The 72,089-nt window shown below is 43.8% G+C and overlaps 1 protein-coding gene across 1 annotated transcript; it reads right to left on the bottom strand.

Annotated features, from left to right (window-relative positions):
* Nucleotides 1–17,036: 17,036 nt before the first annotated feature.
* On the bottom strand, nucleotides 17,037–66,345 carry NUAK1 (NUAK family kinase 1). The gene is made up of 7 exons (XM_075050828.1): nucleotides 65,995–66,345; nucleotides 41,254–41,374; nucleotides 30,124–30,275; nucleotides 28,751–28,816; nucleotides 22,654–22,773; nucleotides 22,217–22,349; nucleotides 17,037–21,128 (listed from the first exon to the last, which is right to left on the bottom strand). The coding sequence occupies exons 1-7, from the start codon at nucleotides 66,292–66,294 to the stop codon at nucleotides 19,975–19,977; spliced, it is 2,046 nt and encodes a 681-aa protein (XP_074906929.1). The 5' UTR covers nucleotides 66,295–66,345; the 3' UTR covers nucleotides 17,037–19,974.
* Between the last annotated feature and the right edge of the window lie 5,744 nt (nucleotides 66,346–72,089).

Genomic DNA, 72,089 nt, shown 5'->3' with positions numbered 1-72,089 from the left:
TGACTCAGGGCTTTGTTCTCAGTGCCAACCCTATCCCGGTTCTTTCTTCTGGAAAAAAAGAAGTCATAAAATTTCAATTGGCCTGAGTAAAACAGATAATAAAAGAAATGGAATCAGAGAAAGGCTGTTATTGCCAAGTTTTGAAGGAATTAATACAATGGCACCTGAAAAATACAAGGAAGAAGTTTGGCTCCATCAGAAAACAAGTTTTGTACTGAAGAACTGTTGTGTTATGTCTGTGAGAAGAGCCCAGGCTGCACAGCCTGTGTGTGAAAGTATCTCCCACTAGTCCTTCCCTTTAGCAGAGGAGTCTATCCTAATTTTTCCCCAACAAAAATACACAGCTTGATTCTTAAAGCTGCAGGACGACATGGCAGCTGCTGGGAAATCTGGCGGCTGCAATGAAGCGGAAGGGATTTTGGCACTTGATCATGCCCCACAGGAGAGCAATTCCACCCCACAGCTTGGCTAGAGAGAGTTTTAAAGAGGGATCCTTTCTTGGGACATACTTAAGAGAAAAGCCATCCTAGAGGAGGTAAAGGCAAGTGATAAAACTGTACAGGGTCCAATAAACTATGTCAAGAGAGACATTGATCTTAGCACTAAAATGAAAAGAAGATTAATCTAGCTTTGGTGATGTTAATGCACTGGGGAATTAATTAGTATAAAGGGACTGCAGAAAGCCCTAAAACCTCTCACTATACAGAATTCTTGTCAGAAAGTTCTTTCAGAAAAAAACAAAACACCCAGGAAACTGGCAGCTTTTAAACAGAGAGAGGTACACAGACAGAGGTCAGCTAGAGGAAGAGAAATAGTACTTTTTCTCTTAGCTTTAAAGGGTTTTACCCTTGAACAGAGCTGGTCAGCAATACCAAACAACATCTGTAAGAGGAGGGGTAGTAAAGCACAGGACAGGCATCAAGGACATCCCAATTGTATACCCATCATCTTAGCTAGAATATCTTAAACCTGACCTAATCTCAGACATCTTGAGTAATTTATCTGTAACAGCCATATGATGTAGTTTGTGGCCCTATGCTTCTTCCAGAGTCAAAGGAGAGAGGATGATTCAGCTCATCTGTTCTTCATGTGCAGCCGTGGGTGATGGCTGAGGGAATCCTGTCAGGGAAGAGACTTAGGCCGTGCAAGTTGGGTCAGGGCTGCTATGATAATACCTCTTGGTCCTACTCTTTCTTCGGTTTTTCTGCTTGATTGTGGAGTCTCTGAAACAGGTAAACATCTCCGGCTATTACACTAATATATAGTGTAAGTTAGCCACGTTACTATGTTCACTAGCAAATGTCCCTGCAATATTGTGGCCACAGTTCCGGGAGTCTTAACTAAGTCATATTTGTTCAGAGGCAACTTGACAATATGGAACTGAAATATGTTTAGCTTCACTCCCTTGTTCATATTCCTTGTTAGGTATGGGGGTTTTATATTTTTATTTACACTGGAGTCTGACTTCACTTGTGTCAATATCCTCTGTATATTTGCTACATAGTGGTAAAAAGAGGGCCTAAAACTTTAAATGATGAAAGGAAACAAATACAGCGTTTTCTGCATGCAGAAGGTATGGAAAACACCAGCTACTATTTTCAGGAAAATGGTGGGAGGAGGTGGGGAGAATTTCTAGAAAACCACATTTTGCATAAATTTGGTTTATATTTCCATTTTCTTTCTCCTCAGAAAATGTTACTTCTCTAGCAGTCAGCTTTTTTTTAAAAAAAAAAACCCAAACAAATTCAAAAGCTTTCCTTACGCTCAAAGCAGACCATCCACACCTGGCGTTGAAACTCACAGGATCTAAATTTTCCCACTTCCACCCACAGCCTCACCTGCCACGGGTGGTTTTAGTTCCTCCTGGTAACCTGAGCAGCAGCTCCAGCCCGGCACGTTTTGCCCTATAAAGCCAGAGCAAAAATGCAGCCTAAAATCAACCGCTTGAGCATGAGAGCAGCCTGGGCTGTGATTTCTGTATTTCTGGGCAGTAAATTCAGATCTGTTAGCGGGTTTTTTTCCTCTCTGAGACTAGAGAATCAGCATTTTTTAACGCTCATGCTTTGGCCGGTGGTGGGGCAGGAGGTGGAAGTTCTGGGGCAGCGTTTCCACAGAGGAGACAGGCTGTCCTTTCCCTGCGCCCTTCAGGGACAGCGGGAGAGCTGCAGGGGCCGAAGCCCGGCTTCTCCTCCATCGCGTCCGTCCCGGCTCTGCCGCTGACCCCTCGGGGCCGTGAGTCACTTAAAGGACCTAATTTTTAGAAATGCCGGACACCTGGAAGTCTCCGGTGGGAGCTGCCGGCGCTCCTCACGGCAGCGGATCAGAGGTGTGAGGTCTGTGGCAGCCGTACGCGGCCAAGGCCTCGTCGTGGGGTGCTGCGTCAAGCCCTGAGTACTCTTTCGGCCATCGCTAAAGGGAGGGCTTTTGTGAGGTGGGGGTCCCAAAGCAAACCCCGAAAACGCCCCGCGGAGCAGCGCCTCAGCCTTGCGTGGCAGCGGGACACGCCGCCGACGGCTCAGGCCGACCCGAGGCAGCGCCGGCAGGGAAGGCCCTCAGTGCTGCCAAACTCCCCGGCCTCGCCTCGGCCTTCCCCCGGCCCGCTGCCGGGAAAGGCCCGTGGGGCTGCGCCCCAGGCGCTTCCACCACCGGCTCCCCGGGGGCTAACCGAGACCCTGCCCGTGGCCGCGGGTGCCCCTCGGCACGCCGGCCGTGGCATTTCATACGGCGCAAGGTGTGGCTCCGAGCAGCCGGCGGCCATCGGCGCTGCCGCGGAGTACCTCATTTAACCTTGGTGAGGGAAACACCAGCGCTTTCCCCTCTCGGCATTTGTTTTCAGTTGCTAATCCAGGAAACACACGTCCTTTCTGTTTACTTAGAAAAGAATGAATAATAACCACGTTTCTCCTCGGCTCCTTCCCCCTCCCCGCTCCTCTTCTCACTCCCCCCCGCACCTCGCTATTAAAATGGAAACCCCTGTGTTACAGACATCGCCGGGCTGCTAGAGCACTTAAGCAGCGCCCTGTGAGCTGCAGCCATTTACTATGTGCGATTGTTTCTGCGAGACTTAATAATTCTACCATTGTTATTATAACACTGTGCACTAATACAAATGAGCTTGTAAATAGGGGTCCAACTAAAATAAAACCATTATAATCACAGCCCAGGCTGTAAATCACAGACTAGTGTGTTCTGCTGTGGTTTGACCGAGAGCCAGGCAATAGTCAAATAATCAAACTGCAGATGTTGGGATAGCAAATCTGCTTAAATTTAAACAGTGGCAAAGGTCCAAACAACAAGGGGGGCAGAAGAGAGTCCTTTGCACAATGTAGGAATTCCCCCCCCTCCCTTTCTTGTTAACTGGGTCTATAAAGTAACCAGACATGTTACCCGATAATAGCACTGTTCCTCAGCAGCTTGCACACACCAGCGCCAGCTCACAGGCGCGGGAGCCGTGCAAAACGTCTGCAGTGACTGATAATTAGCACTAGCTGCCAGGCTTGCAGGGCCATCCACCCCACCATCCCCACAGCCACTGCCGATGGCGAGATCAAGCCCTCCAAGCCTTCCTGGGAGACGTGAGGGGTACCCAGTAATGTCCTGTACCATGAACTTCATCAGTTACCCCAAAACTCAAGGATACAGGGTCACAACTTGACCCTCTCTAATTTCTTGAAATTCTTGTTGCGACTAACCTCACTCCCTCCTCTGTCTCAGTCTTGGACGATCCTATTTCCCCACGTTGCAGCCCAGGACACAACTGCAACTTGGATTCTTGCTCAGGGGAATTCGTGGCAGACACTTACCACCCCATGCCAGGCCAAGGGCTCATGTCCCTCCCTTGAAGCATCCTTGGTGGGGGCACACAGAGAGACCTGCCTACAAGTGGCACGCTAAGGGTCGTTTCACTGAGTAAAGCAGCGTGCGAGGGGCAGCGGGGAGACCATGCTGCAAACATGGGGCAGCTGAGAAGAGGAGCTGCATGAGGCTGTCACACTCCGCCAGCTGTTTCCACAGCTGTGGAAGATGCAGTGTGGTTGCTTCTCCTCCTAGGCAGAAACCAGGATCTGTGTCGGTAGTGTTCAGACACAGGCAGTGTGTTTTCGTTTGGAGAATACATGAGCCTTGGCTGTTGCCCCGTGACATTTGAAATGATGTTATAAGCTTCTTTAGGAAAAGTATATGGTCATTTGTTTCTCTGACAGCCCAAGGCAAACAAGTTGGATGGGTCCTGTTGCTCACCACGTTGTCACATGTGGCCACAGGAGGACTGTTAAATGTGAGAACCTCCTTGATGTAACTTAAACTTACCATGAAGGAATTTTTTATGCTATTTTTTTTAAATGTAATATTTAAGTGGCTGCTGGGCAACAAGTCATAAGAACAATCAATCACACAAACAGATGCCATGTAAATACTTCTTTTAAGCAAGTAGCTCAAGAAATCATTGAGGGGATAAAGCAATGATCTCTCCAGGGGAAAATCAGTAAAATGAGCTCTCCAGCCTTGGATGAAGGCTGGACAGAATACAAACCAGTCATCCTCCTGAAGCTGCTGCTTCTCTGTGGCACTGACACAGCAGCTGTGAATATTAATGTTATTTCCCTAAAACCTTGTGACTAAATTCCACTAGCAGGACAATTTGCCCTTCCTGCTCAGGAAATATTTGCTGTTAAAATGACTCGAAGGCAACATGAACCAAGCATGTTCCAGCTCCAGACTGCAGGGACCCCAGAAGGGGATTTTGGTTATGAAAAGCTCATTCACTGATTTGAAATCTTTTCCTTAGAATTTGAGTAACCAACTTGGAAGAACATCCTCTTTCCTCCTTTTTTTCCATTCTTGGTTCTTTTTAAAGGACAGTGTAACTACTGGAGGCAGAGAACTATTTTGGCTGAGTCTCCCTTCTGGAGGGAATACAAAGTTAGAAGCAGAAAAATGTGCCACTCTGAGTACATATTGCAAAATGAACACCTTGGCGTGCACTCCTTGCATATCCATTCTGCCGGACCCAGATTTCCACAAGTTTTCCTGCTCTTTTTGTCAAGGGCACCATTTTTTAAAAAGTTCTATTCTTTTAGTCTCAGACTTACAGTAAGCCCATTGCTCAGAGGAAGCCTGCAGAGAAAGCCTGGTTTCCTTTGATGCATTCCTAAGTGTCTTGGTGAGAGGAATCGTTCTGGTGCGTGAATCAACTCTGCTTCCTCTGCTTGTCAGAAAAACAGTGCAACCTTGTGTTGCTGATATATGCCACGCTGCACGGGATGTGGTTGATCTTTGCTGCTGCCGCTCCACAGAGATCTGTTTCACAATGCGTGCAGTAACCAGATTAAAATCAATGCTGGAGGTTGTTGTGAACATTAAGCATTAAATAAACTCCAACACTGTACCATAATTCCTCATGAATGATTAGATCATCCTGCTGGGAGTGCTACCATTATACATAAGGCAAATGTCACTGGGTGCCTCATAAATTTAGCATAGAAGTACTAAACTTATTAGGTCTGATTCACTGCCGCCTAGCTTCAGTTTATCCTAGTATGAGGCAGAGGAGTTACATCGGCATAAATGTGCAGTGAAACACTGGTTCCCTTCTCATTTTAAGGGATCAGCTGTTTCCACTGACTTTCATAAGACTGACGCTAAGTAGATTCACAGTTGCTCTACTCCAGCTATGTTCAGTGTCTGTTGTGGTAGACCATGCAAGGGAGCCAGTCCCAGGAAAAAATATAGGCTGGTATTTCTGGCATAGAAGTTGCACTCCCTAATAGTGAAGGTAGGTCTAGACTGCAGAAAAATAATGTTCTTTGGAGCTGGGTTGACAAAATCAAATTAGCTGATTTAGGTTAAATAACCCACACACACAGGGCAGGTTGGCTTTCGACACGGGATAGCTGCTCAAGTGCAAGTCTACCATGGAGCTCAGGTTGAACAGGAGTGGCATACGTGATCCAAAACGCAGATTGTCTCTAATTCCCTGGCCCTTCAACCAGAGCACTCCTGTCACCCTCACTGAAACTTTCCTGGGGAAAGGGAAGGTCCGTGTGACACCATTTTGGGGTGTTGCTCAGCTCCAGTTCCAAATATGGTGACTTTCCCTTGATGTTTCAGATTTTCCATGAAAAGAGTAATTTCCCTCAAAAAGAGCTTCCCTCCACCTACTGTTTGTCAGGGTGGAAATAAACACCTCCTGCCTCAAAAACATTGTTGGGAAAACCTTTAAAATAATTTCCTATTGACAACAGCACTGATACTAGAGCAGAATGTGGCATCTGAAGCTCCCTGGTCCTTGACTTTCTCACTGAAGGATTATTCCCCACAATGCCCCTCAGTGCATGTTGTCCAAGGTATTTTTAATGAGGTGTCGACTAATTCCCTCGGGAAACTTTTCTGCAGTCTGACAGGTCTCATTGTTAGCATTCTACCCAGCCTAAATTTCGTTTTACCAGACTTCATCTCAAACTATTTCCCTCTTTCCTTGGTGTATTTTGCATCTTTCAAATATTTGTAGGCAGTTATCATATCCCCTTTTTAGCTGTCTGTCAGCCAAGTTAAACATAATTAGCTTTTTTAATCTTCCTCCATAAATCCAGCTTGCTTTCTTGAAATCCAGTCCCCTTCTCCTACTTACGTGTCTTTTTGGTATGATGAAGCTACATATTTTGTGGTTGTTTTTCACACGCCATCACTGATACCAGTAGGAAGAAGCATCAGAAAATCAGACAGTAGGTCAGGGATGGTTTCCATTCTAGGTTAATTTTTTGCTTTTTGTTATACAAACTTAGCTTCACTGTCAAATAATTTAGGGTTTTCTTTGAATATATATGTCAATTAATATTTGCAGAATTCAAACCCTGTGCAGTATTTTCAAAACTAATTGCTGTAAGAGATTAATTAGGAATTTTGTGCACATTTTATGGGTAGACTGGCAACAGTAGAACACTACTGGAAGATTAATTTACCTGTCATGAAAATTTGTTAACTGATGGGGAAAAATGATGGTTTTTTCAAAAATAATTCAGAAAATATTATCCAGGACTGTTTTTTTTGTTTGGCATGAGTGAAGCAAGTGCTCCAGTGTCCCAGCACTCACTCTCTGAGCATTAGCTACAGGATGCCAAAACTCCATTTTTCAGATCTATGTAAATGAGAGGGAAGCATTTCCCAGCATATGCATCCCGCAGGAGTAGATGGAAGCTTAACCAGAGAAATGTTTTGCACACCTACTGATTCTGGCCACAGGCAATATCTATTTACTCATTCAGTCATTCTTTAGTATATAGCCAGATCTTTGGGGAGAAAAGGGCAGGGAGTTAAGTGCACACCGTGGACATGCATTGAGTATTCACATTCTCCAACCATTTTTAAATTTCTCCTTGAGATCAAAAGACTTCAGGGACTTAATAACACTTTCCATTTCAGACATGTTCCAGAGGGAGACTATCGAAATGCTAAAGAAATTGGTCCATATGGAGATTTTAAAGATGAACTGCCTTCAGGACTTGGGCTGCTCTGTTCTCAAGGTGACTCTGAAAATCTCAGTTTCATGTATTAGTAATAAATGACTGAAACAATTTCCTAAGGAATGCAATAGATTCTTCATCCACTGGAATGCTTGTACCAAGGTTGGTTATTTTCTAAATGATAAGCTGTAATTTAAACAGATGCAAGTCATGTCTGGTAAATCTCTGTAACTTCTGTTTAGCAAAAGGAGCAGATTAGAAGCTAATCCTTTGTTTGCCCTTAAGCATATACTAACAGCTCCTTCCTTCGTTGTATGCATACAGATTCATAGATTTTTCACTTTGTGTCCCTCAAATACCATAGCTATGACAAAAAGTGTAAAGAGGAATCCAACTAGTCAAAAAGCCTTCAGGGAAAGTAGCAAATGAAGGAGGAAAATCCCCGCTGCAAGAAAATCCCCCGAAGCAGGGGTAGAAGCATGCTCAAGTATAGGCCTCCTTCAATATTAATATCCTTCCTGAGGGCAGAAGTCTTTGTTCTTCAGGCCTCTTATTTACAAATTCCCAAGTCTCCTCTAAATACAGCTGCAAAATGAGTGATCAGTGCGGTTGCTTGAAGTTTTTGAAATTTTGGAATTTAGACAAAATGCTTTAATTACAATTTGAAGGGAAGCTGAAAAAAATGTGTCGTTTTTTCCAGTGGCTTATATTGTTTTCACAACTTTTCCTATGAGAATGTGTCTGTACCCAAAAATCACTTAGACAGTAGTCGTGCTATGCATGTCTCCAGTTTCTTTGGTTTAGTTCACAATAAGTTCATAAGGAATACAAGTGTGGAAAAGCTGAAAGAAAGGTCCAAGTCCAAGCAAATGAAAATTAAAAGAGAGGGAGATGCTTTTGTTATTACAATAGCTCAAAATGTCCTGAACAGCAGATTTCACTCACTGACAGAAGCAAAATCCTAGCTGATTTTCATTTCTTTTCCTGATGATGGCACTTCTTCTGCAAGATCTGCCCAATACCACTCCCCATAGTCATCATGAAAGTGGAACAAAAGCCTGAACGGCACCATGAGACATCTGGCATGAGTAATCATGACATCAGTCAGAGTTGTGCTCAGCTAAGGACTGTGGTATAAATGTGTATAAAAATTTCATAGCTGTGTACATGTAATTGTACCCCCACAAGGAGTTCACAACCTGCAATGTGCTCCACAGACAGCAATGATCCAAAATATGGGAGGGTGCACAGAAGATGCAGCCTACAGTTTTATTTCTTAGTTCATCTTTTTTTAATAAAAATAATATCATAACATTACTCATTTTTACGAATAGGAAGAAAGCTGAATGAGCAGCCAGGAGCAGATGCTTGACCGAAAGAAATGCATCTGGATGCAGGCAAGCTGGCGTCCCCATCTGCTTTAGGCAGCGGAGCAGAGGCCGCTAGCTCGGCAGGTTATTGCAGGTCTGAGGTGTCCCGGTGTGACTCTCCGTTCTTGCTCTGCAGCTCAGCGAACAAGATAGCCTTCGTTCAGCCTAATGGGGATTCCCAGCACAGAAACCAACTGCTTGACCCCCCCCCCCAGCCCCTCCTTCCTTCCTGTACTTGGCTATCTATTTTTAAAGTAAATTGCCTGCCTCAGCCGAAGGTGTAAATTAGCCCTGTCTTAGGGGAGCCAGTGCGAATGAACCATGGGGTGTGATGTCCGGCTAAGAATCGGTCTCTGCTGCTGCCTGTGCAAACCCACAAATCAAATTAGCTTGGAAAAAATGGAGGAAACACGTGGTCCTGGCACTCTGGCCCTCAATTAGCAATGAGCAGCAGCGGGCCAAGCTCCAAGAAAAAAACCCAAAACAATGGTGAAATTGGGGTACAAAAAACCCCCAAGGAGATCCCCAAAGTCATTCAGCTCAAGGTGTGTGTGGAGCAGAGGATATTCAGGAGGGACGATGCAGCAGGGGAAAAAAAAAAAATCACTGGGGGTTTTGCCAGTAACTTGAACAAGAGCAGTGCTAGGCTTACGCTGAATGTTTTTGAAAGTCTCAGCTTTGATTTGTTAATGACCATTTATATGATGGACTACTGCAAGCCATTTATCTGCAGAAATAAATACTCAAAATAGAAGAAAACAGGACATAGCCAGGCAAGCTGTGGTTTGTACCAAAGCTTCAGATTTGCTGAAAGACAGATATATAATATTCCTTAGTTTTTTTCTAGAAAACCACTACTGAAGAGATTTTGCCAGCCTCTTTGAGTTCATGTCAAAAAATAATACTGAAAACTGACCTTTGGGGATTTTCCTGGATAGCGTTTCACTGTCAGATAGAAAGCCATACCCCTGAGTCAGCAAGGAATGGGCAGGCCTACCTTTAAACATGTGAAAGTTATTTATAGGAGTAATCTACTGAATCAGGCCTCATACGAGAGAGATAAAGGGGAAGATTTCACAAAAAGACTAAACTACAGGAAATCCTGGCAGTTATATCTGAAATGTCACGTGTCCCCTCCCCACCCTCCCTTTAAAATGAATTTATTAGTTGTAGCAAAACTCTTCCTTATAAATGTGGCAGTGGTTTGCTGGAAGATGGGCTTCACGCGGTTGCTGCCAACCTGGTGGTAGACTTATGTTAAGGTGGAGTATGAAATCCAAGCAAAGCCTCCAAATATCAATACAGAACAGAGCACTGGAATTCTTTCCTATTCTAATAGCAAGTTGGACTCCTAATTTCCTGAATGCTGACAAGCACCAGTCAAAGAAGCAACCACCAAGATCTGCAAGGCAGATTAAGTGCCTACATTTGCTGTTTCCTCATAGGAACCACTCATTCTCTAAAAATCAGACCTTGCTAGGATGTCTCAAGTGGGACACTCAGCAACCAGGGTACCTAAAACCTCTAGACATTTTATAAAACCCTAGCCTGAACCTACAGTGAATTAGTCCAACACAAGAATAGATCGCTCTAACAAAAACTTGCCTGTTCTGCTGAAAGACAATATCTGTAATCACTGGTAAGAAGACCACATTTGGTTAGTTTTTGTAATTCTTCCCTACCCCTCGAAGCAAGCTGAAATGACCCTCCAACAGTAGTTTATTTCTTCTTGGCTTGATCCGAACAAAGGCTTTCTATTCACATGCATGTGAAAGAGAGTGCGGATATTTTTGTGGTGAAAGATCAAATCTCTCTTTTGAACTTTGTAGTGGATAGGCTAATTGTAGCATCTCTGAGGCTTTCACTGTCCTGTCAGAAAGCAGCCAACTAAATGTTTGTTTCGAGTGTTTACCAGGAGCGAGGAATATATATATACCGGGGCAGAGTTTAAATTAATCTAGAGTCTTCTTATGCTTCCAACACATTTCCTACCAGTGAGCAGTTAGTTGGTATGGCCTCATGGTATTTCTGGGAATTTGCCACTAGATATGCAATGTTCAATGCAGGCTGTGTGGACAAGCTGTGACTGGTCCTAAGTCATGTAATTTTTGTTTCATTTCTCAGACTGACTTAAGCATTGTTTCTATAACTGGAGGACCTTGCTTCAGCTTTTAACCAGGGCTCCTTCAGAAGAAATGGTTTAAGGGGGGAAGACATATAAACTAGATGCAGGAATTCCTGTCTCGGCAGAAACAGCTTTGCCAAAAGAAAAGCCAGATAACTTTATGGTGGAACAGGTACAATTTTAATTAAGGTTTAGTGAGTGTGGTGACAAAAACGGCTTTTCTGCTGTTTGAAGCAATCAGTTTATCTCACAACACGTGCATTTTTTGAAGTATTTTTAGAGGTGGCCTCTGTGGCAAGGGTGATTTTGCAGGTGTTGGAAGCGTGCTTATGTCAGAGGGGAAAATATGCAAATCTTCCTTTCTTTGCATGGCAGAACTTTAACAAAAGCTGTCCTTGCCAGCCCCATTCAAGCACATTATGGGCTCTGATCCCTCTCGCACGCTACAGTTGTCTTTGTACCACGGGTGCCTGGAGGAGCTCAAAGAGTTCTCCCTCTGCCGGTTATCAAGCACGATCCTATCCTCCATGCAGTATTGCAGTTCTGCTGCAAATGGTGACAAGGTGCAAACTTGCAACTCTTGTGAGCGAGCCTAACCGCTTGTACCCGTCATGGGAAAAGTCATGAGGGAGGCTCCAGCAAATCTGCTCTAATTTTGGGATGAACACCAGGAGGAAGTTGATTTATTCACTTATCTCCAGTGCAAGAAAAGACTGTCCCTCTGCTCTCTCACCAAGATGAAATGTAGCCCCTACTTGGCCTCATTTTCTGTAATGGTCAATAGTTTTGTTTCTTCCAGAGCTACCTACCTAAGCCATTGCCGGATCAGGGCCTTAACTTGGAACTCTTCAGAAAATAGCATTTTGGCTCTGGTAAAAAGGAACTATGATGGCCACTGCAGTTATTTCTTCATAGACCAGGTGACATTGTTCATGTACTACCCATCTGGGCCATTTGTGCCTTCTCTATTAATGTCAAAGGAGGGCAATTTCCATTCCCATCCAGACATGAATTGGTCCGCATGCTATTGCCCCTGACCTGATGGGATACGCTGGGTTAAGACCACGTTAGAAACTTGACCAAAAGCACTCCTTCACTTCCTTTAGGAAATGTCAGATTTATTGAACTATAACACAAGCTCTGGGCTGTTGGGAGCTTTGCAAGTGTCTCATTTGCAAGGGGCTGAGGGTCCCTGTCCTGTAAGCAGTACTCCACGTCATCCAATTCCAAGAATTAAAATAATTTTTATTTCCTAAAAAAACACCACTAATGATAAATCCCATTTCAGCTGAAGAATTGTGCAATTCCCCCAAAATCTTGGAAGCAGGGACTTACTTATATAACACCCCAGTGTGTCAATGATTTGAAAGACCCCTGCTAGCTAAGGCAAGGCTAAAGATTTCAGAGTTACTCACTTGGAATATCTCCATTTTGAAATGTCCAGCCTGAGGTCCAGTAAGCCTTATCCTTGTAAGCACCAAGTGACCGCAGCTCAGGCTGAGGTCACTGGGAGCAGAAGGTGGCCATCGGTTTCAAAAATTCAGATGTAGGCAGTTCAAACTGGCTTCTCAAAAACAGATATTTCTAAAACCATTTTTGAAAATCCAGAACTCTTTATGTGGGGAAATCAGATGGTGAGTATGTGGAACCATCAAATGGTGAGCATATGGGACCTGAAGCCATACCCACTGAATCCAACCAGAATTTCACAATGGTATGAATTTATTTTTTAAGGCTGGATGCTCATCTGGGTTGGGTCAACATCAGTTTGCACTATCTGGGGATGTAGTACTTGACCATTACCCATTGCCTCTTTCCACTCTGACACAAATTTTTCCTGGGAGCGCAAGGGGATTAACTACCTTGGGGTTTCTAAGGGCCAGAGCTGACTGAACATTCCTTGTGGCACTGAATTGTATGGGAATTTAGCAAACATCTCTTCTCAGGCAGCAGATCCCTCATCTCAAGAAATCTTCTGATTAAACTGTCAAGCTCTGGGACGTGCAGCTAAAGAGAACAACAGAGTTTGAAAGAACATTTAAAGAAATATTTTTGATAAATCCCAGTGCAGCCGGGATGATGACACACACTCTGGTCCTAGCAAACTTGCCTGGCAGGCAGCTAGGGCTTTATATGTAAATATAAACATATATTTACATATTTCCTAACATCTGTTTTGAATTTGTTTTCCCTTTGGTTCTATTTAAACTATGTCTTGTCCTATTATCTCTAAGGCTGAAATTTGGAGGGGTCTGTTAATAAACTCTATCACTGCAGAGCCACAAAATGAATTCTCCCTCCTCCCTGGCTTTTCAGCCAGTTCCTCTACAGCTGTTCCTTGGTTGTATTTCTAAGTGCAATAGTATCTCCCCCGCTTATGAAAGAAGCACAGTTTTCTAAGTGGCTTCCTGCTGGGTAGGGTATAATCTCATCACCAGCTTCCAGGGATTTATATTCGGTTGGTCTAACCCATTTGTCCTGGCAGCCCAGCTTTTTAATTGTTCCTCGGCATGGTGTCTCTTTCAGAGAGCGCCCTGCTATTAGCTCAAGGTCCCATCCACAGTTTCTGCATCCAGGAAGAAAAGTTACCTGCCGCAAGGCACCAGAGCTGGAGCCGCTGCTGCAGAATGAGCCCGTGCCTTCGGCCAGCGATCCAAAAACCTCCAAAGCAGAGGCGATGTCATGGCCAGGGTTAGCGCTGCAAAAGCACATCGTGAGCAAAGTTCAACCCGTCATCCTGACAGGGTATTACGCAGTCTACGGAGCAAAACTAAACAGGACAGCGAAGGAGATTTGGACTACGTGACAGAGTGAGGGACATTATTTGTGTTAAATAAATAGGATAAGGTGAATGGGGAAAGGGCAAAAAGAAAACGTCAAGGTGGGTTGACGCCAACTTTTGACATGGTCTCTGACAGCAAAGGCTTCAGCGCTGGGTGTGCACTGTGAGAAAGCTCAAGACGGAGTTTTCAGAGGTGCTCAGTGTCAAAAAGCCCTGAGTTCATGATAGCAGTAGAGCTGCTTTGCTGAATGAAGAAGTAGGGTGATGTCCTGGCCTGCAAGTGTACCTGTGGCCAACACACACAGCTGATTTATTTATTTTGACGGCAGTCAGCTATCTAATCCCTTCATGGTCCTGGTGTGCTGCTTCTCAGTGTAAGCTCTAAACCCAGCATATGAGTTGGGACGAGGAGCCTTCTTGTGACGCATTAAATTGTCTTGTAAAATGCTTTTCCAAGGAACAATTAAGCATCAGTGCAAATACATATAATGTCCTTAAAAGTGCAGGGTTCTGTATAGCCAGATAATACACAAATCAAAGGGTTTTCTGCACTGATGAAATTCCAAGAAATATGGGGCAGGGGGTAAGGGCCAGAGAGAGATAGCCAGAAACAAAATGCTCAGATCATCTATCCAAAAAAGTTGCTTCTCCAGCCAAATTACTCAGGCTTTTATGAGAAAGATGTCTTGGTTTGGCAAGGAGGAAAAGACAGCTCCACCAGACAGCAGTAAAAAACAAAGCCCTAGTTGAATACTAAATACAATTAATCCAGGGGAGACACAGCTTGTTCTCTTCTGTGGTAAAACTTTCAGTTGAAACCCTGAAACCAGTAACCCTGGGACAGGTACTGGAGAGCCTGGGCTGATGCTAGCAAACACCAGAGTTTCTATTGGCTCAACAAAAGCATTCCTGCAGCTGTCTCCAGAAGCATCTCATTAAAATGAGATGTGAATCACCAAGATAAATGCTTAACTAAACTAATAAGCTTCTCATATACACTAAATTTACATGAGTATTGGACTTCTCCCTTCATTGGACTGGTTATGACTTACTTACCCTGTAGCTATAACTGAGACTCTGGTGTTGCAAAGTTTATTATTACACATGCTTATGGAATCCCTAGCAAATTTGTGTGCAATAACTAAAAATGCCATCTCTTCACCTCAGTTTAGCACCTTACCTGTACAGTCCCTGAAGCCTCTAAATGGAGACCAGTCTCTTCCGTGAGAAGAGACACAACTACAAATCAACCGCAAACTTCTGTGGCTAGAAATTGTGCTGTAACACTTTGAATTTTGCTTCTCTTGCCAGCACTACGGGGTGGCTGTGGGCACCACCTCGGAGGCCGTGACAGCATTGGAGGAGAGCTGCCTCCCACTGTGTCGGCACAAGTCCTTCTCCCTCTGCACCAGTGACTTGGGGCTGGCGAGCTTTGAGGAGCAGCGTCAGGCTCCTCTGCAAGTTTTTGTGCTGGCCTCCAAGTGCTCTACTGATATATGGAAGTGTCACTCAGCATCAGGCAGTGCCGCTCATGCGAGCTGGCCCCTGGACTTCAGCAAGCCTACCACAGAAGTGAGAGGGATCCCTGACATTTTCATGCTAGGCACGTGCACAGGCTTTGCAGGATCAGAAACTCAGATTGTTGACTTTTAGAGGTAAAGGAAGGGTTGTAAAGGACAAGAAAACCACTACTGCTTTTGTCACTCGACTGTGTAGCTCCCAGGGCTCCTGTCTTGCTTCCTTGCTCCTGTCTTGCCCGATCCATAAAACTTCAACAATTCTTGAGAAACACTGGAATCCCCATGGAGCAAGCATGAAAGAAGATCAGGTCTGGCTACAGACTTACTATGTAACTTCAGCTAAAGCATATCACTGTACACTTATCTCCTTTAATAAATAGGAAAATTAGACACCCACCTCTCCTCCCCACCCCAGAAGCGTGCGTTGTCAGAGCTGTACAAACACGTACGTAATTACTTCTCAGTGCTTGCCGCGGATGCGCACCATACCCAGCCATCCAGAACTTTCTTTCTAAAAGTCATTATTTTTAAAACAAAACAAATGGTTTGCCCTCAAATTCACTTTTTTCCTAGTGTGTTAAAAAAAAGTTGTTTCGTAATTACTATTACAGAAGAGATTTGCATTACATTTTCCACCACCCAGCACCCACACAGTTAGACCTTATTCACCCCAGGTACAGGAACACACGTGCTGACTTTGAATATATACCTTACAGCTTCTGACTCAATTAGCATACAGCAGCTAATAATTCCCTTTGTAATGTATTAAAGGCTGTTTGCCTTTCTGCATCGTTGGCTTTTTCCCTTTATTCCCACTGGTTTTTAAGTGGTCATAATGAATAAATATAGTACCTACAGCCATGGCTTCTTGCTTTAAAAAGCTCGAGAGAGAGAAAATGAATTAGGAAAATGAAAGCCTTTTTTTGCATGATATCCAAACCTTGGATCCTAATCCAAACCGCCTGTAATTTAAAAAGCAGAATATACACCACAGGTATCTTGGCTGGCGGCATCAAGGGTGAAGTTTAATGGTGTCTTGCTCAGAGCCAACGTTAGGACATTGCCAACCATTTCCTTTATTTTAACAAGTCCCCAGCACACACAGCAGACATACCTAACACCCAGTTTCCCTTATGATGCCCACCCATTTTCCAAGAAAAACAATCTAAAGCCTTCTAGTTATCAGGGGGACTCCAAAAAAAATGAAAACCGACTCCCTTTTTCCCTCTCACCAGCTGATTATGCTGGCTGCTCAAAGCCATCTGACTGAAATCATCCCACATTTGACAGCAGCAGATGGCCACCGGTCTTTTTTGCCCAAATAACCCCTAAATTATACCAACAGGAGCATTAACATTGTCAATAAACTGTCCCTCTCCCCGCCAGAGAGGGGAAAGGACCATGACCATCTGTCTCTCGGCCACAGATGAGTTGCACCGTGTCTGGTCAGCCGGCCGGCTCCATCTCACCTGCAGCACACCTGGCCCACAAACCCCATTCATCTCCGGCAGAGAAACCCCAGTCAGCTATTCTTCTCCACCAAACATTTCTATAGCTGAAAGCTTTGGGTGTTAGGCAGTGCCAAATGCTTCGTAGCACGGGAGTCTCTGTGGCCACCCACATTACATTCAAATGCACAAATGAGCCAAGAAGCTTTGCATAAACAACTTGGTACAATGTGCTGAGATGCTGCTGTATTTCTGCATGACATGTTCATTACCGTTTGGCCTCAGCTTATGCTGATGTACAGTGAAAAAGAAAAGGGAGAGAGAGAGACTCTTCACAGTTACATTAATTTCATTTTATTTAATAAAAAACAGTATCAGATTAAAAATACAAACACTTTGGGTGATTATCCAGCGTTTTCCCCTGTGTGCCTCGTAGAGCTCAAACCAACCAAGGATTGGGAGAAAAGAACAAAAAACCAAAACAATAACACCAAACAATTTTGGCCGGAGCTGTAAAATAATGTCGCACCAATTAAATTACACCAAATATATTATTATACCTTTGAAATGGCTTTCAGACCAATAAATAAAAAAAAAAGACAAATTCAAATAAAAAAAGTCAACTTTGTATTACAAAAAAATTAAATAAAAATCACAACACTAATAATAACAATGTGCAGTCAAGTTTTTTTTTTTTCTTCTCTTCTAGGAATGATAACATGCCAGTAAACATGTAACATGCCAGTAACATGCCAGTAAATCCCTACATAACATTTCCAGTTTGGCAGCAAGCAGTCACTCACTCATTCACATTTGTACACAAGGAAGCAGGCCTGGGCAAAAGCCTCGGGAGATATGAGCTTTCGGGGTGCTCCTCACTTCCCTGCCACGGCCGGCTGACTTCCCTTCCCTTCGTCCTGAAATCTCTATAAATCCATTCAAGGTTTAGCACCAGATCTGCAGGGAAGGTGTCAATCAGCATAACCCCACCGAAGTGATGCTCCATCATGTCAATGGGACAGCGCTGATTTACACCAGCTGAGGACCTGGCTCTTAAGCTCCAGGGCATGAGTTAAAAGCCGTGGCTGCAAAGCACATCCTTGTTTCGGAAAGGCCATGGAGACTACGTCGAGTTGTTTTAAAATGCACCACAGCAAACTTATTAACTCAGGACACTGCAAAATGGGGTGCTGATCTGGGATGGGCTAAAAGAGCACATGCAGGGCCTCTGAGAAGATGGGATATCTGAATATCTTACGGAGAGGTACACATCTGTAGAGAAATGACCTGCAGTTGCCCTTCCTGAGCAAACGGACAGCAAGCCAAATTTCACTTGACCACCTGAGAGCACGCATCTCTCATAGATTTCATGGTATTGATGCCGTTTACTCCTGGGCCAAATTTGGTCCAGTGTTTCACAATGAGAAAAGGTTCTCCGTAGAGTCAGATTAACTGATTTAGGAAATTCAAGCTCATTCATCTTTATGCTAGGCAGCCCAGTTGATTTTTAGGAGGAACCGGCAGACTTAAGTACCATGATACACCGAATAAGGAATCTGCAAGTGAAATAGCTCCCTGCCCCAGACACCAACGATTTATGGGGTTATCCCTGATTCCCAGGGAATCCCCAGAGGAACTCTATTCCGTTTCTGCACGATCTCTAGGATTTTGGACACAGTGGGCCAAATTCTGCTTTCAGTTCCAGTTACAGGGTAGGAGTGAGAACAGAGCTTACTTGCCCATGCTTCTCTGCTCTGGGCATGCATGTAGACGAAAGTTTTGCAGCTGTGGATCATTTGACATCATAGGCTGAAACCTGCAACTTATTCACACCCCAGCACCTCCAAGAAAGCCAGGGGCTATGTGCTCACGGAAATGAGACTGAAATGGGCCTTAAGATTCCAGTTTGCCCAGGCCTGCCAAACACACAGTGCCTTTCTGACATAGGCTTACATTCAGGTAATCCAGTAGACCCATGTGGTACCTTTACGGGAGTTGAAGCCTTCAGTCTGGATAGTTAGATATGTCTGAGAACACAAACACATATCCTTCTTGGTTTTTTTCAAACTGGTATCATTGCACACACAGTACCAGCTACACTATACGGACAGAGGCCCGCAATTGTATCCTAACTCTGTTCTCAAATCTACCATTATCATTTCATCGCTCAATTCTTTCTGCTCCATTACTACCTACCTAGAAACATTTTCATTTGGAGAAAGGCATCTTCCCACTAACTTTCTGACCTCTATCCATTTCCTACATGCTACAACCTTTTCCTTACCTAACATTCTGGTCGCAAACTACCTGTCACCCTCAAATACTACAAGCTAACAGCAAGGTGGCACCATTTGCTGACAGCAACTGAACTCTAGATTGGAGGGTCAGTTAACCCTGGAGACACTTTGTTAGATCCATCTTTGTCTGGGCGTTCATCTGGCTGGCCATTTTGAAAGAGTCACAAATTGAACGCAGGTTGAAATGCCTTAAAAGGTCATTTAGCTGATGAAAACATCCATTCCTTCCAGTTCCCATTACCATTTCTGTGACTCTGTTTTTACTGGGAGGAGCGGCAGTTGGAAACAATCTTAGGGCCTCCTGCTCACTGAAGAGCAATGGCTGTAGGATCTGAATGCCTGCTCCACCACTTGTCCACATACACCTTGTGAGGTTATTCTGGGGTCAGACTCTCAAATTATCTGTCCCAGAACGCATTCAGAACCTCTCAGGTCACCCTGGTGGAAGGGACTATGGTGACCACCTAGCCTGGCCTCCTGCATAATGCAAGCCAGATCCCCAATGTGCAATGACTGTATCCAGATGAATAACTTCGGGGGAAATAAAGGCTCTCTTTCTAAAAGACACCCCAATTTGACTTGAAGAATTCAGCTCATCTCTTGGTAAAGCTGATCTAATATTAATTACAAACCTCTCAAAACATGTATTCCTCACTTCCAGTTTTAATTCTGTCTAGCTTTGACTTCAAGCCATCAAATCTTGATGCTTTGGTCTGCTAGATCCTGATGTGCTTTCATCACGTATACAAAGACCAAAGGTTATTCTCTGGTCAGGTAGGTAATGTTTTGAGGACACGAAATAAGAGAAGTGTGAGATGGCTTTGGGGCTACTTTACTGGGAGTTCAGCTAAGTAGGTACAGTCAGCTCCTTTGAAGCAAAACCTACCATTGTCAGCAAATCAGTGACCTGGCTTACTCCATCATAAAGGTACACAGAAAAACTCCCTTCCCTCCCTTTCCATCTTCTCTCTGCTAGTTGAGCTTGTTGCAGATCTCTAGGGCTTTCTTGTAGACCTGAGTCACATCATCCATGTCTGTGAGAAGGGAAAAACTGCTGTCCCCCAGACGGTTGCGGTAACGCTTGAGATACTGTGGCCGTGGGCGGTTCTGAAGTCCTTCAAAGTCTTGGATCTGGAGGAAATTTTCAGCAGAGACACAGCTCCGTATCCTCTGTCTGTTTGGCCTGTTCTCTTGCAAATCCAGCAAATCAAAGGAGTCACTGGACAAAATACTGTCATCGCTAATCACGCTGGAAGGGCGGCTGTAACTTCGAGGTAATGCATCCCCAGGCAGGACCACTTCTTCCATGGCCTCCAACGTTGGTGTGTCAGGGCTAATCAAAGCAGATTCAGTGCTGCTGGTAGAATACTTGCTGTTATGTTTCAAGATGCCCTTACGCCTGCAGGAATGGCTGTAAGACCCATTTCTGGATGGCTCCGTGACCCCCGGAGAAGTGTCACTGTTTACTGTCTCCTCATTATTGTCCAAGAGTTCAGAAGATTCGCTTCGTTCTGGAGAGGAGTAATAGCCGGACTCCCTCTGCTGAGTCTTCTTTAAGATTCCTTTTTTTGGCATTAGTGAAGACTGCTTAGTGCCATATTTGCCCGCTACCTCTCCCTCCACAACGCTTTTAATGGCTACGCCAGTCCTACACAACTCTTGCTCCAGCTTAAAAGCGGAGGGTAACACTGGGCTGACCACTCCTTCAATGAAACCTGCGCTGTGAGATCGATGTTCACTGTTGCTCCTTTTCTTCAGGATGCCTTTGGGTCTCTTGGAGGTGGGTTTGGATGCATTTTCAGCTCCTCCTTCCTGGATGGACTGTGCAATGTCATTTTCCTTCTTTGATTTTTTCAGAGACCTTTGTCTCTCTAGTGTGACTTCAGGACCTTTGGGCTTAGAAAGGCACTTCATTTTGGTATCAGTCTCTGGTTGGAGGCCAGTAGAACGGTGATGCCAATCAATGAACCTTGCCAGCAATGGGGACTCGGAGTCCCTCATAGCATCACAGTCACAAACACTACTCTTGTAGCCCCAGTTAACCCACCAGTGGTTGGCAATGTCTTCAATCGTTGCTCGGCGTTCAGGGTTCACCATCAGCATCCATCTGATAAGACCACGAGCATCTATGGACAAAGAATGGAATATAAAATATTTAGAATATGGGCATTCTTAGTTTTGTCAGTTTAAAATGGAAGTGTGAAGCCAATCAAATGAGCAAAAATAATGTTTCTTACAACAGAAGTGAAAGGGGGTAAGACTTTGGCTATCAATCAATGTCAGAAAATGCATTTGGGTACTACTTCTTATCAGAAGAATATGATTCACCCTGGGAAATGTACACTGGGTTATCAAAGAAATTCATATTCGTACTGTATTAGTCAGTGAATAGTTCCATATTACTGAAGGAAGTCACCAACCTATCAACTCTAATAATTACAAAACTTACAGGAAAACAAAGGGGAATCGGGATATTTTAAATGATCTACACATTATTGCTTTTGTATTTACTTTTTCCATAAACAGTGTAGCCTTCTGTATATTTTAAAGGTGTATTTTCACAAAGAGAGCAAGAAGGCAGAAAATTGAAAGGGATAGCAAACAAATGATACGAGATAAATATTCATTTAAATATATATATATCTATATATACACATTTAAGGCTGGAAGGAGTCATTATAATCAATGACCCAGACTTAGTTGATGCTTTTGTGTCAGGTGACTCCTTGAAGTGTTATCCTCTAAGTAGAAGTAAATGCAAACATAGTGGTATTAATTCAGATTTTGGCCTGCCTTCTTGGATAAGAGACTGCGTCACTCTAACCATTCATCTTCTCTCTGCTTGTGATATACCACAGCGTAAGCTAGAGGACTGATCTGTACCAGTATGTTGTATCGGTTTACAGCTTGTCTGAACAATTCCATTTGCAATAGCTAACAGACCTTCCACTGTCACAGATCTAGTTAAAAGAGCCCGTTACAGCTTCCCCAAGGCAATAAAATCTATCTGCTACAAAACTTTAATTTCAAAAGGGCTTTTGGTAAATGCTGTACCCAGATGGGAATTGATAGCAGATGAAGTCAATATGGGAACAAGAGATTTTTTTTCTTCATCATTCTAACATGACACCAAAACATGTTGGAAGGGGCAGGGCAAACCCTCCATTCTGAACTCCTGTCGGCTCAATACATTGCCCTCACTCCTTTTTTATACCTGAGGTCTGTGTTGGCTCACGATATTCTCCACTGCTGATCTGCCTGATGAGATTTTTGTGATCGAAGCCATCAAAGGGCATCGTTCCATAAACCAGAGTGTAAAGCAATACACCGAGGGCCCAGCTGTCAACCTGAAATACAGAGACAATGCGTGTGAAGCCCAGGAAAGCTGATCCCCACCCTTCTCCCTGCCATTAGCACCACAAGAGCAGCATCACGTCCAGCTGCGCCTACTGATCGGCAAACCTGTATGTAACATCTGACTAACCAAAGGCAAAGAAAATGAAGGCAAATGAAGGCAGCTTGAGAACTTTCAATATGGGAGAGACCCAAGCGAACACGCATGTGCAGTAACGCTAGCATTAAGATTAACCCTCTAGAACATTATCATCAAAGGCATCCCCATACCACCATGGAAAAGCTGACCCTTCTTACCTCTGGACCTCTGTAAGGTCGTCCATTAACTATTTCGGGGGAAGCATACAGTGGGCTTCCGCAAAAGGTCTGCAGAAACTTGTCTTTGTGATAAAGGTTGGAGAGTCCAAAATCAGCAATCTGCAAATAGAATTGCACAAGGCATCTGTAGTACTAACAATATCTTAATGCAACAGAAAATCCTTTATCAGGAAAGACTTAGCTATATTTGACCCTGCTGTAGGACAGGGATCTCGACACGGATAATCTCTCAAGATGCCTGGCCAACCCATTATTCTATGATTTTTTTGCTTCTCTCTCTAAAGATCCTCCAGAGGAGGAGAGGGTCCCCAGGTTAAATCCTCCAGATTAAGAGCAAGGATGCTTTAGTTTCATTCACAGACAGGTCACTGCAGGGCTGCACAACCATCAGTCAGTAATTTTACCCTGCAGTTTCACAGCTGTGTCCCCAGTCACAGCTTTGTGCATGTGCGCGATAAGAACGGTAGTACTTTCGGCTTGCTTTTTTTTGGTATCGATGATTATACAAGATGAAGAGCAATCAGTGGACAGCAGTGCCTCCCAGTATGAGGAACTTAGCTACGTTTGAAGGAGGAGGAAAGTGAGGCACTTGCTAACTCTTCCGGATTCAGGGACTCCGGCTGAGGAATCTGAGCTGTTAAGCACACGAGATGTCTATCATGAGATAATAAACACAAGTCTGGTTCCTAACTGGAAACAATGGGCCCAAATCCGGCTTTCCCAACACAAACAAAACTTCCCTTGAGACTGTTGGGAATTTTGCCCATGTAGGAATTGCAGGAGCAGGTCCAAATATTTTGTTTACTTCAATTCTCTGTTCTTGTTCTTACAAAACAAAGGCTGAGGATAGCAATACTAAATACTCCCACAACCTTTGCATTTCCTTTGTTTCTCTAGCACAAGGCAACACATCTCATTTTTTATCTTGTTTAAAACCCAAATGCTTCTGTTTCCCAGAGGTACTTTTATTACTGCCCACTATTGACATAAGGCATACATAAAAGACATAAAGCACAGGCATAAAAAAGGTATTATAGCTATAAGAGACAGGAGTTTTCTCTGGATTTTCTTTACCTTACTCAGGTCTTTTTACCAGAAAGAAATTAAATCCCAGGAATTTTCACAAGAGAAAATTCAAGAAAACACAAAGTGAACAGGAAGGAAAAGGATTTACCAGCAGCATCATTCACTCCTGGCTTTCTAAAACGTGCATCATCACTGCCTCTAATATCCATTTAATCGCAATGTCTAGTGAACTCTTGGGAGACATAAAGTCTTTGTCTCTACTATCTAAACTCCTACAGCTACACCTAAAAATGTCACAGTTGAGACCAAAATGAACAAAGTTGGTGAAGTATGGTCAGATGTTCCCAACTTTTCTTTCTTTACCCCGAAACAGAAAAATATATATATATATACACTTTATAAATAGATACATAGATATAGATACAGATATAGATACTTTCATGTTAGAAATATAAACTTCTTTTTAAAATATCATTTTCACAAAATTTTTAAAGTCACAGAGCAAATATGAGATTTCACACTTCACCCCTCTCCTATTTTGGTGTTCTGCTTTTGCAGGTGTGCCACTGACAATTTTGACTCATAATATCCTCCTCACAGAGCAGCTGATTCCTGTTCATTAATGTTAATTCATCTCACCATGTCCATTCATAGTTTGAATTCACTCAGTCCCTCAAACAGCGTATTATCAACACACAGCAGAAAATTCAACCCTTAAATAAATGTGGTTTGTAAAATCTTCATTGTATGGCTGGAATGTCATTGAAAACAGCTGGTGTACAATTGCAGTCTGCAAACATATTCTCATGGCTCAGATTGCACTTAATTGCCCTAAATTCCACTTTCTTATCAAGTCACCCCGCCTGGCTTGCAGGAAGTTGGTTTTAAGCCTTATGAAGTGTGCCCTGTCAATCAGGCGAAGAATAGGATCATTTCAGTGTTAAAAATTCGTGCTGGTCATTGAGTTTTATTTTAGTTCAGGATGCAGCTAAGACAAGGACAAACACTGCACAGTGTGATTCCTTAAGAAAATACATTCCCTTAGCACCATGGAATGTATAAAATGCATGTGGATGTGCATGAATATATATATATAGGGATACACATACCACTGTTCACACTAAGAAACTCTCAGACTTCGGCATTCATGTTTTCATTCTGACCATTCAGGAAAAGAGTATTTATGTTACAGTCCACTCCCATACTCACAGACTGATGTTTATCAGCTTTTCCCATTAAAACTGTCATGCCCCCCAAAACAAGATTAATAGAAGCCAACATTACTTCATGTTCTTGGCACTTAAATGGAACTAAGGCATCAAGTCAAAAAAACTTCCTAAATTGGGAGGAGCAGGGAAGTGGACTTTTATTCCCCTCGCTTCAGGAGGTGTATGTTTCATATTTACTGTTAGCTATGATAAACCAGCTGTAATTTATTGCTTAAGTATGGACTATAAATTCCATGAAGTTCACACTCATGGAAACTGTCAGTTTTATCCCACTTCAGAATCTGTCTCTTTGTACTGCAGATAGAGAAATAATTAGGTCTCTTAAAGCAAGTGAAACGTATGTGCAGTCGGTGAGACTTCCAGCAAGGTAAATCCCAATTACATATACTTACTCTGTATATATGAAACTCTCATGGGTTTTTAGTGGTTAGTCTGATTGGTGTCCCCTTACCAGCCCAAGAGAAAGTGCAGTTAGTAGGATTATATTACTATTATACTTGCATTTTTCTCTCCTTCTATCACTTTGGGGTTGGTCATACAGTTTACGTCAACCTCTGCTAGACATCTCTTTTAGGTGCGGTTCCCAGCCCAGGGGCTGCCCCAGCCCTTCTGTGAACAAGGAGGCCCCCTCCACCGTGCCAGGCTGCATGACAGAGGTGTCCCTGGGGGTAGGTTGTGGCATGGGGCAGGGACACGGTATTTGGATAGGCCAGCAAAAGGCACTAATTCCCTGGCCGCCACATTGGGCAGCAGTTTTTCTCCACCTCCCTGCATGCAGGTGAACTGTGCTCTTAACAGCTGGCACAGGAATGTGTGGAAGGAGAGGCTTGCACACACTGCAGAAGCCCTAATTTCATTGCCACATTATTTCTTTAAAGAACATGGGACCATGAACAAGGTAAGAAAGCAAATAACACTCTTCTGCCCTGGGAGGCTGCAGTGTCTTGGTAAGGTTTAGCTCTAGGATCGTGCCCCACTATTGATCTCCACAAGTTAGGTCTCAGGAGAAACATTCACACTCGGCGTTTCTGCTAGATAGCTGGGTCCATATCTGGCAAGGTACTATTTGATTAATTGGCTGGGTGAACTTATACCTCCCATAGATCCACGTCCATGTTCAGTCTCACAAGTCTTTAAAAACTCATTTTATTCACTTGTGTTTGCTGCATTTAGGGGTTTTAAGTAATAGTTTGCAAGAAATATTACTGCATACACCAAGTCCCTGAAAAACATAATTATATACCACAGATCAGATCACTTTTTTTTTTCCATTTTATTTTTTCTTCACATTACTATGACATGTTTGTGTATATCATAATGTATAGATCACTGGCTTCTTCAGAAACGTATTTAATTGCACATTGCACCCAAGAACAAAGGGATTCCTTTCATTTTCTCATTCTTAAAATCAAACTGCCAATTTTGTATATGCTTTGTAATCCACTGAATGAAATATAAATACTGGGAAAGTACAGATAAGTCTAGCACTCCATTTCTAGAAAATGCCTTCCACTGAGTATTTGAAGCCATCAGTCAATACCAAACCCCAGACTGCATATTTCTTTTTTTCTGCCTGAATAAACCATATAAATACTCTCAGAATGGGGACCTGATAAATTTACTCCTAATAAATAATTTACAGCTCCATATGTGTTTCCTTGCCAACGGTTACTGTTTAGTGAAACAAAGAAAAAGTGGGAAGTAAAATTCTATGCAAGTATCATAGAAACCACAGTAACATATTCAAAGCTTCAGCATCAGGGAAATAGTGGCCGTGTGCTTAACATCAAGTATTCAAAGCTGATCCTAGTCACGAGGTGTAAAAAAAAGAGAGCAGGGAAGAAAAGGAAAACAATACAAAAAGCAATCTTGAATTAATCCAAATTCAAACACCACTGATAGTAAGATATATGAAATACCAACTGCTTCCTAAGTTCGGTCTATTTTTTAGCTTCACGAGACCCTTTGCAGAAATAGTTACCAGGGGACAGCAAGGGAGCTTGCAGCCACCTACCCACGCCGAGGCAGCCTTGCCCGCTCAGAGGTGTGCCCTACGGCTCGCAGAGAAGTAACTGAGGAAAGGCTGGAAATACACAAAATACCTACACGGCAGCTTCAGGAAAGGGAAGCCTTCAAGAAATAGATGTCCAAATGACTGGAAGGCATGTGGGGAGTTGCAGCTACCCAAACTTCTTCTGCAGCAGTGCCACTGGGTATGGCAGCTGAAACGCCTCTGCGGTTCAGAAGCCCCTGGGTGAGGCTCAGAAGCCCCTGGGTGAGGTTCAGAAGCCCCTGGGTGAGCTCCATGGTCTGGACTCGAACACAAAGCTGCCTGTCCCTGCCCCATCCTCCCGCGCTCCCCACAGGACGATTAGACTCCCATAAAGAAGAGAGGGGAGGGAGCGGAGCCTTCTGACAAAGCACAGCTCCCCGGAGGCTTGGGGAAGTGATTGGTTTTGCATATGAGGACCAGAGCACGGAGATCCAGGCCACCACAGCTAGCAAATTCCCCAAATTCCTCTTTTCTCTCAAGAATTCCCTGATTAGCTGGGAAGATAGTTTGGCATGTAACGCGGAAAGAAAGGTCATCCTGCCTGCGGAAGCCTGTTTCGTATACAATGTCCTAGAAAGGCTACTTTTTGTTTTCAGCGCTGCTGAGAACAGCTCGGGCTGCTGCAGCCAGCGTCCCTGTAGGAACAGGAGTGGGGAGGTTCGCTTTAACACTGGATGCTAACAGCAGAACATCCAAGTATTGCATTGGATGGGCCTTCTGTAAAAGACTATTTTTAGAAACCACATATTTATATGCCTTTAATCCACTAGTTGATCCAAGTTAGCTTCTGTCATCAGTGTTACACAGATGGCAGCTACCATATGTTACTTTCCATTTCCACTGCACATCAGCTTAAAATGAATCTCCAGCATGAAGCACAGAAGGCAGTGTGTGCAGCCCCATGGCTTTCAGCGGAGACAAAATGAAGATCCAGTGTATTTCATATTTGCCTACGCAGGGAGCTCCTCAATTACTTTGTTAATTAAGCAAGGATGACCAAGTGTCAGCAGAAACTCTTCGGCATCGCTCCCTCTGTTTGCCCATAGTTGAGCACATCTCGCCACCCTCACATCCAGCTACCCAGGAAGGAACAAAGTGGAAAGTGAAACAGGTTCAGCCATCTGGAAACTACACTTATCTCTGCATTATTTATCTTTGTGCTACAGCTATTAGGAAAAAAGAAGAAGAAGGGAAAAAAGGTCATTCCCATGCTTTCACTGGGGAGAAATGACATGGAAATGACATCACTGACATCACTATCCAAAGTATACGTTTGTGTCTGGAGTTCCAAGGCCATTTCCTAATGAAGCACATGTGCTTTACTAGGTTTATTTTGAAACTCTATTTGCTTATTTTCCAGCCATGATCAAAAGGACATTCAGAGTGTTCTGTAGGAGGTACTTGAACCCTGTAGACCAGGAGAGTTTTTTCCTAGTCCCAGCAGCAGCCAGCAATAATATCATTCGTACAATAAACCCGACTGCACGAAATGCTCTGCTGTTTCTTACCAGTAGATAGATACTGCTTTGAGAATCGCGGCCCTTGGGTGGCAGGACAGGGCCTTCTCCCTCAAATTATGCAAAGCTTCATTTAGCGTGTATGACTGCTCACCAGTGGTGCTCTTTCCCCAACCTCCAAACCGCTGAGCCTCTTGCCAGATGCTGTTGCTTAGTAGCTGTTGCCATAACACTTGCTCTTCTAATACTTCGGATATAAATGTTACAAAACATGCAAATCCATTCTGAGAAGCTGAGGAAAAGAATCCTACCTTAATATTAAAACTGTCATCAAGAAGGATGTTTTCCAATTTTAGGTCCCTGTGGACAACACCGTTCTGAAACAAGGAAGAAAAAAATGGGGGAGAACATGAGAAAATATTGGGAAAATTAAAGGTGAGCTGGCAGGGTGGTCTTTGCATCTACATTTCAGGGCTGATTTCACTGTCATAACACTCACGGCCCAGTGACTAGTGACAGGCAATGTATTAGTCACTTGGTGTGTGGTTAAGGGAAGAATGACTGGAATCTGTCCTCCCACAAAGCCTCTAAAACAGCAGGGGGGGGGGTGGGGGTGGAGGGCTGGGGGGTGTCTTTTCGGAACTTAATTCCAGCCTAGATCCTGCTCCCACTGCGTGAAAGCAATATATTCTTCCCAGGCACCAGAAAACAATATCTGTCAATGACGTTAGTCCTTACAAAAGCCCTCATTCCTCCAATGTGCAGCCACGTGGATCGGGGGAGTTATAATCCTAAAGGACTGTAAATGTTAGGGATGGAAGCAAACAAGCTGGGTTTAGGTCAGAGCCTTCTTTAAAGAAATTTGGTAAAAATTAACTGCACAGGGAAGGGTGCTGCAGCTTTTCAGCACTGCGCAATGAGGACTTTGAAAACCTCCCTTGTTCATCAGAATTCAAGTGGAGATTAAAGTGTTTAAGAATTCAGATTAAAAATTGTGTTAGCTGCTTGTTGCCTTTAGCCTCATGCAAGTTTTGGCTCTACGCAGATGGCTCATAAGCAGGGATAAAAGGTCCATGATGACAGCCAGCCAGCTACCTTGGGTTTAATTGCTTAAACTGTCATTCTAGTGGGTACCACGATGGATAAAGTCATTAGCAAAGGGTATCTTTCTAGTGCTCTTGCTACATCTGGAAAAGTTACTTTTGCTTATCCAGAATGAGGACATGCTAAAGCTCATGCATGAACACTCATACCTTTCTCTTGGCTTTTTTCTTTCATGTATTTTATCTGCTATTCTAAAGTTGTTCACTTGCATATTCAAATTGCAAACTATTATTCCTTTGAATGCATTAATATTAATATTGTAGAAGTTCTATGGGATGCCTTTTCTAGTTAATATTGTTAATATTTTTTTTAATGTCAGGAGAATTATTTCCAAGGCAAAAATGCAATGTAGGGCTAATGTAAGGGAGTGGCTGGTATCTGCCATAACACAGGAAAACAACCTTAGTCTTTAAAAAGAGGCAGTGAACTACTGTAGCACTTTTAATGAAGATCTCCTGTTGTACTGATATAATCACATGCTGTGATACTTAATAATGAATGCTGTTGCCTCAGACATGCTTTGAAATAAATAAGTCACTAACCAGCCTTCAAATAGCATTTTTTAATATCCTTTGCTCACCTTGTGGCAGTAATGTACAGCAGAGACTATTTGTCGAAAGAAGTGTCTTGTCTCTCTCTCGCTTAATCGCCGCCTCTCACTGATGTAATCATACAACTCTCCTTTACTTGCATACTCCATGATGATCACAATCTTATCTTTATTTTCAAACACTGCACAGGACAAAAGAAAAGAAAAAACACCACAGTTGAATCAAAGGTTTGAAAACTGATGCTTTAAAGAGTGAAGAAGACTCAGGATGACTGAACACATCCTATATCATCACTGCAGCCTGGAGAGATGTACTGCCAACCCCACTGCAAAAAGCAAGTTCCAAAGTTAAATTTTTCCAGAGGAATATGACAACATTTTAGACCAAGAGAAGGAAGTTGAGGCTATCTTCAGTTCGATATGGCTATATAAAAGAAGCTCTTTGCCTCTATAAAATGGGGTCACTGGGTGGCAAAGTCAACTTGGTCCTAATGAGGTAAGGTGGACACTTGTGCCAGCAACACCTGAATACTAACCTCCACTCCAACAGGGACTGCCTCTTACCAGTAGTCCTCTTGAGGCCAGAGGACAGAAGGAAACGGGAGCTCTTACATCATTTGGAAAGGGTTAACAGAAGGCATAATAAACTCTGTCTTCAACGACTGGTTGATACAGGATTGCCATTTGGCTTATAATGACTGTTGGTTGCCTTTCACCTACCATCAAAATCCAACAAGTGAATCGATGCACATGTCCTCTTCCAGCCCAGCTCTGTGCAACAGCATGGTGGGCATGGACACTTGAGCTAGCAGTGTCTGCAGTGTCTCCGGAGCTGTACAGCTCTTATCAGTATGGCTCTGCACCCTGTCTCATGCACCCAACCCATCCTCAAGTTTACTTATCTCCTGCCTCCACCGCATGTCCCACTGGATGCTGTAGATAGGTCCTTTGCCACTTGCACAGAGCCGGCAGCAATGCGTAACTCCCACGTAAGCAGCGCAAGGAACACTCATCTACTACACATCACAACTTGAATGTTCATTGAGGCTGAGGGTACTCTGTGCCACATGCTGTCAAGGACTTCACTGGGAGTTACAGATAACTAAACAATTAATATAGTAAAGCAGACTGTGAGTAGTCTCGAATTGCCATAATGCCCTGACTGCTAGATAGTTTTTCCCCTCCGACACCTAAAATCCACTGCAACCCACTGGAAACTTCCTGTACCTGCCATAAATAACCACTGCTCATATTAAGACATGGTGATTTTCCTTTTCTTTTTAACTGTGGCAGCAGCCTGCTGAGGCTAGGTCACCCTGGCAGCAAAGCATCTGCAAATTAATGAGGTTACAGGGGTTATTACAAACGGATGCTAGCTGTGACCAGCCCTACTGGAATGATGCCTTCCTCTATCTCTTTAGCAAAGCTGAGCCAGTAGTCCTTAGTGTTTTGAAAAAAAAACCCAACAAAATAAACAACTTCAGCTTTTGCACTGAAATGCGAAGCTACCTCTCTCAACACGCAGATATTTGCTGCTCTTAGGCTTTGTCTCATGTCTTCTCACACCTTGTCACTCAACTGTACAAGCCAAAGCCTCTGCAGTTGCCTCTAACACCCCTGAACCCCAGCCAAAGAGCTCTGATAAAAGGGAGAGCGAACAGCCAGATAAAATTGGCCGCGTACTTGTCTGCTGGCCTCACTGTACCCCGAAGCAGAGGCTCCTGCCAGTGATTACATCCTATGTGCATCCTCATTAGCAATAAACTTCGGAAACTGGAAGAGCCGTCTCTGGATGGATTATACTTACAGTATCCTCTCCAAGAATGACAGACTGATATTGTCTGGGAAAAACTGAACATGCCCTGTGTCATATAGGGAAGTGCTGTGATGTGTTACCAATAAAGCAGTAACATACACATTCATTTTGCTAAGCTTGGAAAGGCTTGTTAGATACAGGGTTGTTTAGGAAGGCAAAAAGAAATAGTTGCCATAAGCTGAGACAAACCACTAAAATGCTCTTATTTAAGAGATTTGAATTAAAAAGAAACAAACAAAACAAAGCAAAAAAAACAACTCGCAATCCCTCACCCCCCAAAAAACCAGGTGATTCAATGAGTTAGGGGTTATTATATGATGCACATATAGGTGAAGATGCCACATGGCACCACTGGTCTCAGTGGACTCTCATGGGAGGGCAGACTCCAAGCAGTACCAGCTGAGGACCACACATAGCTCAGGGGAACATTTACCTCACCAGAGGGGCACAGATGGGGGCAAAGGGGCTCTCGGCTCTTCCCACCCCGCTGCCCTGACCACTTATGCCTTACCAAGTGTTCGGTGCTAATGGTGATAATAACAGCAGTAACAGCCGTGATACGATGAAGCATTCTTCCAGCCTGTGTTTGTATTAAAGTTCTGCCTTCATCACTCACTCATGAGAGCTTTCTCAAATCATCCTTGATGTTCTGAAGTTTTAAATTCTAAAATCTAATTTTTTTGGACTAAAATTTGTCATATTAATACAAGTCCTGATCCAGACATATTTTCCTTCATTTCTACAGAAGTGACATGAAAAGCACTTGGTTTGGAGGAATGTGCATTTAAAGGTAATTTCCATCTCAAATTTTCTCTTATGCCCTCTAGGAAACTGAGATAATACCTTAAAATTGAATTTAGGAAAGCATAAATCACTGTTCCAAATTCTGAATTCTTTTCAGAAAACTGCACTAGAATCAATGAGAATAGAAGCATCCCAGTAATTGGTATTCGGGTTTCAGTTTACCAGCACACTCAGGACAAACTCGCACACTCTTTTTCTTGACAAGGGAGCATTGTGAGAAGGACACTACCCTTGGACTTAGGTGACATTACAGAGGCCTCCTCAGCATTATTGTAGCTAAACGAATACAGAATTATACAGCAATTGATCTCTTCATCAAGGAGTAGAGGTGAATGGAGAATCTATTTTTCTTCCAGGGAAGTGGGAGATATTTTTTTTACAACTGCATCATTTCAGTTCAGAACACCCCTATCATATCAGCTGAATCTCATGAGAGGGCATGCAGCTACTTTCCTGCAGAGAAGGAACTGAACGGAGGACAAAAACTTCTTAAATGAGAGCTGCCACTGAAGGATGAAGGAGTGGAAAGGCAGTAGGATTTATGTCTATACACACAAATCTTAAAGAGGAATTCAGCGGTCAAAACTATCAGGCACTTGACAAGGTGGCATTCTGGCAAGTCTCAGACCATCAGCCATGCACACCACGAATTTTCACAGTAGTAGTTAGGATGCCAGGCAGGCTTCATACAGACACTTCTGAATTTCCCTTCTGAGCACAGTATGAAGTTTTATAAACATATGCTCCAAGAAGGCATTGTGGCCAACGGCTGGGGGAAGAGAGGAGGGCATTAATTAAAGGCTGGATTGACTTACTGCAAATAATAATGAGGTAATAAATATACTGCCCTGTTAACACCTGGCCTGTAACCTGCAGGCTGATGACGGACGGATTGCCTCCATATAGCTTCTGGGACTGCTTGGTTCACTCTTTGTTTTTGTTGCGGATGATTTATTACCTGCCATCCTACTGCATATTCATTCCGAAACTCACCCCCGCCTCGAAGTGTGCCTCAGCCCCGGCTGCAGCTCCTGCCGACGGAGAAGCACGGCTTTGGCAGGATGCTGCACCCCAGGAACATCCCGCAGCTTGCTACCGATGGGACAGCCGTGTTGTACGAGCCTGCTCCTAAACCCTAACCAAGGGCAAGGGAAGGAGGGAGGTTATGTATAACAAAGGTGGGGCTGCTCTTGCTTCTCTCAAACCATCGATACTCTGCAAACAGCTGGCCAAATAAGTGGAGAACTGTCAGTATCAACACCCAGACATGGCAGCAGGAGAGATGGTCTGTCAATCACAAATCAAGAGATGGGGGTTGCTTAGATACGAGGCATGAGCTCCACATCTTAGAGGAGAGAGCAGCAGGAGAAATGCTTGCTACAGGCTGTGTGTCATTTATTTCTGAGCCACTGTGTTTATTTCCACCACTCTGGAAGCTGAGTTATGTTGAGAGAGCTGCAGCAAGACCTTGGTGGTGTGGGAGGGCTGCTGCACTACCTCAGCCATGGCAGTCAAGTGGTGCAGGGTAGTGGTTGCAAAACAATAGTACTCCTTTGGAGACAGAGCCTGCAAGATGAAGGATTGACTTCTGAGAAGGCTACGCTTCCACCTGGCCGCAGGAGAGGACAGCACTGGAGGGACAGCACTGTGAAAGCACATCGGGAACAAGAGAGCAAGGAACGGGATGTACCACAAGGCGTGAGGAACGATGTAATTGTATGCCCAGGAGATGAGCAATAGGACTGTGTTAACGTACTAAGACATGGGTCACGGCAATGTGGAGAAACAGCATTTTCCAGTGGGCTACAAGCTTGTTTGGGCTTGGTCTGTTCACCCCAAGAGCCTTAGCCGAGGCTAAGAGCAGCACTCTACCCAAGACCCAAGCAGCAAATGGTGCTTAAGATGCTGTGGTCAAAGAAAGATTTCTTACAGCTTTTCTTTAAACTCCCCCCCTTAACTCTAACGTGTTTGTTTATTTTTTTTTTTTAAATGACAGAAAGAAGGTTCTATACTTCCAGGCTGATAATTGAAACCAAATCTGCTGGCTTCAGAGCTCATTGAAGAAAATAAATGTGAAACTGGGAAAGAACTTCACTTCTCACTAGCAAAGACATATCTGAGACAAAGTACATTTTGTAACATCAACAATCTGTCTCTTTCACAGACTGTTCTACGATAGCAATAATTCTTGGATATAATCTCTCCACTTATTTATATTTAGAGGCCATGAAATTATGAACTCAGCTTCTATCTACAGCTTTCCATTTTCCAAATAGCACTGGTTGCATAGGGACCTCTTGCTGATCAGCACTCTTCTTTTCAACCCTACTGCTAAATTCTTCCCTTTAGGTACACCAAAGTCACCTTCACTGGAACTCACAGGGCAAGTTTGACACTGGATGAACATACTCACTATCCCTCTTAAATGCTAAGATGGACTTCACGCTAAAAGTGTCAAAATCCCACACAGGCGTGGTTTTGCAAACATCAGTCAAAAAGATTTAATAGTACATTGTACACCTGTCTATTAGGACAATTCGCTTTGGACTTACTACCAAATTCAAAAAGCAAAGCAAAGCAGAATGCTTTTGTTCTTCCTCCAAGCTTACAGGATGCTAAAGTCAGAGCGAGTGCCGAGGGGGGCATGGATTATTTTTTTCCCCCGTAATGGACTACCTCTTTGTGGGCTGATTCCATTTGGTTTACATGTAACCCTGGGGTAAGGATTTTAGTTTGTTAGTTTAAGAGGGGCGGCCAATCTCTTCGCACTGGAACCATTTGAATTCTCCTCATGCCTTTGCTCTCTATCAGAGCAATCTCCTAAATTAGTTCCAGTATGTTGACATTCCTTCCATCTGGTGTCTTTCCATTCAGCGGTATTTTTATTACTCTCCTAACAGCCGCAGACAGAAGTACCTTTCCACTGCTACAAAATGCTCTTTTATTAAAGGTCAGCCAAATCAAAAGAACAAGCAAGTTTGTTTTTAATTTTGGAGATGCAGACTAGAATAACCTTTTCATTCAGAAAAGTCATGTATGACCCAATTACCTCACTTGTGTAATAAGGCTCGAATTATTCTTCAAAAAGACATGGGAGTATTGAAAAGTGTTTTTTACCTTAGAAATTCAGCCCGATGCGTCTTCTGTGTTCTTGACTGCTTTGAAAGTTTTACAGTCCCTTGGCCTATTTTTTATTTTGTTTTTTGTATTTATTATTATTATTATTTTATGACTGTTTTTTAATAGAGCATACAGCAGACATGAAATATCCAAGGGCCAATGTAGAAAACCACGTGTATGCATACACATAAATTTATGCATATGCTTAATTATAATTGAAGATAGAGAGATATAAAATATGTGTTTTAAAGCTAAGCTTGTCTTAAATTGCTTTCCTGAATTATGGCCTTATTCAGCCTAACTGCATCTCTTCTTAGATTAAAGGAATGATTAAGATCATGCAATAATCATTTTAAATCAGACAGCATGCTAGAATTTACTCCCCAGTGAGGAGGTTAAATCAGAACAAGAACCATTATCCTTGCTGAGGTTGTTTCTCAGAGAATGAGACTAAGGATACGCAGGTTTTGATGGTCTACTCTTTAAAAAGGAAGGAAAAATGAGAGTTGCTAATTCAGCCACAATACCACGTTACACTAATTGTCTTTTGTTTCAGCAAAGAATACAAGAGCTAATTCCCCCTTTTTTTTTTCAATTGTGATTACAAACTGCTGTGGAACTTCAAACAAGCAAACATTTACATTGCAGTGGGAGGACTGTGTAAATGGAAGATAGAAATAAATTTCATCATTGCTTGCAATCATTTTGACATCTGAATTGGACCTGCCAGTGATCTCACACATTTGAGTTATGTCACATCCGACAAAGTGTTGTTTAGGCGATCACCCTGAATGACAGGAAATTCATAAAGGTGGTCTATGTAACTAAAGAGTTAAGTTTGTTTATACTTGTTTCATTACTATCTCCAGACTCTTGAAATATTACTTTATGTTCTTGGACATTATCAACTGAAAACAATGGGAATAAAGCACTCAAAGGTCAAAAGCCTACATAATGAGAGGAAATCTATTGGAAATGTGGTTAAGGAGTGTCACTGCTGAATTACTTTCTCTCAGCTAAATAAAAAAAAAAAGAATCATTCCAGCTTTCCAACTTTCATCATTCTTGTTTAAAGCCCAGTTGCCCACGTGATGTTTTGAGGGACTTTTGACCTTTTCAGGTGTTTTGCACACAGAAGGGATGAAGTCATTAGGCACCAAAGTTTGTTTTGATTACGTCTGAAAACCAGGAGATAGCAGAGGCTTGGGATTGCCTCCCCAGCGCTGTCAGCTTGAGACGCGTAACTCTGTTGTGCCCACGCACAAACCCGCCGACGGTGGGAGCTGCCACCTCGGTCCCCGGCTGCCTGCCCCATCCGGGGCTGCGCATCGCAGCCGATGCGGGGGGACACTTGCCTAAGCTGGTGCTTCTGGGCAGGGGGACAAAGTTTGTCAGCAACAGCTTGCATCCGTGCACCTTGCCAGCTACCACCCAGGCAGATTTTTGGCAACGTGGCTGCTTTTGATGACCACACGGTGGCTTGAATGACACAACTCAAGGAGCCCTGCACTGGAGACAGGCCTGCATGTGTCTGAAACACCAAGCGTGCATTTGCTTTTTGTTGCATCAAGTCTGGCACAAAGTGTGAGATTGAACATGGATTTGGCAAGTAAGATGAGTGTGCTGGAACACCATGCCGCCACCGTTACACTCTGTCAGATCTTCTTCTGTTGCCTTTGGGATTTGAAAGTACAGAAGAGCTGAACCAGTTTCCTGATTAATCAAAGCATGCAACCTAGCTCAAGTCATTGTGGACTGGTAGATACATGACAGAGAATCTCTGTGCTTTTTCTTAAGAGTAGCAAAAATGCAACCTAAAAAAGAAGTAAGAAGACCCTCTTACATGGGAAATCCATTTGTTGTGCCTTGTTGCTGTGAAGGGTCCAGCATTGTTCTAAGCATCCTGGCCTCAATCCAGCAAAGCACTTCAGCACATGCTTTCCTTCAGTTACTTGTTCACGTTAATGCCATCGTGTTCCATGGGCACCAAATTGTGATCCTAGTATTTATTAATTCTTCAGGGAATATCTTCATTAAACTATTTCTACAAACATGTTAGCTAATAATCTGTTCATTTTTAAGTGCATTTTGCAAATGGGCAGACTTTTCTGTATGGTTATGCTGACCAAGGACAACTCTTCCAGCACAGAAACACTCAACATAGGCACTGTATTTCACACTACAAAGACTCAAGAGCTCACTCCTGAATGTACCAAGCATAACTTCACTCTCATGATTGGTCCAACACATGTATAAATGTTTGCAGAATGCTCTTTCCCTGGTTTAACTTTTATAAAGTATTGCCAGATGAGATAGATTTTGCACTCAGGCTACCCCTGGAAAAATATGTTAGCTCTCAAAGGCTTTATTATCAAATCCTGGAGTTTTCAAGGCAAAAAAAGAAATAGGGCAGGGGAAGGGCTGAGGGGAGACAGACAGATGAATGGACAGAGGCATTATTCTATAAATTAAAATTTATGTGCTGAAATCAGAACACTGCTAGCAAAGCCAGCTTCATTTATCCAGTCCCTTTCAAGGAGTTTAAAGTCACTTGAAAGAGCACTTCCCTCGCAGCCGCACTCGACAGATTGCCAATTACAGCCCTGCTGAGAGGATGGAATTTCTCTGGAGTCACAACTGTATGTCTGCCCTCGCAGGAACGGGCAAGGTATGTGCCTTTTGATTAGGTTACAAAAAAATATCTCTAAACTGGAAAGCTTTGTTTCCACACATCTAAATTTTCTCAGTATCAAAAAAAAAAGATAAGCTTGTGTTTACATCAAGTTGACAAATTCAGAGGTTAATTGCTTTTAAGCAGGCAGGTCAAAAGGATACGTAAACAAGGATCCTACTTAAGGAAAACACATGTTTGCAAATGCAATACAAAGAGCTTTCAAAGATACTACAGGGAGATACAGGATTGTCCATGCTAGGTAGATCTGCACAACCTGGCACCTACAGAAAGCGCTGTCAGACATGCAGTGGCAGTCTGAAAACTTACAGTAAAAATTAGTGAGAAAGGAGAAAAATATCTGTGGGGTAGCTTCAGTTTAAAAGTTAAGCATCTGATCTAAGTTAGTCAGCTAGACTCCTTCTAGAGCCAACAGGAGCCTCCAGTAAGTCATTTATCCCACCTATCTGAAAAAATGTCTCCCAGGAGGGAGCAAACCACCCTGTGTAGATGCTGATCTCTCTTGACTAGAGAGGGAAACTAGACTTTTAGCGTACACCAACTGTCTAAATGTTGGATGGCTTAAATTTGGTGAGATTAAGCCCATCCCTGAGGACTGAATAACTTCAACATTTTTTGTCAGAGGATAGCAATATTATCACTCTTTATGCATCACTCAAGAGGAGTAGCCATGTGTTTAAAATCTGACTTCAAGAGGATACAAATACTTCAGTCCTAGATGTAGTCCCTTAACTTCACTACAAGTGCTCTTCAGCTTAAAATGAAGCACACGCTTAAGGATCCCTGAGCTCACATCCTCATCTCTGGGCAGTACGTAACTGCTCCTCTGGATTCAGCTGCGCAACCACACATCTTCCCACTGCTACAATATCTAAGTTACAGCATTGGCTGCTAAAGGCCAAATACCGACTCTGCTTGGAAAGGTTGGATGAGCTGTATAGCTGCTATAGCTCTGCTCGATGTAACTCCTTCCAATGAACTACAGTCCAACCAAGAAGCTGATTTCCACTGCCCATCCCTTCAGGCCAGGAAGTAAACTTAAGAAGCCATAAAAGGCTGCTCTGCTTTCTAGAAAAAGAAAAGGAAACAAACCAGTAACAGACCGGAAAACTTCCCAGAAATGAGAGAAAAAACTGCCTCCGGGTTTGTCGCTGCAAAGTGCTGCTGCTGGCTGATGGACCACACGGGGACCATAAGATCACCTGCCATAGGTGCTCGCCCTCCTGCAGACAGGACGAACCCTCCATTGTGGAGCTGGACTGGCTCTGCTGCAGAAGCACTGCTCCTCCCTCCATGGGGCCAGAGGGCAAAGTTTTGCTCCCACGGGACTTTATTGTCTGCTTCTTAAAAATGCTGTAATCTTTCTAACTTTTACGAATGTTTTAACTCAGTAAAAACTATTTAAAGTAAGGATGAGAAAGGCAATTGGTCAAAGGACCGCAGCATGCTTAATCTTTTTTCTTTCCGAGTTCCCGTGCACATTTGAAATAACTTTTGTTCCATTTGCAACCCACATGCTGACACAGCATCCCTCCCCTTTTCTGTTCCCAGATCCTGTTATGAGTTTATTCAATAAAAAGACAGATATTCATCTCTTTTCAAGTACAAGAACATGCTTTTGAATAACTCAATATGCGATACTGTAACAGTACGCCAAGCCAGCCCTTGTTTTAATCAGTCATATCAACTCTCAGAGCGAAGCTGCCATATACATATCATCACCTTGCACATTTACCTCACGGGTATGTAAATACGTAGGGCTAAATTCGGGCTGCCTGTTCTGCACATAAGGAAAGAGGTGATCCCCGGGGACAAGGCTGCCCGACCCAGGTCCCTCCAAACCTCTGGAATCCACATCCCAGGTCCACCATGCCACCGCAGGAACAGACCTCTTGGCCGGTGTCTTTTAGCAAGTACCTGGCCTGAATATCCCAGCTCTAGCTCTAGCTGGGATGTTACTTGAGGAAGGAAGGAAGGAGGAGGAGATTTTACTAGAGTGACACTCTATAAATATATAAACAAACAGGCAAATCAGGGAGGAATGCCCCTGGCTTCCTGCTCCTTGCTGTAGGACCAGGGAGCAGCTCCCAGAGGCAGGAATTAGCAGGCTTCCCAGCTGTGTCCCAAGAAGAAAGGAGTTAGAGGAGGAAGACAGGATAAGGAAACAGGAACAGGATAAGGAAACAGGAACGATAAGCCAGCGACAAACTGACAGGAAAGCGTGCAGAGGTGGATAGGAAGCGGATGCTTGGATTCAGGGGGAAAAGCAGCAATGGCAGAACCAACAAGACTAACTGGCAGGTAAGGGAGGACCAAAGGCCTAAAAAGCAGACAAGACTGGTCTTGTACAGTCCAGGGAAAATAAAGCATAAAAGGACTGGTTTAGAGGCTGGGGACGTAAACAGACATCAGGCTGGTGCGTGAGTGAGGGTGAAATTAAACTGAACTGTCCAACAGGAGCAAGATGAGGTGATACATGCAATGATTTCCCACCTGCCACGGACAAAGCACATAACTCACACATGAAGAAGCTCCTCCAGGCAAAGGGTTATACATCCATGAAACACTGGTACTTCAGAGGGAAGGTAGTGCTCAAAATGATCTCTTTGGTAAGGGATCGGTTACACTAGGAGTAGGGGCTTGTTTGGTGCATGATCTCAAGAAACATGAACATCAGGTCTGCAAGAACGTAACAGAGCAGTCAGGGAGGAGAATCGCATTCACTAACCTTCATATATGGTGATGATATGAGGGTGGCTGAGGGATGACATGATCTCAATCTCCCGTCTGATGTGAACCATATCTTGTTCATCCTTAATTTTGTCCTTACGAATGGATTTTATTGCAACCTATAAATTCAGGAAATCAAGCATTATTCTTGGAACTGAACAGATGCATATAATCCATTAAGGAGAGTTCAAAAAATAAATACAGATGTTAGATGTTGGCAGAACATGGAATGACCAAAACAAAGCTTTAAAATACAATCCTCCATGCCCCAGCTCCTACATTTTATAGCAATAAATACACTCTCATTACAGTAATGGGTGACATGAAGTTTTAGGGTCTTCAGGTCTTAGGACTTCACTGAGAGGGAACACAGCATCTTTTGGAAGGATCTCTGTGTTAGCCTAAGTACTCTCCATCTGAGGCAAATGGCAAAACTCCCAAAAGATTTTGATGGGAAGTACATTTGCTTAGACATGATTGCATCTGACAGTTTCAAATAGAAGCTTTGGAGACAATTTCTCCGAAATAAGGTTGAGATCTCTGATGGAACAGAGGCAGGGAATCCAGGGTGCTGATTACACATTTATATTTGCCCACATTAATACACAGAGGATCACATTAACACGGGTTATTCCACAGTTCTCTAAAGCAGGCAAATTGCTCAGGAGTTAGGACTTATTTAAAAATCAGAAGAAATAAATCTTTGAAATTCACATCTAAACTCGTCCTCATATAAACCCAAGGCTTTCAGGCCCTACACGGCACTTATGCAATCACTGCAAAACCATATCCTTCCTGCATCCTTCCTCAATCAGCAACCTTTTTTCAAGCACATCGTGTGACTGGGTATCTTTCCAAAAGGCAGGGTGGGAACAGAGGAAGTGATAGCTGAACTTGCAATATAAATTCAAATTATAACAGCCCTTGTGAGTGTGTGTATGTGTGTTGCCTGTGAAAAAAGGGCTTATCTGAACAACGCCATAAACAATCACGGAGGTCAGCTCATGCCCTAGGAGAAATGCAGAAGCCAACAATGGAGAGAAGCTGGTGGGAGAGGGAAGGTGAGGGCATTGTGCATACTGAATGGCAGCACGGCCTTTATTATACTCAATATTTACCCTGCTTTATTTTTGTAAGTCAGAGTTCAAGGAATAAATTACCAGCTACTTTAAAATCAACAATACGTCTTTGAAAAACATCACTGACCTGCTGAGATGACCACCCTTTTACGGGTAAACAAAACTTTTGTCATTCTATGCAGCCAACTACTGCGGGCCTCTCCTGGGAAAACATTTGTAAATCTGTGATTTATGTGATTTCCCTAGTTCCTTCAGAAAAAAATAATTTCACTGCCTACTTCAGTAATTGCAAGTGGCATGACCAGTATTGTTTTCATTATATGATGTAGCATCAAGGATATTGAAGAAAGAAGGGAAAATCTTACGATATTATAAAATTGAAATGTACCTAAACAGGAGCTAGTTTAAAGGATCAGGTTTCCTACAAAGCCTTCAACTCTGAAAAGCAACATTGTTCAAAAAAGCATTAAGCACATGCCCCATCCCCTCCAATTCCCAAAGATTTCAGCACATGCTTAAAATTAAGCTCATGCTCAAGTGCTACCCTACTTTGGGACAGCAGAACAAAAAGCAAAACTCAAGGGACAAACTGATTTCCATGTTAAAACCAAAACAGTTCTTTTCTTCCTCTTGACCCAGACATTTGGGATAGAGATTTTAAAAGTAACAATGTAACTATGGTCTTATCTACAGGGCACCTATTTCTAGAAAAGGTAATACAACAGATCTTAATTGAATGAGTGATCAAGATAATGTCCAAGTAATTCTAGAGATGGAGAAAGCAACTAACACTAACGATGAGGTTGGATCTGCCCCCCTTCCCATGTTTGCACTGGGACAGCCTGCAAATGCAAATACACCATGTATACAAGAAGGATGTGGGTGGCTCTTGGAGCAGCATGTGCATTCCTGCAAGAAATAAATATAGACATGGGTAAAAACACATTTTTTATTAAAAGACAGCCTTGTACTTGGCTCTGAGGAAGAATTTAAGAAGGGTTTCATTGTCAAATATACAACGGGGAGCAAATTCTTCACCATTCTTGGCTGGTAAAGTAATAACGGCACCCCAGAGGGCATGCCAATCTCCTACTAACTTGACTCTGTGCTTCACAGACAGGACTTTTGTATGTCTATACATAATTACTGCAAATGGCCTCCATGGAATAACTGCATATATGAAAACATATATTTTTAGATACAAAAATGCAAATGTGATTGAAAAGCGTGGCGGCACTCTGTAAATTAATGTTTGGCTTAATCTTCAAATGCAAACAGATGTGTTGCCTGGGAACATATTTTTCAGCAGGACCAGAGAGTTTACAGTCTCACAACCCTCGTTGAAAAGTGGTTAAGGCATCTAGGAGCCTTAATTTATAAAGGCTATTCCTAAAAGTTTAACCAAATTTTGAAGATAGTACTGAAGCTCTCCTGAAAACATCACTTCCCAGTTGCAGGGGTAGAATTCAGCAGCCCAGCCGAGGTACTTGGGATTTTGTCAGTGACATCCAGGCTGCAAGATCTCATCCCAACATAAGGAAAGAACGCATGCTGAACACATCTCTCGGATTTTAACATTAAAGACTTTCTCTTCCCTCCCTCAGCTACTTCAGATCACAGTGACCGGCACTCGGAAACAAGGAAAGACAATCAGCAGGTTGTGAACTACCTTAAGTTCAGCGAATGTCGATGGAGCCAGGGCAGCTGCCTCCTGCGAAGCTTCCACCTGCCCACGCTCAGACCATCCCCTGCAACCCTGACAAACAGCAAAAGTGCTGTGGAAGAGGCAATACCCCTTAACCAGGGCACGGTACATTACCAGTACTAGCCCCTCATATTGGAGCAAGGCTTCAGACACTCACACATACTAACAAAATAGTATCACTGTCTATTTGCATAGCACACGAGCACGCTCAAAGCAGAGTGCAGCCATTTACTAATTAAACCTCGGGAGGCAAGTGGTGAAGCAGCACTATTCATCCACTTTTAGGAGATGAGGAAATTGAAACAGAAAGCTGACCTGACTCCTAAAGGAAACAAGGACAGTAGCATCTCAGAAATCGCTGCCTGCCTCTCCCTCACAAACTGTGCAACCCACCACAGGACTGCCTTGCTCAACAAACCATCTGATTATTGAAGGCTGATTTCTGATACCTTTCCCCGTGTTCAATTGCTATTTTTCCCCTCAAAAAGAACCTTGGGGAAGTGAAAGGTTTGAAGGCATCTCAACAAATACTTTTTACCCCACGCTGTCTGCCTGGCAGCCTGCGCAATCCCCAAGTGGATAGGCTCCACGTCTCAAAGGTTATCAAGAGTGCACAGCCTTGCTGGTGACCTGGTCCGAAAGGCCAAAGAGCAAGCGATCGCTGTCAGCGGACTGTCACCATCAGATGCGGCATCCCAAAGCAGGATTAGCGGAGCAGCGGGACAGCATTCGTTCCAGCTCTTCTCCCCCTCAAGAAAGGGATTTCTGCCAGGCAAGCGTCTTTCACCTGCATCAGCCTGCTCAGACTGTGTCAGCAAGGGCACTTGGGCTTAAATCTACTGATGTGAAAAAAACAACACGAACAAGAAAGAGTCCAGTTTTGGGGTTTTTTTTAGTATTTCATGGAAATGTTACAAGTTACGATCACATTTTAGGTATTTATTATATATTTTATTGTTTTCATCTCTCTGAGCAAAATAAGATCCCTCGCTGTTCAGGCTGTAAAACAAGTCTCTCTTCCAGGTATTCTAAAATATCAATAATGGAATTTCTTTCATGAAATGTATTTTACTCAGAAATATATTCCAGAAAATACATTTTCAAAGCGTGCTTATGCTTTTAACACCAGACAGAGCTGGCTCCATTTTTCAAAACTGCACTTACAGGACTGCTGCCAGATACAGTACATGATGAACCTGAAGAACTTAAGCCTAATAAAGAAATAATCTCAATTGAGAAATACCTTATGAAAGAACTTGTTTGTTCATTCTTTAGGTCCTTTTCTTTCTTGTTTGCCTGCCTCCTTACTTTCCTTGCTTTCTCTGAAAGCAACAGCTTCACTGTGTGCAACATCAATATTTATTAAGGGTCACAGCCTATGAATCAAGAGTAGGGCAAACGCAACATGTTTTTTTACATCAGCTACATTAACTACTCCAAATATTCCAGCTCAAGATCTGCAGAGAAAGTGCTATTAGTCCCTTCGGTACTCTCAAAAACACTGTACTTATACCTCTACCACACTTTCTCAATATATTTTACTGGTTTTAAGACTTAGATAATTTAATTATAGTATTTTTAGTAACTTTACTAGTGGAGGAATTTGTATTTTTCCTAGCTTCTTGTCTTAATGACAATTTCAGATAACTCCAAGACCTTGCACTCAGACAGAGTAACATATCAGATTCTTAATAATGAAATCTAAAGCCTCTCACCCCAACAAAACAGGTTCAAGTTCACCCAAAGCCCCTATAGACACGGTATCCAACCTGGCAAAACACTTTAGCACATGCTTGACTTCACACATGTGAGCAGGCCACTGACTTTTGTGGGATAGCTCACACATATAAAGTTAAATATATGCATAAGCACCAAGGTCACAGCTCAAAACTAGGCCATGTGATGGTCCCTCTGGGGATCAATGCTGGCTGTACACAACAGGAACACCCTCGGTATCTCTTCTGCAGCAATGATGGCAACATGGTCCCCCACGCAGGGTTAGAGGGGGAGAAAAGAGCACCAGAGATGGACTGAAACCAGTTCTGGTACCAGCCTCTGCTCAGAAGCAGGTGGAGAGAATACCCTCTCCAAAACGTATGGCACAGGGGAGAGAAAGCAGGGGGTTGTGTACCTCCAATATTGCCAGCCATTCCCAAACAGCTCTACAGGAGCACAGCCTCTGCTCCACCGCTGCTCTGCCTTCCAGAAGCAGATAGGAAAGAGGGAGCAGAGCTTTTGGCTTCCCATCCCTCCGTGAGTCAGCTTGCAGAGTTTGCTGGGTAGGAAGCATGGAGAAGTAATCCGCTCTCTTCAAGGCTGCAATAAATTACCTGTCTCCATTAGCTGGAAAGAGGATTTATACTCACTCTCTGAACTGGTGTAGAGGGATTATTAAATATTTTGCAACACAGTATGCTTCTTTGCTTTTGTTTGGTACAAATAACTTGAATTGAACTATAAATACTTCAAAAAGATGACGGTTGCAAAGGTTTCTGTACATTCAGTCCTATCTGTAAGAGAAAATTCTCTCCTCCTTTATGAGCTTCTTGGCTGCTGGGCAGAGCAAAATGGGTGGAATTTTCTTTTTACAGAGGCAGATCAAGACCATCATGTACAGAAAAATATCTCGAAGTCTAAACATCTGGCAAAGGGCATGGCAGGCAGTAGGTGCCCATTTCCCTATCAAATCTCCATGTCTGCTGAGTCACTTCTAGTATCATCATTTATGGGATAAGCAACAAAGCTTTATTTTCATCAAAGCATAAAGCTATTTCTCTTGATTTCAGGAAGTCGGCTCATGTGTTTGTTTTAATCTAATGAACCTACATTTGCCTCATTTCCAGCCAAGATGTATGAATATAAACAAAGGTAGAATTAGTCACAGTGCAGAGAGTCACAGATTTTTAAGTTGGCTAGTGCTGTCGCCGAGGCTGACCACCTGAATGCCACAAACCACTGAACCTTCCCCAGCAATTTCTGCATGCAGTACATTCAGTCCCATTGAAAACAATCTTCCACTCTTTATTATCTATCAAGGCTATTTTTAGGACCATGGTGAGATACGAACAAACTGCTTTTTTCCACCGTGGGGGCTGTGACTTTTAAGCTGGTTCCAGCACTTGTGCATACCACCCGTGCTCGAACAAATTCCAATGGGCTCTTGCAATACTATTGTGGAGAGTCAGAAAAATGACATCAGGACAGAGAGCGCAGTCCTCCGAGAAAGGGAAACCAGCTTGCTGCCACCGAGAGGTACGTTAGAAATGCAGCTTAGAGAAAATTATTATTAAAAACTATTTTCTTTGGGTGGAGAGGGAGGGGAGGGTTAAACACACATAAACCTCTCCTTTCCAAAAGCTGTGAACTGAGACCATCCCCACCCAGCAATGGGAAGTGGGTGAGCCCAGCCAGTTTCACAGCTCTGCTTCCTTTCTTTGAGACTCCGAGGTGGGAATTGCAACGCACCAAGTGCCAACAGGGGCGGGGAGGTAAAGAATAGGTGGATCAACCAGGGGGGGAAGAGAAAGGGAGAGCAGAGGATGTTTGGGGGTGTGGAGAGAAAAGGCACATTGTTCTTTCTCCAGCTCCACAGAGCTGAGCAAGAAAGAATAGAGTCTGGCACCGTATTATGTTTTTTTCCAGGGGAGTCTCTGCCTATGGCTCTTGGCCCAGACATCACCAACACAAGAGGAAGAGAAACAAAGCTATGAAATTGGGTGGTCCCTGAGGTTGCTGCAATCAAATGATAAGGAGGGGAATGCTGATAATGCAGTTGCATTGAAATGGCACTTCCAGAGGTTGCACAAAGGAGAGAAAGGAAAGGCAGGGGACAGGCTGAATAACTGTCTATCTGGCCTCTGAACCTTCCAGGTGGGAAGAAAGAGCCATGGACAGATATCCCTACTGGGAAGCCAAGCATCCAAAGGGTTCTACAAAGGCATTCTCATGCAGACTTCTTCTTGTAAGCCTCTTCCCACATGAGTATATCTTTGCTGTGTCCATTTGGTGGAAAAAAAAAAAAAAGCTTTCTGGAGACTCCAATCCCAGGCCAAATGCAGTAATAAAGAGCATCATGCAGGGCGTGCAATTCCAAGAAGCAGCTTCTGCACGGTCACAGAAAACACTTCATGCACTCACTGAAAAGTTGGACAAAAGGCCACTGTGAGTTGAAGCAAAATTAGTGCCTGGCGTGGTGCATTTTGCTAACACATCTCCGAGAGCTCTCTCTTTCAGAGAAAGAGTAAGGTTGACACAATGCCATTGTTCTGGAGATTGTTACTTTTCAGATCCTAAAAGCCAGATCATCTCCATGGTGATACTGCCTGGGAGACAAGCATGCAACAGAATCCTCATTAATTATTTATCAACGGCCCAACTCTATCGTTTGATATGTTGGCAAACTCTGCAGTAATCAGGAGAGTTGCCTGAAGCGGTAACCGGTGCCATCTGCACACAGTGAGACTCTGCTGATTTAAATCTCAGGGCTTCTGCCCATTACTCTGTTCCATTGCATGTTTGTTCGTGTCATGGACTTTACCAAAGACAAAACGCTGTTATTGTTGTCGCGAGCCAGCAGCTGCACACATAAAGGGCGAGGATGCACGTGCCACGATGCACCTTTCAAGTTCATTTGCTTTTAAGAGGCAAGGGTATTTTTTACAGCTGCCTCGCTCTGTATGGTAAAAGCATACAGCAAACATCTGTGCCTCTCTGCTTCATTCCCTCTTCCCAATGCATCACATAAAAAAGATTATATTTCTAAAAACCAAAGCTGATTTACTGCCACCCTATCACTCACTACCTGTAGAGAAACTCACTCCTACACCAAGGCAGTAGAAGTCCCCAGTCAGTGTAATAAATGTTATATCAAAATTCTATTTGCATAAGCTGAGACACAATGTGCCAGTGCCTCTTGGAGAACCAGGGTACGACTACCTCAGGTTTAATTTTCCTTTTCTGATTCTGCTGGACGTAGTTGCTCTTATCATATCATAAATGATGATTCATCAAGTGAAGAGAAATTAACTAATCACAAACACTAGGCAAGGGGGTTATATCCTCCTTCTAGTTCCCCCTTTATTCAGAGAAAAATGCCTGTGGAACGAAGTTTTAATGAGCAGTAGAAGGCACCAGATGAACACATTTATGCTGTACATATACAAAGTGGGTGCCAGGAGGAACACGTACAACACCCTTCCTCCACTTCTTTCCTCACCCCCGCATACAGTGCCTGTTAACAGGATTTGTGAGTGCATTTCCTGAGTAACCAGTGCCTTACTGGAAAATTTACATCCCTTCATTGTTTGGTACCCGCTATCCTCAGCTACGTATATGAAGCCTGGCATATTTACACCATGCATTTTCTGACAAATTTACCTAGCAGACCTTTCTTCATTTAATGCTGAGAATCCTGGCTTCAAGTCATCCTTAGCACCAGATGGAACCTACATCTCTGTATTAATCATTTCAGGACTGATTTACCACTAGGAATAAAAAGAAGTATTCATCTGGTTTAGCATAGATCTGATTTCCAATAGCATTTAAAAACACAAGCTAGCAACCTGGTTATTGATTTTTCATAGTGAGGTAGTGAATCTTGAAAACAAGAGGGAAGAAGGGAGGGCTGCAGAATTCAGAAATGGGCAGTCCACTGCTATATGTCAGAAACCTACCAAAAACCTTCTCCCTTCCCAAAAATAAAACATTTTCATACAGCATTACTGAAGTTCCAAGTCATAGGACTGTTCAGTTTTAGAAGATCCTACAAGTAAGCACCATCCCTAGCAATAACAAAGTGTTTCCCATAGTGCTGCCTCAAGTTGCCCCTTCTCACCCCTCCCCACTGTCCCAATAGCATGCTACCGCAGATCTGCAACCACTTCAATCCTCCCTGATCCACAGTGAAACGCATTTGCCCTGGTAGCAGCAGAGGTTGCAAAGGATTTGCTGAACAACAGAGATCTGACAAGATGAGGTTAGTAAAGATGTTTGTAGCCACGGCCTGCCAGGACTGGAGTCCAAGGTTGGCATCCTGGGAGAGACCCTGTCATGTGCAGATGTCACCTTCCTGGAGAAAAGAGTGAGACTGTTTACGTTTTTCCTAATTGGCTTCTAAATGTAACTCCATATCCTTCTGAATATCCAAAAATGTAATATCTTTAAAATGTTCGTAACTCAGCCTGCAAAAAAAGAGGCTTATGATCAAATTCTGAAGGAATTTAAAAAAGACCAAAAAAAAATGGCCGAGTTGAAGTTTGGGGGCTGTCATGCACAGATCGATGGAAGACCATCTCTCTTCCAAAGTCTAATAACTCATAAATATCCCATCCAACTACCTTCAAGCTTTCAAGGGAAGTTCATGTTTTGGCACATAAGAAATTATATCTGGAAAGAAACTGGGGTAGGGGATTTCCCCAAGGCAATGGAGGTTCATAACTGTAATTAAAAGAAAAAAAATGCTTTATAACCTCAACTATGGATCGTTCCTCCTTAATAGATGTTAACCAGCACTGAATGCCACATTTACTGAAAAGATGAAAACTGCATTTACAGTTAACTTCTGGTGAAGTTGCCAAGCAGATGTTTATTTTTGGCTTCCACATTTACTAAAGCCAAATGCTACACTGAATTGGGATTTCACAAAGTCTAACTGCTTTTCTTCCAGGTTACAATTTTGTTGGAACCAAAAGGGAAAAAAAAAAAAGGAGGGGGAAGAAAAGGCAGGGAAAAAAAGCTGACTTCACTTTTAAGTAGGAAAAAACCTGGTAGCATCCGTTTCTATCATGTCTGTTTATATCATAGTTTAAATAAGGTTAGAATTGTGCAATCATTATTGATCAACTTCCAAAGGCAGCACAGCTCCATCCAGCACATGTGCAAAAGAGGAAAAGTCACTGGAAGCGAATCCTGTGTCAGTCACTCTTAACTTCTGCAAGTCTGTGCGCAGACTGTTTAGCACTAATTAAATTACTGGCAAGTCAGGTTAAAGAGGAGTGAAAGAATTCACAAGCCCCAAGTTTACTGTTCTCAGTGTTACATGGGTATTACAGATTCCCCCTCCAAAAACTGGAAGATAGATTTCACATTAATTTTGAGGCCTGATCTCACAGCTACCACAGCTGCTGATGTAATGCAAAATGCTAACCTGGGGCAGCAGAGAGGGACTTTAATTCAATGTTGTTTTTTCATTGTGAATAAGCAGTGAACCACACTGAAGTAATCCTCCGAAGTAGGAGTGCACACTGTTCAAGGCACCAATTTGGGGATGAAATGCAAAACCAAGATCCTGGCTACTTCATTAGAAAAAGCCCTTTATGACTTTCTTAAGAAGAGAGGTATAAAGCCCTGGTGCCTGGATCTAGTTCCAGTTTGAATATGACACAGTCTCCTGTAATTCCTCCCAGTAATTTAAATTGGAAATGCGGTTATTCACACCCTCTAAGCAACTGCTGCAAACTATTGCAATGTGCTGTTAAATAATTGCTAAATAATGGTAACCTCAGCAGTTACCAGAGTCTCTAAAGTGATTTTGCACATGTTTAGGTGAAAGGTGCTATATCAGTGCAAGGCTGTAATTCACATTAAACAAGGAAGGGGGTGGGACATTGTTTAAACTCTTTCTTAGAACTAGTTTTTTCCAAGAAGCCAACTGACAGCCCATTTTCATTCATTGGTACATTCTGCTTGAGGAAGTTGTGGGTAAATAAACATAACTTGGATTATTGTCTCTCTTTATCTAAAGTTTCTGTGAGTTCAGGGAAGCCTTGGAACCACTGAGAACTTTGCACACCTTTACAATGCCTCTTCTCCCACAAATGCGATGTCACCTGGTATTGTGTGGATCCTTTAATTTTGCTCTCCTGGTTCTGCAGTCCTTCAAAGAAAAAAGGAAGTGCTATTTCACCATGAGAATCACAATAGTACAAGGAAAACTTGGGAAGAGACTTTCTTCTTTTGAAGAAATGTCAGGCACCATGACGCTCATTAACACCCAACACCATACTGCTTGACCCCTCAAATTCCTAATTAACCCAGTGGAATTTTGAAGTGTGGAGAGATTTTAAGTTGAGTTTATACAGTTTAGGCTTTTGGATTGTCCTGGTTTTGGCTGGGATAGATAATTTTCTTTCTAGTAACTGGTACAGTGTTATGTTTTGGATTTAGTATGAGAATAATGTTGGTAACACACTGATGTTTGCTAAGTAGTTTTTATACTAAGCCAAGGATTTTTCAGCTTCTCATGCCCAGCCAGCAAGAAGGCTGGAGGGGCACAAGGAGTTGGGAGGGGACACAGCCAGGGCAGCTGACCCAAACTGGCCAAAGGGATATTCCATACCATGGGAAGTCATGCCCAGTATATAAACTGGGGGGAGTTGGATCACTGCTTGGGAACTAACTGGGCATTGGTCGGCGAGTGGTGAGCAACTGCATTGTGCATCACTTGTTTTGTATATTGTAATTCTTTTATTATTGTTATTGTTATTACTATTTTCTTCCTTTCTGTCCTATTAAACTCTCTTTACCTCAACCTACACGTTTTGCTGCTTTTTTTTTTTTTTTTTTTTTTTGATTCTCTCCCCCATCCCACTGGGTAGGGGAGAGCGAGCGAGTGGCTGCGTGGTGCTTAGTTGCTGGCTGGGGTTAAGTCATGACAGGATTAACATCAATGAGCAGGGATTCATTGCACAAGGATGGTGGGCCACGGAGATTATATTGTGGAAGGTACACAGATGTGTGTAAACGACACAGTTGGAAGGGTTAACGACACAGAACTGTCAGAAGCACCTATATCTAGTATATTTTTCTAAATTGATCTAAGGTTGATCAAAATATAAACGCACTTCCTGGTGGGAATCTAGTGAAGCATAAACCCACATCCTATCTAGAAAAATACTCTTGGAAAACAAAAAGATTGGCAATCGTGTGTATCAAAGCCTCACCCAGGTTATTTTGCTCCAGGGCTTGCAGATCACTTTGCAATATTAAATTTGTTTTTGTAAAAGCACTGCTTCAGTATTACATTGTTCTGCCTGGACATTACCAATTTAATGGTCCCTTTTTGGAAGGGACCGTCCTAGAATTTATGACGGAACGTGGTGGAATTGCTACAGAGGGAGGAAAGGAGTTTGCTAACATTTCTTCCCCATCCGTCTCTGATTTCGGAGAAATATTTATACCCCTGAAGGTAGAGGAACCTCCTGTTGTTCCCTTCTATTTATTGAAAGTAAATTACCAGGGCCACCCTAATGGCTCAGTGGAGAGACTAACACAGGAACAGGAACACTCTTGCTCCCCGTGGCCAGCTGGGCTTCGAATAGACGTGAGAGGGTAAGGAGTGAATTACGCTTTTCTACAATTAAGTGGCTGGTGATCAAGCAATTTTGCAGCCTTAAACGCATAATTCTAGCTTTCCCTGCTAGAAGAGGAGTTCACAACTGCAGACAGTTGTTACAAGTAGTTATGAGGAGGGTTAACTTTGGAGGGGAGAAACAGCAAAGCAATTTTTTTTCTAGATGGAAAGCTTTTGGCAAAGAACTCCCCCAGACCCTGTGATCTCCAGGACTGTTGCCCCCTTCTTCAACACGCACAAACACCTTTTTTGGCATGTGTTTTGGACAGTCAGTTGAACAAGGGAGAGTTAGCACTCAGATTTCTGGGATCCCCTTGCCAAAAGCTAAGCTGTTAGGTAGTGCAACAGCAGCAGCGCAGGCTTCCCACTTCACCCTGCCAGTGACCTTCACACAGACTTGGACATACCACCTTCCTCAGAGTGAGGAGCAATTCCCTCTCATGCTGCTCGGTCCAGAAATTCATCTCAGCAAATACCACAAATCATGTCAGACCGAGCAGGACTATTAAAGCAGTGCTGCGCAATGTGAATTGCTGTCCACAAGGGACTGGAGCAAGAGACTGCCTAACCCACTTTGTTTAACTTTTTACTTAAACAATCCTGAAAGGGGAAGCTGCATTGCTACTCTGGAAATTACAACTTTAATCTCATTTGAGCCACACATTCCTCAGTTAAACTGCAGAAATAATTTAAGAACCGACTCCCAAATAAGACATTTTTCAACATTTCCTACATTTCCTGGAAATATATTACCTCTGATGCTGTGAAGTAAAAGCAGGCTTATTAATTTAACCAGGTTAAAGTTCTTCCGGTAGCCCCAATAAACTCTAATGTCAGGCTAATTGCATGCATTTCACCAGTTTTGCGCTTTCACATTCCTCAAAGCAACAACATGCAACACCACTGTAGCACTGATCATTTCCAACTCAATCCCACAAAACATTTGCACATATTGCATTCATCGCTCACTCGCACTGCATTGCCCGTGGCAGGAATCAATAGTGCTTCATTGAAAATAAAGCAAGCTTCGTTTCCCCTTAATGGTAACGGCTTCCTCAAGTTTGCTTTAATGCACATGCCACAGCTCAGAGGTGCCAACATTTTCTGGGTTGTTTAAACATCGTTTAGAGTTTTGCTGGGCAGATAAGAAGAATAACTTGGGTGTACAGTAAAACAAAGAGATAGCTGTTTGTGCCAAACATTCAGTTTATGGCAATACTTCATAGGAATTATTCCCCATAACAACTGAACTGTCATATCCTACAACTACATCCCAGGCAACCTCCCAGCTGAGCTCACTACGGCTGCTGTCTGATGTACTCTACATACAAACACCCAGAACTACCCAGATGTTCTCTATGTAAAACATTTGGTTTGAAACATGCAGCGCTTCTTTCCAAAAAGCCATTACATTTGTTTAATGGACTCACACAGTTCAACTAAAATATCCTGGAGCAGACATTTGACTGCAACTCTACTCTACAAGCCCCATCTGCAAAAAGAAAAGAAAGAAAGAAAAAGTAAATGAGAATGCTTTACATGATTTACGCTGTCTTTATGATCAGCCAGTTCATAAAATACAAGCTCTGCTCTACAGACAATAACACAAATCGCTTTCAAGTGTATTGTTTAGTCCTTGCCTGTGTTAAACAAATATTTCAATTGAAACAAAGGGCCGAACTCTACTCTTCGGTTTACAACACTGTTAATGTAACTGAGAGCAGCATTTTACCCACGGACATCACAGGGGATGCGATTTTTTTGTTTTACGCTTGGAGTGAGTGAGTAATGACATCCAATAATGATAACCAGTTACATTCACGGCTGCAGAGTTTTCCTTTCATCCAAGAAAAGCTGGAAGGAGGTTAAAGTACAGCATGAAATCCTTCTCCCCGATGAATTCCTCGCGAGCAATGAGCAACCCACAATGAGGCATTTCACAGGTCCCATTAGACCACATTTTCATCATGAAACGCCAGACAGGATGGGAGAATACATTTGTTTTATCAAAACAGAGAGGCGGGTAGAAAAGTCTCAAACTGTACACAGAAAAAAAACCCTGTTGAAAAAGACGGCTAGTCCCTGGCCTGGATGTAAAATGCACTGCACGGTCTAGCTGAAGGCCCTTGTTCCTCCCAGGTTGTGAGGACACAACGGTGACCAAGTGGCACCAACTGGTCATCAGCAGAGGTACGCAGTAGCGACCAAGGCTCCAAGACACAAGAGCTGGCGGGCTTTTGACAAATTGGCACCATCCCTTCAAAGCGTGCCTACAGCCATGGAAGAGAACATTCACTTCATGAACAACCTTCCTGAGATGGTTACACCCATCGGCCCAGCGCTGGAGCTGTGGTCGACCTCGGCTCTCCCCACAGCTCTGCCACAGACTTTCCCAATGAACCTCGGGGAAACCCCTCACCCCGTGGGTGCCCGAAACACAGCTGTGAGAACCGGCTCCTACAGGGCACGGAGCTTAAACCCACAGATCATCCTTTCGTTATTTCACCTCATTTCGGCACCCCGAAGAGAATAAATGTGACAAGGAAAGGAACGTGAAGGACGCTACGCCTCACATATAGGCCTGGTTAAAAACGTGCCTTCCCGAGAGGGCAACATGAACGCCTCTCAGTTGTATCCCCACACAGGTCAGCTAAGCCCGTGTTGCCTCCAGCAGGTATTTTACCGCCATTTTCATCTTGCGCCGGAGCACAGCTATCTCACGCTCCAGGCCACGCAGCATTAGAACATGCACCAGCTGGGAAGGTTGCGCGCTCCCTTCTTCTCCTCCCAAAGGCTTTTCTTTCCCCCATGCCAAAACAACAACCCGCAGCACAGCCCTGCTGAAACCACCGCTGAGCATGGCGCTGCACCGGCCACCTCAGGGCCTGGCTGGCCTTTGCTTCTCCTTCCTGAGCCAAACTCCACTGGGGAAGCGATGAGATTTGATTTGTACAGAGTGCGAAGGCAAAAAGATGCAAATAAATGACAGCTCCAAACACATGCCTCGGGAGCTGTTGTTTTTTTTTTTAAAAAATGCTTCGCTGTCTTCCGCTGTCAAACGTGTGAGCGAAAAGACTTAATCTTTTTGCATCAATGACAAAAACTGCAACAAAATACCGTTTAAGAAAAAGGAACATTTGTTTAGTTACCACATGGCTCAAACAGGTATTTTTATCCAACCCTCATCGCTACCTTTTGTGATCAAAAAAAATATTCACACTCTCTTTTAAATAACACTTGTACCTCAAATAGAAGGAGATACCATTCACCATCAGGCATTTCGTGGAGATTAGAAATTGTAGCAGAGATGAAATGCCTTTCTGTGTACAGGAAACATGATACGGAGGCTTTGAGATCTCCACCGACAGCAGGACCCGAATCTTTCTGATCTACCCATGAATGGCTAAATTTAGTCTCCAAACTTGGCATGGTATTTTTTCACAGGAACAATGAATTTCTTTTTTTTTTTTAGGCCTAATATCCCTTAACTAGTGTCTTTATTCCAAGGCAGTAGTGCTCAAGCCCAAATACGCTGATTCAGCTCCTCGGCACAGCAAGACATTAGGATAATTGCAAGTCCCTCAAGCCGCCAGACCTCAGAACAAAGACACTCGGCTCCTCCAGCCTCTCTGCTTAAGTCGTCCCACATGCCGGCCGCTGGGCCAGGGTAGCCGAGGGGCTCTGGGATTACCACAGGCCGACATCCTCGGGGAAGGCGAGGCATAAAAGACAACCGCCACCCTTCACCAGGGCGGCATCCCTGGGGACCCAACGGCAAAGGGCCTTGGGCGCCATGTTGGAGGTGTGGAGGAGGTGAGGCGGGAAACGCCAGCAGGGAAAGGGGAAGGCCAAGGAGGCACCCAGAAATTAACAGTTACATTGGCCATATGCTAACCTAAGCAACCTCAGCTGTCTTCTTAATACTTATAAACCACAAGACCTGCGTTTATTTTGTGATTTTGCATTCACCTACAACCGGCCGGGATGGTTTCGAACATGCCAGCCAATGCCAACCCCTTTTCCCATAGCTGCTGTGTGGCTGGGTTTTTTTTTTTAATGAAAGGAACCACCCATTTAAGGATTTTATTATTTTCCTCCATTGGTAAGAACAGAGCCTTAAAAAATTCACACTTGAGCAAGACCCAGGACTTGCATCCTGTCATGGGCCAGTGGCAGCTTTAAGGACTGATGTCCTGTAAACCACCAGAGCTAGAAGAAAATCCCATCTGCCTTTGGAGAGTTAGGGAACACCAAGGATTTATACTACGCAATAGTTTAACAGACCGAATTGAGGGCTGGTCCGTAGTCTTTAGTTCAAAATATAAAAGATACTGGGCTCAGATGAGAGTACTAAAACAGCGCAAGAGGAAGGGACGGCTACAATCCTCCACCCTCCCCTCTTTGCAACATGCAGCAAAGGTTACGGGACAGCCTCTGCATCTATTGAACATCTGGCATTTTTGGTGTGGGTCCAGGATGTTTGATGGGTATGGCCAGACACCGTGCGCTCACGGAGTATCTCACCCAGCCCCCTAGTGTTCAAAGGTCTAGGATCCCCTAATTTATACAACATACTATGTTGCCTGTGAAGACACGGTGATAAATATATTCTGTTTAAAAGCAGATACTTCTCAAATCATAACTTGCAGATGCTCAAAGTCTTTCATGTGGGTAAGACAAATGAGAGCCATAGAGACTGATTTTGTAGCCAGGGAGTACAGGAAGCAACAGCAGGAGAACACTATTGAAAGCCTGGATACACTTATGGCTTTAATGAATTGGTCATCAAATATAACAACACACATGTGCAGTTTTTACCTTGCTTTGTAGTTTGCTCCCCACCCCCCACCATCTATTCCCCATATATCTAGCAAAGTGGAAATTATTTTGAGTTTAGTTTATTAAATGGACGCACATGGTACTCGCATCTGCTGGAAGATATTTGAGGGAAACACTGACAAATATCATTTGCATATTTAGTCAGAAACCTTTTCATCTGAGACATTTCCTCTGACATACCAACTATCCCAAGTACATCGACCCATCAGGGCTAACGACAAGAGTTTTTTCTCTAGGTGTCCAGTGCACGCCTGAACTATTTATGGACAAATCCTGACTTAAGCAGCCGGCAAGAAGAGGCAAGATCTATACTCTCTGTAGGCCAGAGATTCCCACACCAACACACCCACCACCGGTGGCATGCAAACCATCAAACTGTATGCCAGAGCTGGGCACTGGCAGCAGCCTCCACCCCTGCCCAGGTGAGGAGCAGGGTTCTGCCGAGGCTCTGGCCGCTCTGCGCAGAGGAGGAGTTGGCAGTTGCCATTGTCGCTTCTCGCCATCTATGCCGCAAGGCCCTATGCCACCCCAAGCCGAGAGGCAAACCTGTGCTTCTGGCTTCAGAGCACCGTCCAGGGCTGTGGGAGAAAACATATGGTTTGGTCCCACTTTACGCAGGAAGAACACGCAAGACTACAATGAGAACCACAGTGTCCTGCAGAGAGGAGCACGATCGTACAGCAAGAGGAGATGCTTTGGCATCAGCATCCTGGTTCGCGTAGACAGAGGGTACAAAAGCGTGGTACAGGAGGTGGAGACCCAAACCAGGAGGATGCCCACATCAAAGCAAAGGTCAGCAGCCAATTTCCGAATCCCTGGTATGTTAGCTTGGGAAACACATCCCACATGCTTTGCATTTGGATTACTGTGGCTGTACACACACTGACCTGCCAGTGTTCAAGGCTGATATACCTGGAACTGGTTTTCAGCCCACATTCAGCATTCTTCCTTGGCACTGTCATGACCACCACGTGCCTCCTCCCAATTCCTCATTCCAGCAAAGACTCTCCAGTTATTTATTTACCAGACAAAACACAGACTAACTACAATTACAGTTCTGTAAAGAATAAACAATTGCTCACAAGAACTGCACATACCACACAGTTTTATTCAACATGTATGACCCCAAACTACAATATATACAATAATTGCCTCCACATGGCAAATCCACATTGCGGTTCTTAAAAAATAATAATAATTTTTAGAACACATGCCACCAAAAAACACAGTATATTTTAGCCATATCTAATGAAAGACTTTGTACAAGCAATTTCCATTCTGTTGTGTTCTCTAGCATATGGTGCTGTGAAACTATTTGTAATAACGCTTAGGCATTTTACAGTGTTTTTAGCTGAAAGCTGCATTATAAACATTGGCTTAAATTCTGTTGTGAATTTCACATTTAGAGGGATCACACTAGGTATGTATCAGGCCAAAATGCACCTCATTAATCAGTCTAACTTCCCTATATTAAGTAGTATCCCTTCAGAAAGGGATACACTGAGACACAGAAAAGTTAATTGACCTGCTCAAAATTGTTCAATCCAACGCGGGGGGCTGCGGAAAGAAGCAACAGTCTCAATAGTCTCTCAGGCACTTTTAATTTCTTCACCTGGAAGAGAGTCCAACATCATCGAAGGAATATCACTTGATGTCCACTCAAAGCTCAGAAAGAACATGCTGTTCTTTAATTTGGTAAAAGATTTGACACACTAACATATTCAGACAACCCCTTACTGGCTAGTCATTAATTCAGACTTTCATACCACTGAACCATACTCCCCTGAACAAATCTGCTTCTCCAACAAGAATTCTCAGTGCAGAAAATAAGTATTTTGTACTAGTGCCTTTCCCCTAATGACCTGCACGCTGTAATCAGTTATTTCTGTCTGCAGCCCCTGACGTTCAGGTCTTCTTTGGCATTTCAGTTATAGAAGTGTTTATGTGAAGACTGTAGTAATTTTTACAACCAGGTAGTAACTCCTATTCTAATAAGTCCACAATATTGACTGTGAATTACATTAGATTAAATCCAGTGGGTTTTTTCCTTTTTCCTTTTTTTCTTTTTCCTTTTTTTAAACCAGAGTCTCAGAACACATCTAATAATTAAGGGTGGAACAAATAACAAATTAACAGCAAAACTATTTTCAAGCCCATATACTCTTTCCAACTTCTATTCATTCCAGATCTAGAATTTCTGTGCGTGCTTTGGTACAATTTTTACAGAGAATGACCTGAGTTTCACTAACACGCCTTCAGCACCATGAAAACATTGTCCAGATCTAGTCACATTTTGAGTCCCTAAAAGAACGCAGTTTGCAAATCTTAAATAAATAAATAAATAAATAAGGTTTTGGTCATACATTTTGCAAGAATCCCTCTTCCACTGAGGAACCTCTGGCCCCACGTAAGTGTTGCATGGCAGAAGAGGTGTACGCAGCACGCACCACAGGCTGCACAGATCCTGCCTGCAGCTACCAGCTTGGAAGCAGGGAGCAAGGCAGCGCTCTCTGAGCGGGTCACAGCGCTGGCACGCAGAACAAAGCGAGAGGCAGCAGCGCGAGCGAAGTACAAAAGGGCTGGGAATGGAGACCGAAGCTGAACGTCACACAGGGACAAAAGCCTAGGGTAAAGAGAGAGCCCAGGAGGAAGGAGAGACCGAGCTCTGCAGAAGGCTGTCATCCACAGGACCCTGATGTTACGTACTCCATATGTCTGGAAAAATCAGGTATTACGTGGTGCACTCAAAACTTCTGATGATTTTGGCTTTAATGGCAAGTTTTTCTTTCTCATGTATAAAACAGGGTAGTGATACAAGCCATTGTTACTATTATTCAAGTGTATTATCATAGCTGTGGAAGCCACATTCACAAATCAGGATCCTGCTGTGCAAAGGACTGTACAAGCACTTCACATCACAGCAGTGTTGTGTAGATACTTCCACCGGTGTCTGCAATAAAGGAAGATATCTTAACAAGGACACCAAGGAACTAAAAAAAAAAAAACAAAACCAAAAAACCAAAACAACCCAGATCTGCAACAGATTTGGACATTATCCTGCTGAAGATGCACACTGAGCGATCAAGATAAAAATCAATACTAAGTATTGACCCAGGTGCTAACTGAAGCAGTTCTCAGGAAAAAAATGGAAATATAACAAGTCATTAAAGATAAGAGAATTCACGTGCATAAGAGGGAAGAGAGGGATACCGACGTTTTCTATGATATCAGCAATGCAGACAAGAGAATTGGGACAAACATCCCACCTGGCTTTCACTGTCCTCAGTGACCCACAAGCACGCTTTTATCTTGTTATTTGGAACCCTTAAAAACCACACCGCAAACAAACGCTTGTGTGGCCAACAAGGCCTTAATTACTGACATGACAGAGTTGTCATTGCTGGTATTCATGTTTTGGTTTTGTCACGATACAGAGAAATACAATCAGCAAAGCAAAGGTCCTCCTTTCATATAATCTGTTGCTGTTTCAGGGTTTCAAAAACCCTCTGTGAGTCTTCAAAAGCATCATGAAGCAGAGCTGTTTCAAAGTGAAGATTTTCACTGGAGTTGCAATTAAAAATATTTCTGTTGCTCTAAAGTTTGGGGGGGGTTACAAGATTTTAATTTGGAAACCAAATTCATTGGGCAACATCCTTCTACCTGCACTTCTATGCAAAAGAATAAATAACAAGCACTACCACACATAACATGCCTGCACAAATATGCACCGCACGCCTGTTTTCCATGTTGGGCTGCAGCTTGTCATCAATTCCCAAAATAATTAGCTTTCTGGAGGAACAGCTGGAGGAGAATAGTGCTTCCTCCACCTGCTGGTGAGGAGGAAGAAAAGATGTCCTAGCTCTCAGGCAGAGAGAAGGAGGAGAAGGCAGAGGGGAGGCCCTTGCAGCTACTCCCCATTGCCTCTCAAGTGCAGCCTAAGGAGAGAAAGGGAGAAAAGCTCCTGGCTTTTGCAAACGGCAAAATCTCTCCTGAGGACAGATGGTAACCCAAAGGAAGCGCAGATAATAAAGGGTGCTTCATGAGAAGCATGGTTATAATAAGAAGTTGGTTATAACAACCAACCAGCAACGTTAGCATGGTCCAGGTCCAGCGGTGGCAGGGAGAGCAAATGACTCCCCGCAGAACACCTCGCAGGAGAGCACCCACAGGGAGCTGTAAACCGGCCAGGGTATCGAACCCCTGGGTTACACTCTGCTGGGACCGCTCCAGGCAGCCTAACAAGATTTAGCTGGTGTCTTCCATCTTGCAGAGCTACATGCTCCTTTACTAACATTAATTTAATTAATATTAATGTATTTTTTGTATCCAGGCATTGCTTTCTGTATAATGTCAGGAAAAGACAGATAACAAGACTGAAAATGCCTATCTGTAATTTAAAGTTGTATTATAGGGAGTATTTACTCTAGCGGCATCATCTACTCAAAGAAGCATCTACCATCTTCATGCACCATGCATGGGATCGGCCAGAGGTGGTCAAAACACAGCTTATCTAAGGCTGACATAAGTGTAGCTGTGGATTTCTTGGCTAACAAACATTGAATACATAACATGAACAAAAGCTCAGTTCTTTGGTTTAATGTGCAAGATGACAAGTGGAGAAAACACCCACAGAAATGTCAACATGAGTGTTACCTCACAGGCTTGCGATATCATCTCTTCATCCTTACACTTACTAACAGGTGCCTTAATTTAAAATATCATAAGTTACACAGTGTATACTGGGCCAGTACTAATGAAGGAAATCTTGCTGGCAAAAGTAAGCACCTCATACGTCATGTAGCGGGCAATATTTTAACTGCTTCGTGCAGTATTACTGTCTGTAGTCGCTGTGGTAACTAATACACAAATTCTCATAAGTTGTTTCCAATAACAAACTAAGTGTATCATACAATCTACCCTGGAGCTTTATGGCAGGAAGCTTTATGATCACATTCCACTGAGTTAAGAGGAAAGACAAAGAAAACATAACAATTTGAATAAACCTGCAACCTGTTAATAAGTGCCAAATACTACTTGCATTCAAGTCAACAGAAATCCTGCTATTGATTTCCAATGGCACAGGACTAAAGCACATCTGTACCTTGGATCGAGCGGCCTTCTCATCTTGGTTTTACTTCATTAACTCAAATCTGCCAATTTCTGTTTCACTCCTGAGCTCTCTATTTATACAGATGACGACAAATCCAAAGTTCACGCTTCATATTAAAAGCCTGGCTAATCACGCAAATATCTTTATGAAGTGCCATACAACTAAAGAGATTGTTAATGGACCAGAGAAGCGGAAAGGCCAAATAGGAGAATCATTTGGACAAGGCTGATGACTGGGAACGCAATGCCGCTGCCGAGGTCCAGCTTTGCAATCTGTTACCATACAGCTTCAAATACCTGCCTACCGCTGAGTAAAGAAAAAGATGATTAGCTAAACCAGTAGCAGAATAGGAAGCTGTCCAGAACAGACTGGACTAGAGCGACCTTGGGACTCTTGCTACCTAGCTGCGAGATGATTTGCACTGGACATGGTGCAAGAGACGGTGGGGGCCGCATCGCTCGCTCTGTGCATCCCCTGCTGGACACACGGCAGCATCCAGTCCAACCTGCTCATGAACGTTGCAAATTCTGGGCACTAATAAGAACTGAAGAAAGGGAAGAGAAAGGGGGGGGGGGGGGAACTGAAGGCAAACTCTGCCCCTCTCTGATCAGTCGTCCTGTCGGTGCTCTCATCTCACCCGTGGAAAGCTATCGGGGTTCACTGCAACAGCCAGACAAGGGAACTGTCAGAAAACAAGAAGCGTTTTCCATTCACTTAGGTCTGGCTGGATTGCTGACAACTAGCTTTTATTCTGTAAGCAGACAAAGTGTGGATATTTTACATACACTCACAGATGTTAAAGTTCAAACAGACACGTTACACCAGAACTCGCCTGCAGACTGGTTAATAATTATCAAGTGCCACACGCCAACGCTTGTATTACTACAGTATAAAACTCACACCCCGGTATTTGTTTAGCTTCTACAGACCAGCTGATAGAGAAAGTGTAACATTTTTATTGCATTTAAGATTGCATGGGTATTCTGATTTTCACCCTCTCCATTTCAAGATGGCATTAGCCATATAAATTGAGTTCAGACTGTATCATCTAAGTATCCTTAGCTGTGCAGCTGAAGCGCTTGACAGTCAGCAAAATACAGAAAGACCTGGTGCGTTGTTAACTTGAAGGAGATACACATCCACGCTACAACCTTTCATCTGAGAGGGCCCTTCCCAAAACCAAATCTCATTAACAATACGATCACCTTTTCTTTTTTAATTGATGAAGTCTTTTAAAAAAAGGTGTTTTCGATGTATTTGCTTATTTACTATATTTTGTAATGCCAGTCAAAAATAATCAAGTTACAAAATAATAGTTAGTATATAACATAGCCCTGGAGCTTTTGTTAGCCTGAAATTGTAAAACAGCCAAGACAGCAAACTTTAAAAATCATGGACTGGGAGTGAGCATGTGCAGAGATGTCCATCTCTGGTTTCTCTTTAGCCAGCCTCCAAATGAGCTAATAAACTGAAAGCATACATGATATGACTCTACAACTTGGCTGAAACTCTCATTTTCACTGTCGACACAAAGATATTTAGTTGCAAAGTAAGTGTCCCTTATTAAAGCCATGGCATCTGCAATTCCATTTTCTGTTTTACAGTTGCTTCTGCCTCTGGGTGCGCGTTGAGCTTCCAGGCAACCGAAAGGGAAAGATAAATGAGACAAAACCTGTAACGTCACTAGGGAAATGTCTTGCTTTTAGATGAAGTCCAGCGAAAACTCAATTAGTCTACTTCATAGGAAAAGCAGTATTAAGACCTCTTTAGAAAACTACCTATTTCTCTGGGCAGTCTTTAATGCAACGCCTGCCTCTCATTCTTTCGCCCTCTGTTAATAGTTACGTATTTTGGGGAAGGAAAAATGACAATAACTCTGACTAATGTGTACATTTCTTCAGTTGCATTTCTGCACCCTGCTGGAGCGCTGTACCAATGAGGAAATGCTGAAGCTGAGTTATTGCTGGACAACCTCCGGGCTGCTTGAAGTCTCAAGCCAGCCGGCACCGCTGAGCGGTGAAACGGATCGTAAAAACCAATGGGGCTGGGTTGCAGTCCCTGCAATTTTTTTAGGTGTCAGCAAAGTTCAGGTCTCAAAAGTATGACTGAATCACGGCATTTTTAACCGGAAAACCAATGTTTGCCTTTCTGACAGGACTTTGTGAGCAGCTTTGGCTAGCCAGGGGATGTGACAGGTTTCGCTAAACCGTGACTTTCCAGTGGGGAAAGAATAACTGTTCACAGCGGACCCGCACATAAAACCAAAACAAAAACTATAAGCCACCCCATTTTTCCAATAACAACACATCCTTTTAAATCGTACTGATGTGCTTCTACAATACCACCACGCCTCCCCCCCAAAATAACTTTCTCTATAGGATTTGCACTCCAAACAAAGCCCTGGACCCAAGCGACCGCAGGCAGGCACGGGTGGGATGCTGACCCGCTCCCCGGTGCGGGAGCGGACCCGGACCCCGTGGGCTACCGGCCACGCCGGGCTCCTGCCTCACCGAGACGGGCCACCCCCGCCCACGGACGGCTCTCCCGCCTAACGGGTCCCTGAGGGGATGCACCCAGCCGGCTCCCTTCTGAAGAAAAATGATATACACGTCTCCATCAAATAAAAAGGCAAAGAGCAGCCCCTCCGCCCGCCTTACCACTCTGCCAGAAAACCTCTCGATGGCCCGCTTGACTTTGCCATAGGTGCCTTTGCCCAAGGTCTCCTGCAGCTCGTAGCGATGCTTCAGGTTGTGCTTGTGGTGATGCCGCTTCACCCCCTGCTGCTTCCTCGCCGCCGCCGTTACCTCCGGGGACGGAGCCTCCCCGAGCGGCTCCTCCATGGCCGCTGCCGCCGCTGCCTCACCGCCGCCGGGCGGCCCGGAGCCGCAGGAGGAGCAGCGGGGCTCCGCGGGGCTGCTCTTACCGCTGCCGCAGGCGGCCGCCTCGGCGCCCTCCATGCCCGGCGGCGGGCGCGGGGTGTGAGCGCCCCGCCGGCCTCGCCGCCTCTGCCTCGGCCCCGCGCCCGCGCCGGCACCATGGGGCGCGGCGGGGCGGGGCGGGGCGGGGCGGGGCGGGGGGCGGGGGCGGCGCCCAGCGCTCTCCTCCCCTTTCCCGCCACCCCGCCGGCGGCACAGGCGGGGAGGGGGCGGGCCCTCAACGCCCCGCCCCGCCCCCAGCGCCGCGGGTGGGGCGGGGGCCGCTGCCGCGGGGCCGGGCCCAGCTTTTGTGCGTGGAGGAGAAGCGGCTCCGCGGTCGCTCTGCGGGGCTGACACCCCCTTCCCCTTCTTCCCGGCGCGGTGGGGAGGGCGGCCGGCCCCCAGACTCCGCCGTACGGCTGCGGGGCGGCCCGGACCCGGGGCCGAGCCCCCCCCCCCACCCCCAACCCCGGTCCGTGCGAGGCCGAGGGCTGGGTCCGGCCCCGCGGGTCCGGGGGTTGCACCTGCGGAGCCCCCGGGCCTAAGCCTGGGGGTGCGGACGGCGGGTAGGGGCCCGAGTGAGCCTGCGCCGAATTTAGGTCTGGAAAGTGGGGTTTTTTTCCAGTAAAACGCTTTATTTTCCTCACTGGCCAAGCGGGCGAGCGTTTCCTGTAGGGTTTCCATGGAATTGGAACTGGCAGAAAAAGACGGGCACGCCCAGCCTGGCCTTGGCATGGGCAGGCCCCGCTTGCCCGCTCCAGGAGGTTTTCGCCTGTAAGAAACCTTCCTGGGCCCAAGTCCTGCTGTGGTTGACTTGAAAATGGGAGCCAAGATCTAACGCTGAGCCACCCCTCATCCCTGCATTCGGGGTCTTTGAAATACAAAGAGCGCGTGGGGTTTATGCTTTTCTTCATTTTAAAGGTGGTTATTTCTTTCACAAAGACGTCTTGAAAACTTAAACCAATGTAGACATACAAGTTGTTGCCAGGGTTGAGACGAATCGGATGTTTCCTTTGGAAATAAGCCATCCCCAAGCCCATGGCCAGAGAAGGCAGATGGTCTCTTGTAGCAGAAATGGGAAATTTGCATGGGGTGAAACCATTTTGGCATGCTCCAGTGTGGCCAGTTTTCTGGGCCAACGGAAGGGCCTTCATATCAGAGTCCTGGCTCAGTGTCTTCTCCCCACTGACTGTCCCTAAAGTGCAGGTTACAGCTGGAGTTGTCTGCTCTGCAAGGATAATGCACAGATCTTTTGAAATCCTGGGTTCAGCTTTGTGGTCACAGCGATGTCAAGGCACAGAATTTTGGGAGTCGGTAACCCCATCCCTCTGTCTCGCTGGGGGAGTGTTGACACCGAAGTTGGTCCGTGTGCTCAGCCGATTTGGCTGGCTGGCTCCTGTGAAGGCCCGGGTTTGTCAGAGGTAACTAACTCAGGAGTGTCAAGGTGATGGGGTGATACCCAGGCACAAGCTTTGGTGAGGACTCTGGTTTGGTTCTTCTTGCTCACCGAGCCAGTGTGTAAGGCTGGACTTCCTCAAGGTTTCTTCCTGAGATAGTGAACACACTGCTCTGAGGTTGCAGCCTTAGCCCCTCTGACTTGATGAACTTGAAAACACAAGTTGCTCTATAATTACCACCTCTGCACCTTCATTTTAGGATCAGCAGAAGTGCCCGACTGGCTCAAGGCAAGTCTGCCTAGTGTGGTACCTTGTTCCTGGCAGGAGCCAGCACCACGCTGCAGGCGTTGAAGAAGACAGAAAGAATCCTGCAGTGGCCAGAAGTAACACCTCCCACGTTGGGTCCTTGATCTTTGGCAGTCTGATACTGGCTTAAGCTCTGGAGCATGAAACTTAACATCTCTTTCACAGAGGGCACCACAAACTGGATATTCCAAAGCAGAAAGGGTAAGGGAAGCCTCTTTCTTACTATACAAAAAAAGAGCGCCTTGTCCTCCTGTAGCCCCTTCCTTTATTTTAATTGTGGAAAGGACAAAAATTCTGTGGCCTTCTCTTTGTAAGAAATAAGATGACATTGGTAGCTTTCATGTTTTTGTTGTTTTATTTTAATGTTCTGAAGCGCTACCGCATTCCCACTAGCTGGCACAGAATAAAGCAATGCCTGGGCTACCTGAACATGCAGGAGAGGGAGATCTGCTACTGCATCAGCTGCCTTCAGTGCCCCCAGTTTGAAACCCACTTATATAGCTCTTCTGAAACTGAGGGGCTGCCCCGAGAAACATCCACATGAAGGAACGAAGGGCAGACCTGCTGCGAGTAGGGATTGGCACAGGGATGGGATGGGGATGCAGCAGCACCAAGAGGCAGGAGGGAGCTAGGAGTGGGGCTGGCAACACAGAATAGGAGAGGTGCCCTTGACGGCCCGGAGAAGTGAAAAATTGTCCTGGCATGTGTTCATCTCAGTGCAACCTCACTTAAATAGATTAAATCAGAGTCTCGATCTTGCTGAGTGCCGAGGGTATGGCAGTCTATCAAGATGACAGTAACAACTGCCTGGTGGTTTTGCATGTCCGGTGCAAGCTCTAGTCCCACCAAAGATGAGAGCAGCCTGTGTCCTGCTCTGATCTGTGCCAGCTGACTGCGCGCTGGACTGCATGAGCAGCTCAGAAATGGCTCGGTCCCCCCAGAGGCAGCAGGGGAGAGTGTCCAGCTATCTTTGTCTGTCTGGAAGCTCTCTCCAGGCTGGAACTCGGTATAGCTTATATCCACGTCCTTTATACCTCTTGAATAGCCGAAAAGCATGAATGCCAGTGATGAAAATAGGTTTCATTATGTTATACTCGTGAGCGTTGTTAATATTCCCGAGAGTATTCTCTTCTAGCTGCTTGGAAGCATACATCACCAGTTCTATAAGGAAATATGTCATCAATCATTGCTATATATTGTGATTGGAGAGATATAAGGCGTAATAAAATACCAGAAGCTCCAAAATGAAAAATGCCAATTTTGTAATGCAATAAGCACAGGTACTATGTAGCATTAGAAATAGCACATTTCCTTTTAAATTTCCACACTCTTAAATGTGAAGCCAGAGGGCATTAAGCAAATTAAACATGTAAATTAAAACTGGACACAAGAAACTTTTGGTGCTCATATGTAATAGCAATGGAAATTGAAAATAATGATAGATGTAGAAGCACACATATGATTGAATGTATCACCAACACACAGAGATATTTCCTTTTAATTTTTAGCATATTGTCATCTTTGTGATCAATATTATACTTGTCACTACAGGAATAACAATCACCAGAGCAAATAGTAAACCGGTGTCCTTCACAACAGGTATAAGAGTACCAAGAAGTAAAAATCACAGAGGGAAGGTGAGACAATGTTAGAATGGACATAGAAAATCTTAAATAATGACTTTTGTGGGCACTTTGCATTGTTCTAGCTGTTCATGTCAGTGTGAAACATGCAGTGTTTCATTGCCTCTGAAATAAACATTTGGTGAGAATTTCAGTTCTCTGATTTTATAGACACCACTAGGGAATTCTTCATTTCTGACAGTATTATTTTACGTAAATGCTTTTCCTTATTCACAGAAAGGAATTATCCTCCCATTGAAACCAGCAGACTTCTGCTAGCCAGCTTCAAAGGAAATAGGATTAGGGTCCAATTTGCAAAACAGTATTGGAGGATATGTTGTACCAAATCTAAACTATACAGATAATTACAATAACAACGATAAAGCCACTGGTTTCAGTAGGCTTACCTTCCTGAAGTCAGTGTGAGTTGGAAAACAATCCTAAAAGATTGCAACATGTTAGCAATATAAATTTATCATAAAACTCAGTACATTTTTAGGTTTAATTTTTGTCATGAACTTTCAAAATGGCACAATTTACTTGTTATCTGTTATCTTATTTGTTACTCACTCCATGAATTTAGCTAAATAAAAAACCAACAACACTGGATTTCAAAGATACTTGCTACAAACACTTATTTTGCAAACTGAGGCCAGGTACTTTCTGTGCAACAGTTATGCATATTGCATATGCATGAGATGGTATCACCTGTACACAAACAGACTTTTTGCTCACAAGCACTCTCCAGTGTTTGTAAAGTGTTCAACAGTGTTGTTATCACCCTTACAAAGGTTGGCTTCCAGGGGACTGCTGGAGAGCTGGAATACCTTCTCTGACTGTTCCCTACAGAACAAGGCAGAGGAAAAGGGAGAAATGAGTACTAAAGGGATTCCTGGATGCAACAGGCCATATTCTCTGATCCTGATGTGCGGCTCTCTTACGTTTCAGTCCTCTCTGCTGAGCGCTAGTCTGTATGTGGAGAAACACATAACCAGAGTCTTAAAGTCAGTTGAGTTGCTTTGACTGCTCATGCTTGATGATCAAGCTAAGTATAGGCGTACGCATTTGCCGGACCAAGCTGAAGTGCTCAGCATTGCCCAGTCTGCAAATCTGAAGATGATATAACTGAAAATATTTGGAAGATGCTGGCAGGCGAAACCGGAGGACATTCTCTCAGATGAACTTTCTCCTCTGTATAAGTACCTGCTGAGAGAGAGCTTTTTGGTCTGATGAAGTGAAAGCATGTTAATGTGTTCCACTCAATGATAGGGATTATCCTTTAGAAAGAGGCAGCTGGCAGAGACGGCTGGCATCCGTCTGTTGCCTGCAGCAGGTATCTGCATATTATCTGCCCTGGCAGTTCACATCCAATCCTTGAAATTGCATGCTTTGTGAAAATTGTAGGAGTCATGCAAGTTCAGGATTAAGACTGTAACACTGATTTTCTCAGTAGTGAGCCCTATAAAAAACTTTACCTTGACAAGCAGTGGCCTTTTGAGGTGTGTCTTGTTTGCATCCCACAGATGTCAGCTCACTATTAAAACAATACTTCAATCAAGTAATGAATACCCACACCCTGGATCTGGATCCAGGGCCCAGATGCAGAAGTTATAATTTCCATCTAAATCGAGGTGTCTCCTCTTTGTTATTTGATTGCCTCTAAGCCTCTTGAGATGTCCATGCAATAGGAAATATAGAGACTTAGGTGGAGTTAAGCCCTCTGAATCTGGATCCTGTGCCCATTACAGAGCTTTATGGGCAATGAAGAAACTGAGGAATACTTTTAAGTCTGTTAGGAGAGGACTCGGGAATTTCGGCTGGAGTTCTTTGTGAGAGTATAAGACTTTCAATAGGAGAAGAGCCACATGTCCATAAAACATCTTTTAAAGTTCCATTTCCAAGCCTCAGATCTTTGCTCCAGTGGCTTTCACTGGGAATTTAGACAATGAATGTGTTATCATTTTTTCCTGTAATACTGGTTATTTCTTCTACTGCTTGGTATGTTTTATTGGAATATCCATAGCACAGAGGATACCAATCGCCTGCTGAATCTACATCTCCAGATCAGAAAATTCATTTACATATTTACATATGCATGTGTGTCCCTGTATGCTTGTGTCACATGATTTTATCCATGTAAAATCTGCTTTTCTACACTCAACAATTCTGTGTGATACCTGAACTCCTCACCACTATTGCTAAACTGGGGGACTCAACACCACTGAGAAGTGAGGAGAAACAATCCAAACCACACAGCAGAGAAAACTGAAAGGTAGGGGCTGAGGCTCAGGGTCTCTTCTGTTGCAGGGTTTCCAGAAGGATTGAACACACACAATTTCTTCTTCTTCTGTTGCTTTCCTATTTCTCCTTCAGCTTAGATACTCTTTCAGTAAAACCCCATGATGGTGTGTTTATTTTGTTGTTTATACATTATTTTTATTAAATAAATGAGCCATGCGATCCAAACTACCAGCCGCCCCTCCCTCCCCCTGCACATCAACCCTTTCGGGAT

The sequence above is a fragment of the Buteo buteo genome, chromosome 19 (assembly GCF_964188355.1).
Source record: "Buteo buteo chromosome 19, bButBut1.hap1.1, whole genome shotgun sequence".
NCBI classification, from domain to species: Eukaryota; Metazoa; Chordata; class Aves; order Accipitriformes; family Accipitridae; genus Buteo; species Buteo buteo.
The sequence above is the reverse complement of the archived record's forward strand: the minus strand, read 5'-3'. Positions and strand labels throughout refer to the sequence as shown.

What these genes read in the sequence shown, in the direction of transcription:
- NUAK1 (XM_075050828.1), bottom strand. Translation starts at nt 66,294, where the DNA reads ATGGAGGGCGCCGAGGCGGCCGCCTGCGGCAGCGGTAAGAGCAGCCCC. An exon ending in CTGTACATTACTGCCACAAG is followed by an intron (nt 28,817 to 30,123) that starts GTGAGCAAAGGA and finishes TCCTTGTTTCAG; the next exon opens with AACGGTGTTGTCCACAGGGA. An exon ending in TGAGCCAACACAGACCTCAG is followed by an intron (nt 21,129 to 22,216) that starts GTATAAAAAAGG and finishes CTTTGTCCATAG; the next exon opens with ATGCTCGTGGTCTTATCAGA.